At 36.5% G+C, this 72089-nt stretch overlaps 1 pseudogene; it reads right to left on the bottom strand.

Annotated features, from left to right (window-relative positions):
* Window positions 1-13139: 13139 nt before the first annotated feature.
* LOC117034779 (translationally-controlled tumor protein-like) lies at window positions 13140-52283 on the bottom strand (annotated as a pseudogene).
* Window positions 52284-72089: the final 19806 nt, after the last annotated feature.

Here is a 72089-nt window from a genome sequence, read left to right as displayed (position 1 = left end):
TCTGTTTTTCTACCAATGTCATACTGATTTGATTATTGCTGCCTTGTAGTACAACTTGAAGTCAGGGAATATGATACTTCCAGCATTGTTCACTTTGTTAGGGTTGCTTTGGCTATTTGGTTTCTTTTCTAGTTCAACACAAACCTGATGATTTTTTTTTCTTCTTTAAAAAAAATGCTGCTGGGATTTTGATGGGGATTGCATGAAATCTGCATATTGCTTTGAGTAATATGGCCATTTTAACTATGTTGATTCTTCCAATCAATGAACACAAAATGGAAATTTCTTTGTGTCTTCTTCCATTTTATTTAAAAAGATCTTAAAGTTATCAGTGTATACGTCTTTCATATGCTTGGTTAAGTTTATCACTAGGTATTTTATTCTTTTTGTTGCAATTGCAACGGAAATTATTTTTTATTTTTTATTTCTTTTTCTGGGATTTAATTGTTAGTATAGAGGAATGCAATAGATTTTTGCACATTGATTTCATAGCAAGCAACATTACTGTATTTGTTGTTTGTAATAGCTTTTTGGTGGAGCCTTTAGGGTTTTCTATATATAGCATCATGTCATCTATAAAAAAGTGACAATTTAAGTTGTTCATTCCCAATTCAGAGGCCTTTTATTTCTTTCTCTTGTCTGACAAGGCTAGGATTTCCAATAAGGTGTTGAAAAGCAGTAGTGATAGTGGAAAACCTTGTCTTTTTCCTGAATGCAGAGTGAAAGGCTTCAGTTTTTTCCCATAATTATGATATTAGCTGAGATTTTGTTATATATGGCCTGTATTATGTTAAGGTATTTAACTTCTATACCTATTTCATTAAGTGTTTTAATCATAAATGGATGTTGTATCTTGTCAAATGCTTTCTTTGTATCTATTGATATAATCATATGAGTTTTGTCCTTTATTTTGTTTATGTGATGCATCACATTGATCAATTTGCATAAGTTGAATCATCCTTGTGCCCCTGGAGTGAACCCCACTTGGTTGTGATGTACAATCTTTTTAATGCATTGCTGCATTCAATTTGCTAGAATTATTTTTTAGGATTTTTACTACTGTACTCATCAGAGATAGTGGTCTGTAATTTTCTCTGTGTGTGTGTGTGTGTGTGTGTGTGTGTGTGTGTGTGTGTGTGATCCTTTCCAGATTTTTGTTTCAGGGTAGTGTTGGTCTGTTAATTGAGTTAGGGAGTATTATTTTTTTCTTCAATTTATTGGAAGAGTTTGAGGAGGACAGGTGTTAGATCCTCTTTGAATGTTGGGTAGAATTCCCTAGTGAAGCAATCTGGTCCTGGACTTTTGCTTTTGGGAAGGTTTTGGATGACTGATTCAATTTCCTTACTGTTGATCAGTCTAGTTAGATTTTCCAATTCTTTGAGATTCAGCATAGGAAAGCTATATGTTTCAAAGAACTTCTTCATTTCTTCAAGGTAATAAGACAGCTCGGAAAGAAAATGAAAAGTCTCCAGAAAATAAACTTAAATATTTGGATATATGTGATTTATATGACAGAGAATTTAAGATTGCAATTCTAAAAAACAAAAATAAAGTCAGAAACCCAATCAAGAACAAAATGACATTTTACCAAAGAGACCGAAATGGCGACAAAGAACCAAATAGAATTTCTGGAGACTGAGAACTCAGTGAAAGACATGAAGAATAAAATAGCCAGCTTAAGTAATAGAGAGATCAGATGGAGGAAAGAATCAGTGACATTGAAGACAGAAATCCAGCAATGGCAAAGATGGAAGAAGAAAGAGACTTGAGTACCAGAGGTTAAGTGGGGTGGGGGGTGGGATATGAGGGTAAGGGGGATCAAATGTATGGTGATGGAAGGAGAACTGACTCTGGGTGGTGAACACACAATGGGATTTATAGATGATTTATAGAATTGTACACCTGAAATCTATGTAATTTCACTAACAATTGTCACCCCAATAAATTAAATTAAAAAAAGAGACACTTGAGACTGAAAAGAAATGAAAGAACACTCTGACTCCATCAGAAAGAGCAATATAAGACTAATGGCCATACCACAGGAGAAGAAAGGGAGAAGGGAACAAAGAGGATATTCAAACAAGCAGATGATGAGAACTTCCCAAACTTGTGAAAAGAACTGAAACCTCAAATCCTAAAAGCAAATACTTCAATCCCAATAGGCGTTCTCCAAGGCAAATTGTATTGAAGATGTCAAAAATTAACAACAGGGGCAGCCAGATGGCTCAGATGCTTAGAGTCCGTGCTCTTAACAAGGTGGCCGGTTCAATTCCCACATGGGCAGTGAACTGTGCCTTCCACAACTAGATTGAAAACAAGGGCTTGAGCTTGGAGCTGAGCCACAGGTGGGCGATGGGTTGGCTCTGTGGTTGGAGTGTGGTGCTCATAACACTAAGGTCAAAAGTTTCAGTCCCAAATGGTCAGTGAGCTGTGCCCTCCACAACTAAGTTGGAAACAATGACTTGATTTGGAGCTGATCTGTGCCCTCCACCCTCCCTCTCCCCAACTAGATTCAAAAACAGTGACTTGGCATCCTTGAAAAACACACTGTTCCCCAGTTAAAAATAAATAAATAAATAAATAAAGACTACGAAAGAATCCTAAAGGTAACCAGCGAAAAGAAGATGGTAACCTACAACAGAAAGCCCATTAGAATACCATCAGATTTTTCAGCAGATATTTTACAAGCCAGGGGGGAGTGGAATCAAATATTCAACCTATTGAAAAAGAGAAATTATGAGCCAAAAATAGTATATTGAGCAAAAATACCCTTTAGATATGAAGGAGGAATAAAGACTATTCCAGACATACAGAAGTTGAGGGAGTTTTCTAACACACAACTGCACTAACAGAAAAATTGAAGGAGGCTATTTGACCAGCATAAATAGAGATAACTTGTGATAATAAAAACATAAAACGGAGGAGAGTAAAGAGATGAATTGGAATATAGGAATGGAGAAAAGAAGCATGCTGAAGAAAATAGAATACTCTAAGTAGGAAATTTTCTTTTACATAAACTAAATGGTAACCACTCAAAAAAAAAAAATCCAGAACTGAAATATATAACATAATAAAAGAAGAAACAGATGGAAAAATCATTGAATACCACCACACTGAAATAATATAAAGCAACAAAAAGACAAAGAAACAGTGGAAATACAGTCTTACGAAAACACCAAAAATAGAATGTTACAAAATCTTCATATATCAAATCACCATACATGTAAATGTACTGAACTCACCAATAAAGAGTAACAGAGTAGAAGATTAGATTAAAAGAAAAAAACAAAAAACAAAAACTATACCCAATGATATGTTGCCTACAAGAGACACATCTCAGCTACAAGGACAAGTACAGACTAAAAGTGAATGAGTGGAAATTGATATTCCAAACAAATGGTATCCACAGAAAAGTAGGTATACCTATACTGATATCAGGTGAAACACACTTCAGATATAAAAGGTAACAAGAGACAAAGATGGACATTTCATAATGATAAAAGGGACGATACAAGAAGAAGACATTACAGTCGTCAATTTTTATGACACAAATCAGGGAGAAACAAAAAATACCAAGCAACGGCTAACTTCTAAAGGGAGAAACTGACCAAAACACAATTATAGTAGGGGACGTAAATACATCATTGACAGCTATGGATAGATCATCCAAACAGAAATTAAACAAAGAAATATCTTCCCTAACTGACACATGAGATGAAATGGACATAACTGACATTTATAGAGCACTTCATCTTAAAACATCAGACTATACATTCTTTTCTAGTGTACATGGAACATTCTCAAGGATAGATCATAAATTGACACATAAAAGTAGCCTCTGAAAATTTAAGTAAATCAAAATTATCCCAAGCATAGTCTCTGATCACAAGGCTTTGCAATTGGATATCAACTGCAAAAAGAAAGGAGGAAAAACTACAAATACGTGGAGATTCAACAACATACTTTTAAAGAACGACTGGGTCAAAGAAGAAATAAGAAGACAGGGAAAAAATACACAGTAACAAATGAGAATGAAAATATATCCTACCAAAATGTTGGGGATGCAGTGAAAGCAGTTTTAAGAGGGAGATTTAGATAATTACAGACCTATCTCAAGAAACAAGAAAATCCCCAGATAAATAATCTCACATTACACATTAAAGAACTAGAAAAGAAAGAATGTTGTCACACAGCAGCCTGGTAATCTGTCTCCTCTAGCCTTTCCTTAGGAAAGAGGGTCACAGGGTTGTATGTCCTAGGGGTTGAGTTAATAAGTCTCTTTTCTAGGTCCCAGTATGCAGGGTCTGCGGTCAAAGACGAGTAAGTTTCCTCTAGGGAGGGACGGCTTAAGCCAGACGGGACCCCGGGGACCCCCATGAATATTGCTCTAAGGCTTAGAGGAAGCGCTCCTCTTAAAGTTCCATCACAGGTTGCTGACGCATGGCTCATGTGGCAGAGACCTTGTTGTGCAAGGAACAGTAATGGAGCGAAACCTCCTTGCTCCTCGTTTATTTCATGGGAAAGCAATACAGAGACCTGCTCCCCCTGAGGCTTAGCATACCGCACCAGTGACCACCTGGGGACAGTTTGCTTAGGTTGCTTTGGGACACAATGTTTGGGTATTGGCCATAAGGTGATTGTCTTAAGTGGTGTTTGAGATGTAACAGACCCTGCCCAGAGTCACGCAATGCCTTTTGGAAAAATCAATAAATACTCAGGAGAGACCCGATTCGGGGCTCCAGTCTCTTGTGGCTGCAAGTCCCTTGGTCCTCTGTGATTTCTTGCTATATCAGTGTTTGTGTCTTTATTTCTTAACCTAGCCCTCGCTGCCTCCCTCGTTTCTTCCCACTGCTTGTGTTGTGCAGGTCGCAACATCTGGCGCCCAACGTGGGGCTCGAGGAGACAAGAACGACTATGAGTCGTGGGGTCTGCAGATACGGTTGCAGGACCTCTGAGCATCCGTCGGCCGATGCTACCTGGTAAGGGGGTAGTTTTATGGACTCAGAGTATTAAACCAAGGTTATTCAGAGGAAGAAAAACAATGGGCTTTAATCTTTCCTTGGATGACTGAGTGTGAATGTGTCTGAGCATGATTATAGTCCCACGATCTTCGTGATTACAAGGCTTGAGTGGGCTCGTCACCGCTGTTCCGTCACACCGTCATAAGACATAACGGCGACTTGGGGGTCTCCTCCAACCTGGACTGGGGTTTATACAGTTGCGCCTTAGTCAAGACGGTTGCTAAGTCCTCGCGAGAGGAACGGCTGGCCGAGCATCAGAGTGAACATTGAGTGAAAGTCTTTTCTTTTCTTTTTCCTACCTTCCTCAGAGAATGGGAAATTCTGAGAGTAAATATAGACCTTACATCTGCTTGCTTAAGCAGTTGCTCAAAAAAGGACAGCATAAGACCTCAGAGAGAAAGCTAGAACTTCTTAAAATAATTGAGGTTCATTGCTCCTGGTTTCCTACTCTGGGAACCTTAGACTTAGAAAAGTGGGAGGCCGTGGGTCAGGATCTCCGTGGTCTCCATGCCAATGGGATTCGTTTCCTAGCTCGATCTGGGAGACTTTTGAACTGGTTAGGTCAGTTTTAGAACCATTACAGACTGACTCAGAGGATGAAAGAGAGGATAGAGAAGATAACAAGGGATCACCAAAAAGAACTAGGACAGAGAGAGAGACTGAAGAGTCCGAGACTGACTCCACTATAATCCCTCGTAATCTGTATCCAGATCTTGAGGAATGCTTTAAGGCGATTAAGGAGGAATGCCCCCCTCCGTGCGGGCCTCCTTCTTGTGATGACCAGATTTGGCAAATGCCTCAGCCTTGTTGCTCTGCCAATAAGCCTTTTGCTCAGAACAATCCCTTTAATCAGAACAATCCCTTTACGCAGAATAGTCAAACTTCACCAAAACCTCCAACCATTACGGCTAAACAGTTTAGTTTTAAACTGTCGGCTTTGGAACAAGGTATTCATCAAACAAAAATGGATGGAGACATAGATGCTCTTAACTGCCCAGTAATAGTCTGTAGAGGGCGGGTGCCTGTAAGGCACCATCACATGACTGAGAAGCATGAGATAGAGGAAGTTACTTGGGTCTTTAGATAACACTCACATTCTGTAGGGTATGTCCAGATGGCTTAAGACCATCAGCCTGCGGCAACCCTGCTTACGTTAATGCCCCTCCACCCAGCACAAAAATGTATATAACCCATGATTGAGCTGCAATAAAGAGAGACTTGATCAGAACTCCTGTCTTGTCTTTGGTCTTTGTGTCTCCCATTTTCCTCCCTTCTAGGTGCTTCGGGGTCCCTCGTGCAGTGTCCCGCGGGTCGGGACAATAGTCAGACAGGTGGAAGCACCTGGTCCTAATCACCCGGACGGAGTTCATGAGGCAGTGTATGAGCCTTTTCCATTTAAAATTCTTAAGGAATTGAAACAGGCAGTTATGCAATTTGGAACCACTTCTCCCTATACGGTTGGTCTTGTTAAGGGTATAGCAGAAGGAAATAGAATGGTCCCAGCTGACTGGCAGGCTTTAGCTCAAACCTGTCTTACTCCCGCTCAGTTCCTACAGTTTAAAACTTGGTGGATTGAAGGAGCTGAAAATAAAGAGAAACAGAATCAGGCTCTTAATGTTAACATTACTGCTGATCAGCTTCTAGGTCGAGGTCTATGGACATTGACTCGTGATCAGCTAAACATGCAAGGAATTGCCTTAGAACAACTAAAGCAAATTTGTCTTGCTACATGGGAAAAGGTGGAAGTAGAAGGAAAGACTTATTCCGCATTCCAAAAGATCCTTCAAGGACCTCAGGAACCATATTCTGATTTCCTGGCTCGTCTCCAGGAAGCTATTAAAAAACAGATCACTAATCCTGTAGCTGCTGACGTCATTCTCCAAATTACGGTCTATGAGAATGCTAATAAGGACTGTCAGAGAGCCATAGGAGCGCAGAAAGGAAAGACAGATGCTATGGGCTATTTGCACCTGTGTCAAGAGGTAGGAACTGAAGACCATAAGGCAGCATTATTAGCTAACGCAATTACAGGTGCATTCCAAAAGAAGGATAAATTTTCCGGCACTTGCCATAATTGTGGAAAGGCAGGACATACTAAAAAGAATTGTAGAGTTAAAAACAAGAATAATTCGCAGCCTCCACCAGGACCTCCTCAAGCTGTAAGACAGCCAGGCGTGTGTCCCCGTTGTCAGAAGGGAAATCATTGGGCCTCTGCTTACAGATCTAAGTATCATAAAGACGGCACCCTGCTTCAGGGAAACTGGAAGCAGGGCCAGCCCCAGGCCCAAACAACAACCGAGGCACTTGTGGGTCAGCAGGTCCCTCAGATGGGGATCTTTGCCAACCCAGGGCACCACAGAATTAACAAGCAGTGCCGCCCCCTCAGAGCTATCAGTTGAGCAATTAACCTCTGCCACTTCAGAAAGTGCTGCAGTGGATGTTTGTACTGCTCAAGATATTTTATTGCTCCCAGGAGAAACACCACTTAAAGTGCCTACAGGCATCAAAGGTCCGATTCCAAAAGACACGGTTGGATTACTCCTTGGTCGTTCATGCTTAACATCAAAAGGAGTTACAGTCCATACTGGCATTATAGACCCAGACTTTAAAGGAGAAATTCAGATTGTTATGTCCTCTACTGTTCCTTGGTCAGCAAAGAAGGGAGACAGAGTTGCTCAGTTTCTTTTAATTCCATATGTTCCACCTAATTTACGAGGAACACAAAAAAGAACAGGAGGATTTGGAAGTACTGGTACAGCAGGTACTTTCTTAGCAGAAAAGATTTCTAATATTCGTCCTCTATGCCATATTAAAATCCAAGAAAGAAAATTTTTAGGACTTACGGATACTGGAGCAGACATTTCAATAATCTGTTCCCAAGACTGGCCTCCTAATTGGCCGACCCAACAAGCTAACATTAATGTTGTTGGGGTAGGTGAACTTAAGAGATTGCTTCAGAGTACATATATCCTCCCGTGCCAAGGGCCGGAAGGACAAAAAGGATTTTTGCAACCATATATAGCTGATACTCCAGTAAGCTTATGGGGTAGAGATCTGCTTTCCCAATGGAGAGCTGAGATTGTAATTCCCCCTGGACAATATAGTCCACAGAGTCAACGCATGATGAAGCAAATGGGATATCAGGAGGGACAAGGATTAGGTAAATTTAATCAAGGCATTACTGAACCTGTACAGCCTATGCTACAGGTGGAAAGACAGGGAATTGGATTCCAATTAGAGGATAAACAGCCTTTTTAATGGGGGCCACTGTTTCTGAATTAACAACTCCCTTAGCTCTTAATTGGAAAGATAGTAAGCCTCATTGGATTGAGCAGTGGCCCCTTTCTAAAGAAAAACTAGAGGCAATAACAGAATTAGTTCAGATACAGTTAGAACAAAATCTTATTGAGCCTTCTACAAGTCGGTGGAATTCTCCAGTATTTGTAATCAAGAAAAGATCTGGAAAATGGAGAATGCTTACAGACTTGAGAGTAGTTAATTCCTTAATTGAACCTATGGGTCCGCTTCAACCTGGCCTTCCTCAGCCATCAATGATTCCAAAGAATTGGCCATTAGTAGTTACAGACTTACAGGATTGTTTCTATTCCATTCCTTTACATCCTGAGGATTGCCCAAAATTTGCATTCTCAATACCATCTTTGAATAATAAAGAACCAATTAAGAGATATCAGTGGAAAGTACTCCCTCAGGGTATGTTCAATAGCCCTACTATTTGTCAGTTTTATGTAGCCAGAGCTATAGCTCCGATCAGAGAAAAGTTTCCAACCTGCTATATTATTCATTATATGGATGATATTCTGTGTGCTGCTCCCACTGCTCAGGATTTAGCAGACTGTTTTCAGCTGCTACAGGGACAGCTTACCAAAGCAGGACTTAGTATCGCTCCTGATAAAATTCAGACAACAACTCCTTTGAAATATTTAGGAGCAATTTTAGACAGACAGACTATTAAGCCTCAAAAGGTTCAGATTAGAAGAGATCAGATTTCCACTTTAAATGATTTACAGAAATTGTTGGGAGACATTAATTGGCTACGTCCCACTTTGGGAATCCCGACACGCGTTGAGTAATTTATTTGGCCTTTTAAGGGGACCTTCTCAATTGGATAGTCCTCGTGTTTTAACACCCCAAGCTTGTCAGGAATTGGAATTAGTAGAAAAGAAGATTCAAGAAGCTCAGATTCAACGCATAGATCCATCTCAACCCTTACAGATTTTGGTTTTTCCTACTCCCCATTCACCAACGGCTGTTATAATTCAACAAAATGATTTGGTGGAATGGATGTTTTTGCCTAATAACTTTGTCAAATCTTTGCCAACTTATTTAGAATTAATTTCGGAACTTATTTCCAGGGCTCGGACTCGAGTTCTTCATTTAAATGGAATTGAGGCAGATAAAATTATAGTACCATTTAAGAAACAACAAATTAATCATTTAAACACTCATTCTGAGGTTTGGCAAATTACAGTTTGTGGATATTTTGGTATTATAGACAATCATTATCCCAAACACAAGTTGTTTCAGTTTCTGTTAAAAACAAGTTGGATTTTGCCAAAGAAAGTAAGTTTTATTCCTATTTCTCAAGGAAAAACTGTTTTTACTGATGGATCTAGTAATGGCAAAGCTGCTATTGTCAGTGAAGTTAACCAACAGGTTATTCAAACAAACTGTACTTCGGCTCAAAGAGCAGAGCTAGTTGCAGTCCTAACTGCTTTAAGGGAACATCATGAGCCGTTGAATATAGTCTCTGATTCAGCTTATGTTGTACATACTGTACAAAATATAGAGACGGCACTTCTGTCATATAATCCTAATCCGTCTCTACGGTTTCTTTTTGACCAACTACAACAAATAGTTAGAAATAGACAACATCCTTTTTTCATTACCCATATTCGCGCTCATACTCCCCTTCCGGGACCTTTGACGCGAGGTAATGCTTTAGCTGATTCTCTTGTTGCCAATGTGTTGGTTACCGAGGCAACCAAGTTTCATTCTTTGACTCATATTAATGCCGCACGTCTTCAGGCTCGGTTTCCAATTACCTGTAAACAGGCTAAACATATTGTTCAAACCTGCCCAACCTGCCAAATTCTTAATGCTCCTCAAGAATGCCCAGAAGGGGTTAATCCCCGGGGCTTAGCTCCTAATGAAATTTGGCAAATGGACGTGACTCATGTCCCTTCCTTTGGAAAATTATCGTTTGTGCATGTTTCCATCGATACAGGCTCTGGTTTCATTACCGCAAGTGCACAAACAGGAGAAAATGCAAATCAAGCTTGCAGACATTTGTTAATTTGTTTTTCAGTCATGGGACTCCCTAAAGCCATTAAAACTGATAATGGCCCAGCTTATACTAGTAATAAATTTACCAAGTTTTGTGAACAGTGGAACATTAATCACACCACTGGCATTGCTTATAACCCTAAAGGTCAAGCCATTGTAGAACGCGCTAATCGCACATTAAAGAAACAACTGCAAAAACAAAAAGGGGGAGACAAAGAGCCTCCGCAGGTGCAGTTAGCCAAAGCCACTTTTACTCTCAATTTTTTGAATTTTTCTTGCTCAAGTAATTCTACCGAGCCACACCTTGGGCACACTGCTGCAGAAAGGCATTTTAATAATCTCCATAGCTCTAAGTCTTTGGAGGACGTGCCTATTTGGTGGAAAGATATTCAGACCAATCAGTGGCAGTTAGGGACCCTGTTAACATGGGGAGGAGGATATGCTTGTAGTTCTCCAGGTGCGCAACAACGCCCTTTGTGGGTTCCCAGTCGCTGCATTAAGCCATACCATGGAGCCCTTCCTCGACCAAACCGATCAAGGAGCTGGTGGCAGACCTGAACGTCACCCCACCGCCGAATGTGACCATCACTCATCGTGCGGAATCTCAAACAACGACCCAGGTGTTCGCGACCTACCAAGGAGAGGCTCCGAGCGTCCCCTACCGGTGGATGAATCGCTCCATGGGCCCTCATTATCAACTACCGGATCTCCGAGCTCCTGTGGTGAAGCCGCAGCCGAGATACCTGTCAGGTCAGCCGTATCAGCGGCCGGTCCCGCCTCCCAGTCTGAGGACACTGTCACCTGAGACATCACAAGCTGCTGCTCCCTGCGAACGGAATCGTCGGAAATCCACCCCGATGCCGACTTGGAAACAGATGAAGAAGCTTTCCCGAGAAGCAGAGAAAAATCTTTCTGCTTTAGGGATGCCAAAGACAGCCCCCAGTATGCTCATCTCTATGATGGCCATTCTCACGGCTGTAAGTCTTTTTCCTGTATGCGTTGAAGCAGAAAATTTTACATATTGGGCTTATATTCCCAATCCTCCTCTGCTAACGCCTGTGACTTGGAATGATGATCCTCCTTTAATTTATATTAATGACAGCTCCTGGTTTCCAGGACCGGAGGATCAAAGAGGTCCCGAATTTCCTAATGAAGAAGGAAGAGAATTTAATCTCTCCGGACCAACTGCTCTAGGATTTATTTATCCCCCTCTGCATTGGTCCTGTTTCTCCCTGTATCCCATTAAGTGATCAAGTATGGGTCACCCCTAAGGGTGAAGGGAATGAAACTTTTAAGAATTTGTTTATGCTTTCTGGAAAAGGATTTCAGACAGTAGGATTTAATACTCATTTGTACCCTCCTCCTGTTTCCCCCTGTCCTCAAGACAGGTGGACAGTACATGATTCTAGAATTCATTGGGAGGAATGTAGAGAAGAAATAGACAGAGAGTTGCTTTACGATTCTAAAGTCACCATAGTAGATTGGGGACCTTTTGGAATTGCCATGAGAGATTGTTCTACAAAGTTTTGTTCTGACCCTTTGTCCTTAAGACCACATTTGTCAGAACTCAGTTTTCCCAGCATTGTTAGTTCAAATGGTGGTATCTCCATTTTTTGGATAGATAAAGTTCTGGCCCCACCTCTGTTAAGGATGATTGCTCCAATTAGGGGTCCAGTACAAAAGACTTTATGGAAAGTAGCTTTAGCTTTAGCTCCTGCTAGTCATTGGACTGGAAATTTAACTAAGAATGATCCTTATCAGTACACTTTTAAGTTTGAAGAATCTCAGAAGTTTAAATTGCAAGCTTGTCTTAAATCACCATATGTCTTTTTGATTACTGTCAATAATTCTTTTAATATTGTTGAATGTTCTCAATGTCGATTGTATACTTGTGTGAATTCTGTTGTTTATAAAGCCTCTAAAGACAGTATCATGATTTTAAGAAGAAGACGGGGTTTGTGGATTCCTGTCCAAGCCCATAGAGTGTGGGAGGGATCTCCTACTGTTCATATTGTTCTTCAATTGTTGCATAAGATAGTTTATAGAACAAAAAGATTTATTGGATTGTTAATCGCTGCTATAATGGAAATAATTGCTATAACCACTGTTGCTGCTGTTTCTGGTGTTGCTTTGCCTCAAACTGTTCAAACTACTGAATTTGTGCAACAATGGCATGAGAATGCAAGTAAAACTTGGAATCAACAGGTTAAGATAGATGAGGAAATTAATGTTAGATTAGTAGATTTAGAGACAACTGTAGTTTTTCTTGGTGATCAATTAGAGAATTTGCGCACTATGATTACTCTTAAATGTGATTGGAATGTAACCACTTTTTGTGTAACCCCTTTTGCTTATAATCAAACTCGTACTCCTTGGAATGATGTTCGTGCTCATTTGTTGGGGCACAGACCTAATCTCACAGTGGACATTGTACAATTACAGCAAGAAGTTGATCAAATGTCTAGTGCTAAGCTTCAACTGCTGCCTGGAGAGGACATTCTTTCAGCTGCAGCAGATGGACTTTCTTCTCTAAACCCTGTTAATTGGATGAAGAAATGGGGTATTGGGTTTATTGGTGTTATTGTAGCACTGATTGCTATGTTTTGTTTGCTTTGTTTAGTATTCGGATGTGGACAAGCCTCCCTCCGAAAGGCATTGAATGAAGAAACGGCACGGTCTGTTTTCCTCACACTGCAAAAACAAAACGGGGGAGATGTTGTCACACAGCAGCCTGGTCGTCTGTCCCCTTTAGCCTTTCCTTAGGAAAGAGGGTCGCAGGGTTGTATGCCCTAGGGGGTTGAGTTAATAAGTCTCTTATCTAGGTCCCAGTATGCAGGGTCTGCGGTCGAAGACGAGTAAGTTTCCTCTAGGGAGGGACGACTTAAGCCAGACGGGACCCCGGGGACCCCCATGAATATTGCTAAAGCTTAGAGGAAGCTCTCCTCTTAAAGTTCCATCACAGGTTGCTGACGCATGGCTCATGCGGCAGAGACCTTGATGTGCAAGGAACAATAGTGGAGCGGAACCTCCTGGCTCCTCGTTTATCTCATGGGAAAGCAATACAGAGACCCGCTCCTCCCTAGGCTTAGCATACTGCACCAGCGACCACCTGGGGACAGTGCTTAGGTTGCTTTGGGAGACAATGAATGGGTATTGGCGATAAGGTGTTTGTCTTAAGCGGTGTTTGAGATGTAACAGACCCTGCTCAGAGTCACGTAGTGCCTTTTGGAAAAATCAATAAATACTCAGGAGAGACCCCATTCAGGGCTCCAGTCTTTTATGGCTGCGAGTCCCTTGGTCCTCTGTGATTTCTTACTATATAAGTGTTTGTGTCTTTATTTCTTAACCTAGCCCTCGCCGCCTCCCTCGTTTCTTCCCACTGCTTGTGTTGTGCAGGTCGCAACAAAAGAAGAAATGAAAAACAAAGTCAGCAAAAGGAAAGCAATAATGAAAATCAGAGCAGAGTTAAATGAAATACAGAATAAAAAGATAACAGAAAAAATTAATGTGACAATGAGCTGGTTCTTTGAAACGATTAATAAAATTGACAAACCCTTGGATAGACTTACTGAAATAAAAAGAGAAGACACACACACACACACACACACACACACACACACACACACACACACAAAACATACAAATCAGAAATGAAAGAGGGGATGTTACCATGAATGCCACAGAAATACAAAAGATCATCCAAGAATACTATGAAGGACTATATGCCACCAAATTCAATAACCTAGAAGAAATGGAGAAGTTCTTAAAAAAACTTTGGCCTTAGTAGACTGAGTAACAAAGAATTGGAAAATCTAAATAGAAAGATCACCAGTAAGGAAATTGAATCAGTCATGTGAAACCTCCCCAAAAGCAAAAGTCTGGGACCAGATGGCTTCACTAGTGAATTCTACCAAACATTCAAGGAGGATCTAATACCTATCCTATTCAAATGCTTCCAAAAATTGGAAGAAGAAACAGTATTCCCTAACTCATTTTATGTGGCAACATTACCCTCATATCAAAACCTGGTAAGGCTAACAAAAAATAGAAAATAACAGACTAATATCTCTGATGAATACAGATGCAAAAATCCTAAACAAAATTCTAGCAATTTGAATGCAACAATGCTTCAAAAAGATTATACATCAAGACCAAGTGGGGGTCATCCCAGCGGCACAAGGATGGTTCAACATAAGGAAATCCATCAATGTGAAGCACGACATAAACTAAATAAAGAACAAAAATCATATGGTTATATCAATAGATGCAGAAAAAGCATTTGACAAAATACAATATCCATTTTTGATTAAACATTTAATTAAATGGTTATAGAAGGAAAATTTGTTAACATAATAAAGGTCATATCTCACAAACCTCAACTCATATCATAATCAACAGTGAAAAACTGAAATCCTTTGCTCTAACTTTCAGGAGAACAATGGGGATCTCCCCTATCACCTCTGCTTTTCAACAGAGCATTGGAAGTCTTAGCCAGAGCAATCAGGCAAGAGAAAGAAATAAAAGGCATCCAAATTGGGAATAAAGAAATTACATTGTCACTCTTTGCAGATGACATGATGCTATATATAGAAAACCCTAAAGTATCCACCCAAAAGCTATTAGAAACAATAAGCGAATACAGTCAAGTTGCCGGCTACAAGTTCAAGGTACAAAAGTGCATTGCATTCCTATATACTAACAAGAAAATCTCAGAAAAAAAAATAAAACAATTCCTTTTGCAATTGCAAAAAAAAAAAAAAAAAAAAAAAAAGTGAATACCTAGGAATTAACTTAACCAAGGATATGAAATGCCTATATGCTGAGAACAATAAGACATTTTTAAAGAAATTGAAAAAGACACAAAGAAATGGAAAGATATTCCATGTTCATGGATTGGAAGAATCAACGTAGTTAAAATGGTTATATTACCCAAAGCAATACACAGATTTAATGCAATCCCCATCAAAATCCCAGTGGCATTTTTTTAAGTAATAGAACAAACCATAATCCGATTTGTATGGAAAAACAAAGACCCCAAATAGCCAAAGGAACCTAAGAAAAAAGAACAATGCTGGAGGCATCACACTCTCTGACTTCAGCTTGTACTACAGAGCAACAATAATAAAAACAGCATGGTATTGGCAGATAAAACAGACACACAGACCAACGGAACAGAATTGAGAACACAGAAATAATCCCACATAAATGTTGACAGACAATTTTTGACAAATAATTCAAAAACATACAATGAAAAAAAGACAGAATCTTCAATGAATGGTGCTGGGAGAATTGGAAAGTCACATGCAAAACAATGAAAGTAGACTGCTGCCTGTCACCATGTACCAAAATTAATTCAAAATGGATTGAAGACCTAAACATAAGACCTGAAACAATAAATTTCATAGAAGAAAACAGGTACTAAACTTATTGACCTAGGGTTCAAAGAGTATTTTATTACTTTGACATCAAAGGCAAGGGAAGTAAAAGCTAGAATAAATGAATGGGACTATATCAAACTAAAAAGCTTCTGTATAGCAAAATAAATAATCAACAAAACAAATAGGCAATCAACCAAATGGGAGAAGATTTTTGCAAACAACGTTTCCGATAAGGGGCTATTATCCAAATATATAAGGAACTCATACAACTCAACAATAAAAAAACAAACAATCCAATTAAAAAATGGGCTGAGGACCCGTAGAGACATTTCTCCAAACAGGACATACAAATAGCCAATAGACATATGAAAAAGTGCTCAACATCACTAATCATCAGAGAAACGCAAATCAAAACCTCAATGAGGTATCACCTCCCTCCAGTTAGAATGGCTATCATCAACAAGACAAATAGTAACAAGTGTTGGAGAGGCTGTGGAGAAAAAGGAACCCTCATACACTGTTGGTGGGAATGCAGATTGGTGCAACCGCTATGGAAAGCAGTGTGCAGGTTCCTCAAAAAATTAAGAATAGTATTACCATATGGCCCAGCAATCCCTCTCCTGGGTGTCTACCCAAAAAGTCTGAAAACATTTATCTATAAGGTAATATGTGCTCCCATATTCATTGATGCTTTATTTACAGTGGCCAAGGCATGGCAACAACCAAAATGTCCTTCAGTAAATGAGTGGATAAAGAAGTTGTGTTATATATACACAGGGAATAATATTCTGCCATAAGAAAAGATGAAATAATACCAGTTTGCAACAACATGGATGGATTTTGAGATTATAATATTAAACAAAATAAGTCAGACAGAAATGTCAAGAACCATATGATTTCACTGATGTGTGGTATATAAAAATGAAAACAACAAAAGAACAAGGCAAACAAATGAAGAAACAAAAACTCAGACATAAACAATAGTTTAGTGGTTACGAGTGTGTAAGGGGGGAGGGAGCTCTAGAAGAGTGTAAACGGTGTCAAATATATGGTGATGGAACGAGAACTGACTCTGGTTGGTGAACACATAATGTGAGATATAGATGATGTATTACAGAATTGTACACCGGAAATCTATGTAACTTTACTAGCAATTGTCACCCCAATAACCTTTAATTAAAGAAATAAATTTAAAAATTTAAAAATGTGAGGGATACCTCAGCTGCAGATGTCCCCACTCCCCAGAGGAACGAGGGGTCCCAGCCCCTCCCCAGTCCTAGTTTCCAGTGCTGGGGCGATAAGTCGCCATAATTTCTGGCTATGGAAACCAGTTGAGATTGTGACCAGAGGAGATTGTGACTGAGTGAGATCGAGGTTGGCTAGAGTCTGAGATGCTCCTCATAAAGGGTCTGCACCATAATTGCTCATTGATGGAATCACTGGCTCAGGGTTCCAGCACTGGAGCAGCAGTTGGAGTGGTGGCAGGAACATAGGGTGGGAAACTGAGTAGTCTGGCTTCAGGACGGGGGCTGGAGGCGCAGCTTTCTCCTGGACTGTGGAGCTGTCAGAGGCCATTGTTTCTTTGTTGAGCCCTCCCCCTTCCCAGCACCAAACACAGATGGCCACTATATCTGAGTCTCCATCAAGCTGGCTAACACTGCTTGTTTATCATATGACCTCGTGATTCAAGACCCCATCCCACCCAACTTTTGGGCACACTGAAGCTGCTTCCAGTGGCTTTTTCGTATAAACTGCCTTTCTTGGCTCATGCTGCAGACTTTCCTAGGGTTTCTCAAAGGTTTGCAAAACTGAGGCAAGCATCATCTGGCTTGATCATGTCCCGTACCTCTGGGTGAGCAGCCTTAAGTCTGGCACTAGCAGCAGCTTGCCTTGGTTCATGGCTTGTCCTCCCAAGGCACTTCCAAGTACAGATTGGGCAGTGGCCATCATTGGATTTCTTTGTGGCTCCTGATGGGTGGATCCTGGGCACTGAGTGCAGCTGAACTTGACCTTCAGTGGGTCAAACAAACAAACAAAAAACTGAGGTAGCAATACTTATGCCATACAAAACAGACTTTATAACAAGAGACAAAAAATGACATAGTAATCCCACTTTTGAGTATTTATCCAAAAAAATGCATAATGCTACTTTGAGGGGACATGCTCATCCATATGTTCATTGCAGTATTATTTACATAAACCAAGATATGAAGCCAACCTGTGTGTCACTAAATGGATGAATGGATAAAGAAGAGGTGGTACATATGTATATAATGGAATATCACTCAGCTGTAAAAAAAAAAAAAAATTAAAAGTCTTGCCATCTGTGACAACATGGATGGACCTAGAGTGTATTGTGCTGAGTGTAGTAAGTCAGACAGTAAAAGACAAAGGTCATGTGATTTCACTTATAAGTGGACTCTAAAGAAGAAAATAAACAAACAAGTGAAACAGAAACAAACTCATAGATACAGAGAACATTTTGATGGTTGCCAGATAGGAGGGTTGTTCGGGGTGGGTGAAAATGGGAAGGGATTAAGAAGTACACATTGATTGTTACACACTACACATGGGTATGTAGGATATAGCATAAGGAATGTAATCAACAATATTGTAATAACTATGCATGGTGTCTGATGAGTACTAGATCTCTTGGGGTAATAGATGGGGGTTGAGGCAGAATTAAAAAGGTAAAGGGATTAAGAAATACAAATTGGTAGTTACAAAATAATCATGGGGATGTAAATTATATGGAATATAATCAAGAATATGGTAATAACTATGTATAGTTCCAGGTGGGTACTAGTCAGGGAGGTCACTTTCTAAATTTTATAAATGTCTAATAACTATGCTGTACACCTGAATTTAATATAAAATAATATTGAATATCAACTCTAATTGAAAAATTATAAAGGGAAGATAAAGAAGAATAAGAGGTTCAAAATTCCAGATATAAAACAAATAAGTCTTTGGGATGTAATATACAGCATAGGAAATACAGTCAATAATATTGTGATAGTGTGGTTCAGTGTCAGATGGTTGCTGGACTAATCATGGTGATCACTTCTTCATAGGGAGTATAATCAACAATATGGTAATAAATCTGTATAGTGCCCAGTGGGTACTGTTGAATAACTGTGATGTACACCTGAAGCTAATATATTGTATTTTAGCTATATTTTATTAAAAATCTTTCTAATAAAGAGTAAGAATTTACAAAAGTTTGTTGCTGACTTTGAAAAAAAAAAAACTAGCTTTAATGTCCTGATGTGGATGAAAATTTGTTTGCAGAAAACTCAAGCATGAATTGGAGAAAAAAGACAACATGAATGTATAACTTTCCTGAAAAATCTGAGAAAAAAAACAAAGGAGATATCTGAGGATATGTGGATCCAGGCAAAGTATTTTGAAACATGGTAGATATTAGTACTTCTTTGTGATGAAAGTGAGAAAGAATGGATGTGTGCTGAATTAATCCATATAATCATAATAATGCTGTTTTTAATATTTTAGCTAATATTTTAAAGGTATATTTAAATCTAAATACATATTATTAAGGTGATAGTGCATTTAAGGGAAGAAGTCTGCATGGATCTGTAGCCTTAAATATTCCAAAACTCAAAAAATGAACTCAAAATATGAATATTTAATGAAGAAGATGTGTTCCACTGAAACATATTTTCATCAGAAAATTTACTTACTGGAAATACATAATCTTAGAAAAGAGGGGTTAAGGAAAATGATATTAAGGACAAATTCTGTCAATGCTTTCTTCACACAATCTTTAACATTGTTGCCTTCATTGCAATTCCTACTTTAATCATCTAATTCTGGGACTCTTTATCCCTTGCCTGAGTTATTACAGAAGAATATTCACTGATTTCCCTACCAGTCTATCCCTATACTGGTGTATCTAATACTCTGCTGTAATGTATCTTGCCTAGCAAAGTTCTAACTTGGATGTTTCAAGGCTGCCACAATTTAACCTATGTGAGCTTTTAGCTATATCTCTCACTGCTCTTCTACTCTCCTGCATCCTGTACCATTATATTCCAGCTAAAAGTGACTATTCATTTCCAAAACTGCCTTAAATTTATGCATTTCCCCATGACCACTGCCTAAATAAGTCAAAACCATATTTATGAGTAACAGTGGGAGGAAGTGAGAATGAAGGAGCTGGAGAAGAGTGGAGGGCCTTTTGTTTATAATGCTAAATCGGTTACTTTTAGTTATACGACCATGGGTAAGTTTTTGGTCACTGTGAGCCCTTGTTTCCTCAAGTGTAAAATAACTTGATTGCATTATTGTGAAGATATAAGCGGTATGTATAAAGAACCTGTCAAGTATCTGGCAAACTGAACTTGCTCAAGAGTGGGTGGTAGCTATTACTATTATTATAAACTTCACTTAAATAAAGACTTCCCCAGTGAAGTCTTACCAGATGTCTTTGCTGTGTTTCCACAGTACTTTGTTGACATCTTTAATTGATATTTCACAATCTGGTCTGAACTATATTATTTGTGCATGCATCTATTTTTCTCATACTAGCAAATGCAGTACTATTCATTAAGAACACTGTCTCTGAAATCAGAAAGACCTGAATGAAAAACCTAGCTCCTCTATTTACAAACTATGTGACTTTACATGAGAAACTGCTTTGCCTGAGTTTTTCCATCTATAAAGTACAGATAAAAATAGAAGCGAATTCATGTGAGTTATGGCAAAGTATGTAAATATTAGGTGAAGTATATGAAATACAGTAAGAAATCAACAAATGTAAAATGTACTTGGTTTTAAACTATTTTTAAAAGTAATTCCTTATTTTTCAATTACAGTCGACATACAATATTATATTAGTTTCAGGTGTACAACATAGTGATTAGACATTTATATAACTTAAAGTGATCACTGATAAATCTAGTACCCACCTGACACCATACATAATTATTACAATATTATTGACTATATTACTTATGCTATACTTTACATCCCCATGGCTATTTTGTAACTATAGATTTGTACTTCTTAATCCCTTCACCATTTTCATCCACCTCCCCAACCCCCTTCCAGCTGGCAACTATCAAAATGTTCTCTGTATATATAAGTTTTTTTTTTTTCTTTTGTTTGTTCATTATTTTGTTCTTTAGATTCCACATATAAGTGAAATCATATGGTATTTGTTTTTCTCTGTCTGACTTATTTCATTCAACATTAATACCTTCTAGGTTCATCCATGTTGATGCAGATGGCATGATTTCATTCTTTTTTTTATGGCTGAGTAGTATTCCATTGTATATATGTATTGTACAAATCTTCTGTATCCATTCATCTGTTGATGGACACTTAAGTTGATTCCATATTTTGGCTATTGCAAATAATGCTGCAGTGAACATGTGGCTACACACATCTTTTCTGTTTAGTTTTCGGATTCTTCATATAAATAACCAGAAATGGAATTACTGAGTTCTTCTTTGTCTCTTGTTATAGCCTTTGTTTCTATTTGTTTTGTATAATAATTGCTATCCCAGCATTTGTTGTTGTTGTTTTCATTTCCATTTTCACGGAATGCTTTTTTCTGTTCCTTTACTTTCAGTCTGTGTGTCTTTCAACCTGAAGTGAGTCTCTTATAGGTAGCATATGTGAGGATATGGTTTTGTTATCCATTCACCCACCCTATGTCTTATGATTGGAGCATGTAGTTCATTTAAATTTAAAGTAATTATCGATAGATATATAGTTATTGACATTTCATATCTTTTATCTTTCTTTTCTTTCTTTCTTCTTAAAGAAGTCTCTAACATTTCCTGTAATACTAGTTTGGTGGCAATGAACTCCTTTTGGGTTTTTTGTTTTTTTTGTCTGGGAAGCTATTTATCTGTCCTTCAATTTTAAATGATTGCCTTGCTGGGTAGATTAATCTTGGTTGTAGGTCCTTGCTTTTCATCAATTTGAATATTTTGCACCAATTCTTTTTGGCCCACAAATTTCTGTTGAGAAATCAGCTGACAGTTTTATGGTAGCTCCCTTGTAGCTAACTAACTGCTTTCCTCTTGCTGCTTTCAAGGTTTTCTCTTTGGGGGGCAGCTGGATGGCTCAGTTGGTTAGAGTGCGAGCTCTTAACAAGCTTGCCGGTTTGGTTCCCACATGAGCCAGTGAATTGCTCCCTCCACAACTAGATTAAAAACAATGGCTTAAGCTTAATGCTGAGCTGCCAGCGGGTGACAAGTTTGCTCTGTGGTTAGAGCGCAGTACTCATAACACTAAGGTTGCCGGTTCGAGTCCCACATGGGCCAGTGAGCTGTACCCTGCACAACTAGATTGAAAACAACAACAACAACAACTTGACTTGGAGCTGATTTGCGCCCCTCACAACTAGATGGAAAAACAATGACTTGACATTCTGGAAAAACACACTGTCCCCAGTATTTCCAAATAAAAAATCAAATAAAATTGAAACAGAACATTCGAAAACAAGTTTAAAAAAATTCTCTCTTTGCTTTACCGTTTTACATTTTAATTATAATATTTCTTGTGTGGGCCTCTTTGGGTTCATCTTGTTTGGACTATGAGCTTCTGGAGCTGGTATGTCTATTTCCTTCATCAGGTTGGAGAAGTTTTTTTCCATTAACTCTTCAAATAGGTTTTCAATTCCTTGCTCTCTTTCTTTTCCTTGCATTACCCCTGTAAAACAAATACTGGTACACTGGATGTTGTCCCAGAGGCCCCTTAAACTACCCTCATTTTTTGGATTTTTCTTTCTTTTTGCTGTTCTGATTGGGTGTTTTCTGCTACTTTATCCTTCAAATCGCTGATTCAATGCTCTGCTCCATCTAAACTACTGTTGACTCCCTCTACTCTATTCTTCATTTCAGTACTTACACTCTTCATATCTGACTGGTTACATTTTATGTTTTCTAGCTCCATTTTTGAAGTTCTCACTGAGATCATTGGGCATCCTTATAGCCAGTGTTTTGAACTCTGTATCTGATAGATTGCTTGTCTCCATTTTTTAAATTTATTTTTCCGGAGTTTTGTTCTACTATTTCATTTGGGACATGTTATTTTGTCTCCTTATTTTGACTGCTTCACTGTGTTTGTTTCTATGCATTAGGTAGAGCTGCTATGTCTCCTAGTTTGGGTAGAGTAGCCTTATGTAATAAGAATCCTGTGGGGCCCAGTGTCTCAGTCTCCTTGGTAACATGAGTCAGGTGCTCCAGATGTGACACTTGTGCAGTTTGTGTTTGTCTTGCTGTTTTCAGTCAGCCTTTATTGCCATTGGAGTGTTAATGGGATGGATTAACCCTCAGGCTGACTTGTTGTAAAGACTGACCATGCCTACAATGGAAGAGCAATTATGCATGGGCTAACCCTATGGAACAGGACTCTCTTTAGTGGTGCTCCAGTACCTATTCATTCTGCCCTTGCCCTTTGTGTGTGTGGTTTGTGGAGGTGGTTGGGTCATGTTCTGGAATGTTCTGAACTTGGCCACTGGGTGTGTTGGTTCTGGGGCCTCATGGGAGGAGCTCCGGTGCAAGCCAAGTTCAGCTGATGCCTGTTCCCTGTGCAGGGACATTTGATATGAGCTATAAAGTGATCTGCAGATGGTTGCCACTTGTGGTGGGCTTGGCAATACCTGGGAGATGATCAGTGGTGAACTGAGGCTGGCAGCCACTATTTCCAGATTTGGGACTTCTTAGGAAAAGTTACAGGGCATGCTGAGACCAGATATTGCTTGTTTGAAGTTTGTGAAACTTTGGGCAGTTTTACAAAAGTCCACAGCATGAGCCAAGACAGGCTGTTTACATGGAAATGCCACTGGAAGTGGCTTGGCAGGGCCAGTAATTTGGGTGGGGTGGGGTGTCAGGGAATCACTATGGCAGGACAAACAGTGTTAGCCAGATTGATGTAAATTCATATATGGCACCCACCTGCTTGTGTAGGCTGGGTGGAGGTAGGGCTCAACAAAGAAAAATAGCTTCTGCCAGCACTTTTGTCTGGAAGAAAGCTGTCCCTCAAGCCCTCACTCTGAAGCCAGACAATTCAGTCCCTCTCCCTATATCTCCATATGACCCTGATTACTTTTGAGATGCTGTCCCAATTCTGGAGCTCAGCGTGAGTGAGTCTGTCCCTGAGTAAATCTATACAAGGGCCCTTTAAGTGGAACAACTGGGACTCTAGCAGCCCTCCATCTTACTCAGCCACACGTTCTGCTGTTTTTCACAGTAAGAAATTATGGGGTCTTCTTTCTCTTGTACTGGAACCCTGGGCTGGGGAGCCTAGTGTGGGGCTGGGACCCCTCACTCCTCAGGAGGACCACTATAGCCTAAACAAATCTCTTGAATTTCAACCACCCCACATGGGTGTGGGACAAGCCAGTTCCATGTTTTTCCCCTGCTTCCATTCTTAAGGTTGCTTCTTCTGTATATCCTTACTTATAGGATTTCTGTTCAGCTAGACTTCAGATGATTCTCAGTGACAGTTATTCTGTATTTGCAATTTTTTTCATTCTTTTAAAAAGATTTTATTTAAATATAGCTAACCCATACAATATTATATTGGCTTCAGGTGTATACCATAGTTGTTTAACAGTTATATACCTAAAGAAGTAATCACAGAGACAACAAAGAAGGCACAGTAGGTAAATGCTGTGTTTACCTTCTCTCACAACAACATCAAAATCACAACTAATCTACAAAACAACCATTATTGAGAATTGCCTAAAATCAAGCTGAGCTGAAGCCTTTCAATTAAAGACTTGCAGAAGAAGCCACCTTCAGACTGGTAGGAAGGTCAGAAACACAGGTGTTTCACACCTGTGTGTTACCATTAAAGATAGGGAGGGTTATTTCAGCTGTGGGAGTCCTCCCATCACCTAGAGGAGTGAGAGATACCAGCCCCACCCCAGCCCAGGGTTCCAGTGCTGGGGAGAGAAGTCACCATAGTTTTTAGTTGTGAAAAACAGCAGAGATTGACTGAGTGAGATAGTGTGGCTGCACTCATAGGCCATCCTGTTAAAGGAATTGCATGCAGACTTACCCACCAACAGAATCACTTGTTCTGAGCTGCAGCATTGGGGTAGCAGCTGGAAAGGCAGCAGGGACAAATGGTGGGGAATTGAGTTGTCTGGCTTGGGATGGGGGCTGGAGAGGTGGCTTTCTCCTGGATGGGGAAGCTGGCAGAGGTCATTGTTTCTTTGTTGAGCCCTCCCTCTTCCCGGTGCGCGAACACAGGCAGCTGCCATTTCTGAGTCTCCACTGTTTGTTCGCCATGCCCTGGTAATTTGAGACCTGGACATCCCCAACTTTTGGGCACACCAGGCTGCTTTCAGTGATCACTTACCTTGGCTCAAACTGCACATTCCTAGAGTCTCTTGAAGGTTTGCAGAACCCAGACAAGCAGCATCTGGCTTGAGTGTCTCCTGTACCTCTGGCTGAGAAACCCTAAGCCGGCACTAGTAGCAGCAGGCCTTGGTTCATGGCTTGGCGTCTCAAGGCACTTCCAAGCATAGCACGGGTGGCAGACATCTGAGGATTTTTTTCTGGCCCCCGCTAGGGAGCCCTGGGTGGGGCACAGGCTGTGGCTGAAGTAGACCTACAGTGGATTCCCTCCAAGGTGGTCCTGGGGCTGGTGCCATCAGTGGCCAGCTTCAAACAAGCTGGAACGTCACCTAGCCATTTCTAAATATGACACACCTAAGGGGTGGATTGGGCAGGCACTGGAGTCCTGTGAGGCAGATGCTGCTCTGTAGGATCAGCCCCTGCACAACAACTCTTCCACTGTAGTCAAGGCCAGTCCTCACAACAAGTGAGCCCAAGGGTCAGTCCCTCACAGTGATGTGCAATTATCAACCAAGGCTCAACTACAAAAGGAGGTCACACACAGCCCACACAAAAGATGCACCTGGAGCACATAGCTCAGGTGACCAGAAAGACTGCACCACTGAAACCCATAGCCCACCGACTACATAAGGCCACTGTACTAAGACTGGAGGACATAGCAGCCCTACCTAATACATAGAAACAAACACAGGGAGGCAGCCAAAATGGGGAGACAAAGAAACATGTCCCAAATGAAAGAACAGAACAAAGCTCCAGAAAAAGAACTAAGCGAAACGGAGATAAGCAATCTATCAGATGCAGAGTTCCAAACACTGGTAATAAGAATGCTCAATGATCTCTTCAAAAAGAACCAGTGAGAAATAAAGGATACAATAATGGAAATGAAGAATATATTACAGGAATCAACAGTAGATTAGATGAAGCAGAGGGTATAGAAGATAAGGTAACAGAAAACACCCAACCAGAACAGGAAAAAGAACAAAGAATAAAAAAAAAATGCAGAGAGTTTAAGGGGCCTCTGGGACAATATCAAGCGTACCAATATTTACATTACAGGGGTATCAGAAGGCAAAGAGAGAAAGCAAGGAATTGACACCTATTTGAAGAAATAACGACAGAAAATTTCCCTAACCTGGTGAAGGAAATGGACATAGCAAGCCCAGGAAGCACGGAGAGTCCCAAGCAAGATAAACTCAAAGAGGCCAAAACCAAGACACACGGTGCCTGCCCAAGACACATCATAATTAAAATGCCAAAGGTTAAATACAAAGAGAGAATCTTGAAAGCAGCAAGAGAAAAGCAGTAAGTTACCTACAAGGGAGCCCCCATAAGAATAGCAGTTGATTTCTCAACAGAAACTTTGCAGGCAAGAAGGGAGTGACAGGAAATATTCCAAGTCTTGAAAAGAAATGACATACAAACAAGATTGCTCTACCCCACAAGAATGTCATTTAGAATTGAAGGATAGATAAGGATTTTCCCAGACAAGTAAAAGCTGAAGGAGTTCATCACACCAAGCCAGTATTACAAGGACTTTTAGAAGGACTTCTTTAAGATGGGAGGGGTGTTAAGGATGGGTGAAAGGGGAAGGGATTAAGAAGTATATATTGGTTGTTACACAGTAGTCATGGGGATGTAGGGTATAGCATAAGGAATATAATCAACAATATTGTAATAACTGGGTATTGTGCTAGAAAGGTACTAGATCTATCAGGTTGATAGATGGGAATGGGGTTGGGGTCAGGGTGGAAAAGGTGAAGGCATTAAGAAATATAAATTGATAGTTAATACAGTATGGGGAATATAATCAACAATATTGTAAAGATCACATAAGGTGCCAGATGGGCACTGGACTTATCAGGGGGATCACGTCATAGACTGTGTAGATAGATGCCTGGCCAATGTGCTATACACCTGAAGAGCTGAAGTCGAATATTGAATGTCACATATACATATATATAAAGGGGTGTGTGTGTGTGTGTGTGTGTGTGTGTGTGTGTGTGTGTATATATATATATATATATATATATATATATATATATATATATGTTTATAAAGTCACAGGATGTGGAGTACAACACAGGGAAGATAGTCAATGGTATTATAACAGTTATATAAGAGGTCAGAGGGGTACTAGCTTGGGGGGTGAGTTATTACTTTATGAGGTGTTTAAATGTCTAACTATTACGTTGCTTTTTACACCTGAAAGTAATTTGAAAATTCATTGAAAAAGAAGTAATCACTATGATAAGTCTAGTAAATATATGATGCCATACAATGTTATTACAATATTATTGACTACATTTCCTATGTTGTACCCCATGACTTATGATCCCCATGACTTATTTATTTTATAACTGGAAATTTATTCCCCTTCACCTTCTGCCCAACTTTTTTTCAAAAATTTTCAATTACAGTTGTCTTTCAATATTATTTATATTAGTTTTAGCTGTATAGTCTAGTTGTGAGACATTTATAAAACTTATGAAGTGATCCCACAAGATTTCTAGTATAACTTGGTACTAGTACTATACACAGTTATTACGATATTGTTGACTATAAAGCCTATACTGTACTTTACATCACTGTGACTATTTTGTAACTACCAATTGTACTACTAAATCCCTTTACCTTCTTCTCTCAGTCCCTCAAACTCCCTCCCATCTGGCAAACATCAAAACGTTCTCTATATCTATGAGTCTGCTTTGTTTGTTCATTTATTTTGTTGTTTAGATTCCACATGTAAGTAAGATCATATGGTATTTGTGGTTTTCTGTCTGACTTAATTCACTTAGCATGATACCTTTCAGGTTCATTCATGTTGTAACAAATGGTAAGGCTATTCATTTTCATGTCCGAATAATATCCCATTGTATATGTGTACCATTTCTTTGTTATGTCATACCCTATTGATAGGCGCTTAGATTGCTGCCATATATAGGCTGTTGTAAACATTACTGCAATGAACAAATGGGTGCATATATTTTTTGAATTATTGTTTCTAATTTCTTTAAATACCCAGAAGTGTAATTGCTGGGTCAAAAGGTAGTTCAATTTTCGAATTTTGAGGATTCTTCATATTCTTTTCCATATTGGCTGCAGCAATTTGCAATCCTACCAACAGTGCATGATGGTTCCCTCTTCTTTACATGCTTCCCAACATCTTTTGTTTATTGATTTATTGATGCTAGTCATTCTGACAGGTATGAGGTGATATCTCATTTGGTTTAAATTTCTCTGATGATTAGAGACGTTGAGCATCTTTTCATATATCTGTTGGCCCTCTATATGTCCTCTTTGAGGAAATATCTATTCAAGTCCTCTGCCCATTTTTTTCTTCTTCATTAGATTGTTTATATTTGTGGTGTTGAGTTGTGTGAGTTCTTTTTGTAAATTTTGTATATTAAATTTTTATCAGATGTATCATTGATGAATATCTTCTCCCATTCAGATGTTGTCTTTTCACTTTGCTTATGGTTTTCTTTTCTGTGCAAAATCATTTGAATTTGAAGTAATCCTATTTGTTTTTTCTTGTTTCCCTTGCATAAGGAGATATATCCGAAGAAATATTACTATGAGAATTATCACAGAGATTACTGCCTGTATTTTCTTCTAAGAGTTTTATGGTTTGGGGTCTTGCATTTAACTCTTTAGTCCATTTTGAATTTATTCTTGTAGATGGTGCGAGAAAGTTGTCTAGTTTCATTTTTTGCTTGTACAAGATATGACAATTAAGTTCAAAAACTCACTGTCTTGTGCTTACATTGGGAGCACTGTCCAAACAGCTTGGTAAGGATTCAAAACCTTGGTATATCAGTGACTTACAACTGTGTTCCTGTCGACGTGTGGCTGTGTCTTGCTGAGTGGCATTCATTATTGTTGTGTGTTTTTGTGTACAGTCGTGAGACTATCTGAGCTTGAATTAGAGCAATGAACAAACATTAAATTTCCTGTTAAACTTGGCGAGAGTGGAAGTGAAATCAGGGACATGTTAGTCCAAGATTATGGGGATAATGCCATGAAGAAAACAGCAGTGTACAAATGGATCAAAAGTTTCTCTGAGGGGAGAGAGTGTGTCACTGATGAAGAGAGGTCAAGGCAGCCACTAACAAGCTGACAAAAACATTGCAAAAATTCATTGAATTGTGCATCAAAATTGTCCTCTGACTGTGAGAAGTATAGCAGACCAAGTAAACATCAACAGAAAAACAGTTAGGAAAGTCTTTTTTTAATTATTGTATTATTATTATTAAATTTATTGGGGTGACAATTGTTAGTAAAATTACATAGATTTCAGGTGTGCAATTCTGTATCACATCATCTATAAATTACATTGTGTGTTCACCACCCAGAGTCAGTTCCCCTTCCATCATCATATATTTGATCCCCTTTACCCTCATCTTCTACCCCCGTGCCCCTCTGGTAACCACTGAACTATTGTCAGTGTCTATGAGTTTTTGTTTCTCATTTGTTTGTCTTGTTCTATTGTTGTTTTTGGTTTATATACCACATATCAGTGAAATCATATGATTCTCTGCTTTTTCTGTCTGACTTATTTTGCTTACCATTATAGTCTCAAGATCCATCCATGTTGAAACAAATGTTCCTATTTCATCTTTTCTTACCACTGAATAGTATTCCATTGTGTATATATACCACAACTTCTTTATCCATTCTTCTATCGAAGGACATTTTGGTTGTTTCCATGTCTTGGCCAGCGTAAATCTACCTGCAATGAACATTGGAGCACATATGTTTTTATGGATAAATGTTTTCAGATTTTTGGGTTAGGTACCCTAGAGAGGGATTGCTGGGAAATATAGCAATCCTCTTCTTAATTCTTTGAGTAACCTCCACACTGCCTTCCATAGCACTTGCACCAATTTGCATTCTCACCAACTGCATATGAGGGTTCCTTTTTCTCCACACCCTCCCCAACACTTGTTACTATTTGTCATGTTGATCATAGCCATTCTAACTGTGGTGAGGTGCTATCTCATAGTGCTTTTGATTAACATTTCTCTGATGATTAGTGATGTTGAGCATTTCTTCATATGTCTATTTGCCATTTGTATGTTCTCTTTGGAGAAATGTTTCTTCAGGTCCTCTGCCCATTTTTTAAATTGGATTGTTTGTTTTCATGTTGTTTTTGAGTTGTATGAATTCCTTGTATATTTTGGATATCAGCCCCTTATCAGTTGCGCTGTTTGCAAAACTCTTCTCCCATTCCATTGGTTGCTTCTTTATTTCGTTGATGGTTTATTTTGCTGTGCAGAAGCTTTTTAGTTTGATATAGTCCCATTCGTTTATTTTAGGTATTGAGTTCCCTTGCCTTAGAAGTCAAATTCATAAAATACTCTTTGAACCCAAGGTCCATAAGTTTAGTACCTATGTTTTCTTTTATGCAGTTTACTGTTTTAGGTCTTTGACCACTTTGAATTAATTTTGGTACATGGTGACAGATAGCAGTCTAGTTTTATTCTTTTGCACGTGGCTTTCCAATTATCCCAGTACCATTTATTGAAGAGGCTGTCTTTTCTTCATTGTACGTTTTTGGCTTCTTTGTCAAAAATTATCTGTCCATATTTGTATGGTTTTATTTCTGGGTTCTCAATTCTATTCCATTGTTCTGTGTGTCTGTTTTTCTGCCAATACCATACTGTTTTGGTAATTGCTGCCCTGTAGTACAAGCTGAAATTCTAGGATGAAGTGCTCTATAAATGTCAGTTATATGCATTTCATGTAATGTGTCATTTAAAGCAGATATTTCCTTATTCATTTTGTGTTTGAATGATCTATCCATAGCTGTCAATGATGTGTTTAGGTCCCCTACTATAATTGTGTTTTTGTCAGTTTCTTTCTTTAGTTCTATTAGTAGTTGCTTGGTATATTTTGGTGCTCCCTGATTGGGGGCATAAATATTGATGACTGTTGTGTCTTCTTATTGTATAGTCCCCTTTATCATTATGAAATATCCATCTTTGTCTCATGTTACCTTTTTTAGCCTGAAGTCTTTTTCATCTGATATCAGTATAGGTACACCTTCTTTTCTGTGGATACCATTTATTTGGAGTGTCAATTTCCACACTTTCCCTTTGAGTCTATGTTTGTCCTTGTAGCTGAGATGTGTCTCTTGGAGGCAGCATATCTTTGGGTATAATTTTTCGATGCAATCTGCTACTCTGTGCCTTTTTATTGGTGAGTTCAGTCAATTTACATTTAAGGTGGTTATTGATATATCAGGATTTCCTATCATTCTATCTTTGGTTTTCTGGTAAGACTGTGTTTCCATTGTTTCTTTGCCTTTTTGTTGCTATTTTTTAGTGTGGTGGTGTTCTATGATTTTCCCCTCTTTATCTTTCTTTTCTATGTTACATATTTCAGTTCTGGATATTTTTGAGTAATTACCATTAGGTTTATCTAAAACAACTTTTCATATTTAGAGTACTCCATTTTCTTCAGCCTGCTTACTTTCTCCACTCCCATATTCTGTTTTGGGCCTTACTCTGCCCCCTTTTATGTTTTTGTTTTTGTTTATGTTGTTGTTGTCTTGTTTTTTTCACAAATTATCCCTATTTATGCTAGTTGAATAGCCTCCTTCCATATTTCTTGTAGTACAGTTCATGTGTTACAAAATTCCCCCAGCTTCTGTATGTCTCGAAAGGTCTTTATTCCTCCTTCATATCTACACTATATCTTTGCTCGATATATTATTCTTGGCCCAAAATTTCTCTTTCCATAGTTTGAATATTTGATTCCACACACTCCAGGTTTGTAGAGTTTCTGCTGAAAAATCTGATGATTATATAGTGGACTTTCCTTTGTAGATTACCATCTTCTTTTCCCTGGCTGCCTTGAAGATTCTTTTTTTTTGTCATTAATTTTTGAGAGCTTCAATACAACGTGTCTTGGAGAAGGTCTGTTGGGGTAGAGGCAATTAGGTGTTCTATTTGCTTCTTGGATTCCAGGGTCCAGTGCTTTCCACATGTTTGGGAAGTTCTCATCAACTATTTATTTGAATGTACTCTCTTTTCCTTTCTCTCTTTCTTCTGCTGGTATGCCCATTATTGTTATTTTGGTCTTCCTGATGAAGTCAGAAAAGTCCTGTAGAGTTCTTTCATTTCTATTAACTCTCAAATCTCTCTCTTCTTCCATCTGTGTCATTTCCAGATTTCTATCTTCAATGTGACTGATTCATTCCTCCATGTGGTGAACTGTACTACCTATGCTGGCTGTTTCATTCTTCATTTCTTTTGTTGAGTTCTTAATCTCTAGAAATTCTCTTTGGTTCATTTTTAAAATTTCAATCTCTTTGGTAAAATGTTCTTTTTGTTCTTTTATTTTGTTTCTGAGTTTATTGAACTACCTGTCTGTGTTTTCCTGTATCTCATTGAGTTTTTTCAGAACTGCAAGATTCTCTGTCATTTAAGTCACATATCTCCATGCCTTTAAGTTCATTTTCTGGAGACGTCATTTTCTTTGTGAGCTGTCTTGTTACCTTGGTTATCCATGGCAATTAACGAATTATTTGTTCTCTTCCTAGGCATCTACAGGAGTGGGGTGTGCAACAAGGTGATAGAAAGAGGTTTTTCTTGTGTTTTCCTGTAGGTGTTGGTAGAATGTTTTATTTTCTTTCTGACTGCAGCCTTTTATTCTTTCTCACAATGTGCTGTTACATTTTCTTTGCACTATTCCAGCTTCTCACACATTGGTATGATTCTGTGGAAGGCAGGCTACTCCTCTTTGAACAGTTCGCCTGGGTCACAGGCACTGTCTCTGTGAGTCGATGTGGAGGGTTTCTGAATTTCAAAGCTCTTTCTGTACCAGATTCAGATACTGTGTGTTTCAGTGGCTGTGTTACTCCTTCAAGAATCCACCCAGATAGGTGTCAAAAGTGGTGGGGTGTGTTGTGAGAGGTTGCCCAGAGCAATGGTGGTGACCACCACCACAGCCAGTCCTGCACCCGAGGCTCCCTCCCCTTCGCTGGAACTAGTTGGGGTGCGAATCTGTGGCTGTGGGCCACAGTTCTCAGAACTACAAATATCTGTTGTTTTGTTCTTACATTGCTACCGTTCTGCTTCTAGGACTGTGAGGGTAGTGGTGGGGCTAGCTCTGGGAAGGTTAGGAGGGGGCAGCTAAACTGAGTGCCTAAGCCTTCCATTCTCTGCTCATCAGTGAGGGCTTAAATTAGTGTTTTCACCCTTCTTCCCTCAGTCTTAATCAGAGGTCTCTGCCATACATGTTTGGTTCAGTTGTGTTATATGCTGATCCCTCAGGCGGGACTGTGAGCACTAGCAGTCTGAGTTCTTCCCTCTCCCGTGACTGTGGTAGTTCCAAAATGCAGACAGCTCAGATTTCTGAGCTCCGGTCTGTGACCTGCGCCCACATGGCCTGCACCTTCCCACTTTCCCAGCTCGCCCAATTTGCCCACTTTATTTGATTTCAGTTGTGTGCCTCTTAGTCTTGCCTGTCTGCTGAGCAGGGAGTCCTTTGTGGAGTTATAGTTGTTAAATTTGTTGTAAATTCTTGGGAAGATTTCAAGAGGATAACCTCATGTCACCATTTTTATGATGGAATTCTAGGAAAATCTTAACTGAAAATTTTAGCATGAGAAAGGTGTGTGCAAAAATGTTCCAGAAGGAGCTCACCAATGAACAAAAGCAAAGGAGAGTTGAAGTTGGCCAAGACATTTTGGCGAGGCAAGACAATGTTTTAGGCCATGTTATCACTGGTGGTGAAACATGGGTGTTCCAATATTACCCTGAAACAAAGTATCAAAGTGCAGAATGAAAGTCAGCCAATTCTCCATGACTAAAAATGTTCCATCAGTCCAAATCAAGAGTCAAAATGATGATTTTAACCAATTTTGATATCAGTGAGATTATTTATTATAAATTTGTACGAACTGGACAAAAAGTTAACCAAGTTTACTATTTGGTAGCGCTGAAAAGGCTGCATCAAAAAGCTAGAAAACCTGAACTTTTCGCCAGCAATTCATGGCTCCTGCATCTCAATGCACCAGCTCACATGACACTGTCTGTGAGGGAGTTTTTATTCAGTAAACACATAACTACATTGGAACACCCTCTTTGTTGTGACCCCCATTGGTCTGGGGGCCATTGGTCTAATCCCCAATTACTTCTTTCTTTACCCACAGATAAAGGAAATATTGAAAGGAAGACATTTTGATGACATTCAGGACATCAAGCGTAATACGATTCAGCTCTAATGGCCATTCCAGAAAAAGATTTCCAAAATTGCTTTGAAGGGTGGTCTAGGTGCTGGCATCAGTGCATAACTTCCCAAGGGGAGTACTTTGAAGATGACCATAGTGATATTCCACAATGAGGTTTGTAGTACATTTTCTAGGGTGAGCTCATGAACATAATGCCAGAACTTTGTACGTTTCCAGTTTTCCCAACACTGTTTATTCAATAGACTGTCTTTACCGCATTGTACATTCTTGTCTCCTTTATCATAGATGAATTGATTATATAGGCATTGGTTTACTTTTTGACTCTATTCTGTTACATTAATCTTTTATGTATGTTTATGCCACTATCATTGCTATAACCTTGTAGTATAGTTTGATATTAGGTAGTATTGTACATCCAACTTTGTTCTTCCTTCTTATATTATTGTGGCTACTTGGAATCTTTTGTGGTTTCCTATAATTTTAGCATTTGTTCTTGTTCTATAAAAAATGTTGCTGGTATTTTGATAGGGATTGCATTGAATCTATAGATTGTGTTGAGTAGTATGAACATTTTAACTATGTTAATTTTTTCTATCCATGAGCACAGTATATGCTTCCATTTATTTGTATATTCAGTTTCTTTCCTCGATGTATTATTATTTTTTGAGTACAAGTTTTTTACCTCTTTGGCTGAATTTATTACTAGGTATTTTTTTAATGCAATTGGAAATGGGATTGTATTCTTAATTTCTCTTTCTGATAGTTTGTTATCATTGTATGAAAAGTCAACTGATTTTTAATACACTGCTACTTTACTGAATTCATTTATCAGTTCTAAATGTTTTTTCCTTTTTTTTTTTTTTGTAGACTCTTTAGAGTTCCCTCTGTATAGTACCATGTCATCTGAAAATAATCACTTTTACTTCTAACTTTCCAGTGTGGATGTATTTTATTTCTTTTCCTGGTCTGATTGTTGTGGCTTGTACTTCCAATACCATGTTGAATAAAAGTAATGAAAGTGGATATACAGGTCTTGTTCCACATCTTAAAGAAAATTATGTAAGCTTTTCCCCATTGAATGTGATGCTAGCTCATGATTTTTCATATATGACCTTTATTATGTTGAGGTATGATCTGTCTACTCTTACTTGCTGAGAGTTTTTTATCATAAATTAAAGCTGGATTTTGTTAAATGCTTTTTCTATTGATATGATCATATGATTTTTATCCTTCATTTAGTTTACATGGTGAATCACATTAATTGATTTGCAGCTATTGAACCAAATTTGCATTCCAAGAATAAATCCCACTTGATCATGGTATATGATCATTGTAATATATTGCTGAATTCAGTTAGCTAATATTTAATTGAGGATTTTTGCATCTGTGTTCATCAAGGATATCAGCCTATAGTTTTCTTAAAAAAAAATATATATCTTTGACTTTGGAATCAGGTCATTGTGTCCTTGTAAAATGAGGTTGGGAATCTTACATCCTCTTGAATTTTATGGAATAGATTGAGAAGGAATGGTTTTAATTCTTTGAATGTTTGGCAAAATTCACTGGTTAAGCCACCTGGTCCAGGGCTTTTGTTTTTTGAATTTTTTTTGGTTACTCATTTCATTTCACTAGTAGTAATTGGTCTATTCAGATTTTCTGTTGCTTTTTGATTCAGTCTTGTAAAATTGTATGTTTCTAGGAATTTATTAAGTTGGAGCAAAAGTAATTGCAGTTTTGGCAATTATTTTTAACCTTTTAAACCACATTTACTTTTGCACTGACCTAGTATTTATTTATTCCAGATTATCCAATTTGTTGGCATAAATTGTTTGTAGCATTTTCTTACAATTGTTTATAGTTCTTTTGTATTTTTTTTAGACTCTATATCATTTATTTCCGCACTGGCCTTTATTATTTGATTTTTTTTTTCTATTCACTTTTGGTTGTTTGCTCTTCTTTTTCTAGTTCCTTTAGGTGTAGGGTTAGATTCTTTATTTGAGAGTTTGTTTTTTGAGGTAAGCCTGTATTATAAATTTCATTTTTAGGACTGCTTTCACTATGTCCAATACGTTTTGGGTCATTGGGCTTTAATTTTCATTTGTCTCAAGGTTTCTTTTAATTTCTTATTCTCATTGTTGACCAACTCATTGTTTAGTTGCATGTTATTTTTCCTCAATGTATATGTGCATATTTAATTTTTTTCTAGTAATTTATTTCTAGTTTCATACCATTGTGGCCAGAGAATATGCTTGATATCAATTCAATATTCTTAAATTTATTAGACTTATTTTTTGGCCTATCATATCTTCTATCTTGGAAAATAATCCATATATGCTTCAAAATAATATGCAGAGGGTGCCAAAAAATGTATACACTTTTTAAGAAAGGAAAAAAAAAACTATTAAAATTGTAATACTTAACATATACCAATAACAAAAGATGAATGCAAGTCACCTTTGACTTCTGCAATTACAAGAAGTGCTCAAAGTGGTTATAATCAGCGTTCACACACTTCTGATTACACCAAACTACTGATTGAGCAACGTTGACCAAACTGTCCACTTGTATACATTTTTTGGCACCCCCGGTATATTCTGTTACTTTGGGGGTGAAATACTGTAAACATATTAATTAAATCCATCTGGTCTACAGTATCATTTAAGGCTGCTGCTTCCTTGTTGATTTTCTGTCTGGATGATCTGTCCATTTGTGTTAATGGAGTGTTAAATAACCCTACTATGACTGTATTACTGTCAATCTCTCCCTTTATGTGAGCTAACATTTGCTTTATGCATCTAGGTGCTTCTTTGTTGGGTGCGTAAGTGTCTACGAGATTTACATGCTCTTGTTGAATTGATCCCTTTATCATTATGTAATGCTACTGTTTGTCTCTTATTACAGCCTTTGTTTAAAGTGTACTTTGTCTAATACAGCTCCCCCCCATTTGTATGAAATATGTTTTTTCATTCCTTGACTTTCAGTCTGTGTGTCTTTCAATGTGAAGTGGGTCTTTTGTGTGGGTCTTGTTTTCTTATCCATTCAGCTACACTATGTTCTTTGATTGGAGCTTTAAATCCATTTATATGTAAAGAGATTGTTGATAAGTAAGTAGGTATTGCCATTCTATTATTCAAATTTATGTCCTTCCCACCCCTCCTTCTTCTTCTTAAGTCCTTTTAACATTTCCTGTATACTGATTTGGTTGTAATGAATTTCTTTAGTTTTTTCTTGTATGAAAAGCTCTTTATCGCTCCTTCACTTTTAATTGATAGCCTTGCTGAGTAGAGGAGTCTTGGCCACAGGTCCTTGCTTTTCATCACTTTGAATATATTATGTCAACACTTTCTTTCTTGCAAAGTTTATGTTGAGAAATCAGGTTACATCATATGGGATCTCCGTTGTAGATACCTTACTGTTTCTTTCTTTCTTTTTTCTTTTTTTTTTTTTTTTGATACCTTACTTTTCTCTTGGTGCATTTATAATTCTCCCTTTGCCTTTAACCTTTGGCATTTTAATTATGATGTGTCTCAGTGTGGTCCTGTTTAGGTTCTTCTTGTTTGGGCATCTCTGCTCTTCTTGGACTTATATTGCTATTTTCTTCACCTGTTAAGGGAAGTTTTCCATCATTATTTCTTCAAAAGGGATTGAGACCCTTCTCAGTCCCATATTCTCTCTTTTCCTTCTGGTTCCCATATCATGTGAATGTTGGTATGCTTGATGGTGTCACAGAGGGCCCTTGAACTACCCTTATTTAAAAAAAAATAAATCCAAAATATATAAGGAACTCATATAACTCAACAATAAAGAAAATCCAATTAAAAAATGGGTAGAAGACCTGAATAGAAATTTCTCCAAAAGGCTATACAGATGGTCAATAGACATATGAAAAGATGCTCAACATCATTAATTGTCAGAGAAATGCAAATCAATACTACAATGAGATATCACATCATACCTGTTAGAATGGTTATTATCAACAAGACAAATAATAACAAGTGTTGGAGAAGCTGTGTAGAAAAAGGAACTCTCATACACTGCTGGTGGGAATGCAGATTGGTGCAGCAGCTATGGAAGTCAGTGTGGAGGTTCCTCAAAAAATTAAGAATAGGAGTACTGTATGACCCAGTAAATCCCTCTCCTGGGTATCTACACCAAAAATCTGAAAACGTTTATCTGTAAAGATATATGTGCTCCAATGGTCATTGCAGCATTATTTATGGTGGCCAAGACATGGAAACAACCAAAATGTCCTCTGATAGATGATTGGATAAAGAAGATGTGGCATATATACACAATGGAATACTATTCTGCCATAAAAAAAGATGAAATAGTGCCATTCATGATAACACGGATGGATCTTGAGATTTTTATGCTAAGCGAAATAAGTCAGACAGAAAACGTTGAGAGCCATATGATTTCACTGATATGTGGGATATAAAACTGAAAATAAAACAAACTATCCTCATTTAAAAAAATTATTATTATTATTATTATTATTATTATTATTATTATTATTATTATTTTACTGTGCTAATTTGTTGTGTTCTGCTACCTTGTCTTCTAAATTGCTGATTCAATTCTCTTTTTCATTTAATTTGCTGTTGATTACTTCTAGTGTATTCTTCACTTTAGTTATTATATTCTTCATTTCTGACTGGTTCTTTTTTTTATGGTTTCTATGTCATTTTTTCATGATTACTTTCTCTTTGTTGTAGTTCCCACTGAGTTCTTTAAACATTCTTATAACCACTGTATCTGATAGATTTCTTGTCTCCATTATGTTTAGTTCTCTTTCTGGAGTTTTCTCTTGTTTCATTTGGATATACTTCTTTGTTTCCTCACTGTATTTGTTGCTATGTATTACATAGATCTGCTACATCTTTCAGTCTTGGCAGCTTGGCCTTACATAGTAGGTATCTTGTGGGACCCAGTAGCTCATTCTCTCTGGTCATCTGAGCTGGACACCCTAGGAGTGTTCTTTGTGTGGGTTTTGTGTGCCCTCTTGCTTTAGTTGAAACTTGATTGCTATTGGCATGACAGTGAGTGGAATTGACCCTCAGGCTGACTGGTTGTGAGGATTGGCCTTGACCATAGCATACCATCTGGTTTGTGAAAGCTGAACCCATGGATTGGGACTTGCCTAGCAGGCTCTGGTGTCTGCCAAGTTTATGCTTTTTGCATGCTGCTTGTGTGGCTAATCAGGTGGTGCTCTTTTGTCTTCTGAATCTGGCCACCATGAATGTTGGTTCTGTGTCTTTTTGGGTAGGCTCTCATGCAGGCCAAGATCAGCTGCTGTCCGTGATTGTCCAGAGGCTACCTGGTAGCAGCTACAACACAATATGCAATTGGTTGCTGCCTGTGCTGGACCTGGATGTGTTTGGAGGTACCACACAGCAAACTGAATCCAGCCTCCAGAAGTACTGGGCCTGCGGTAGCTCAGTAGAAGGCCCAGAGCACCCCTGACTTGCTTCCATTTGCCAGCTTTCTGTAAGGTTCACCCCCTGAAAGATCCTTCAGCAGTAAAATAATTGGTTTGGGTGTGGTCTCAGAGTATCACAAGAATGGGCCAAATGGTGTTTCCCAGGTTAATGCAGACTCATATTTCGTGCCAGTGCTGATCTGGGGCCACTCCACTAAAGGCTCAGAGCATACTGAGGCCAGGCACCTCCCACCTGGGTCTCACAGACTCTGGAGAATTGTCCAAAAAAACTGCAGTGCTAACCAACTCCAGCTGTCTGTTGGCAGCTTAAAGAGCCTCTGGCAGTATGTAAGGTGGGTGGGGCGGGGTCTCAAGGAGTCACTAGTGTGGAGGGAAGGAAGTTCACTAGGTCAAAGAAAGTTCACATTTTGCCACGTGGAGGGAGGGATCAACACAGGGACAATGGCGTCTGTCCCTCTAGTCCTTGTCCTGAAACCACAAAACTCAGTCTCTCTCTGTATGTGTTTGGTACCTCCAGAGCTTCCAGGCCTTTGTCAGAGCCCAGACTGAGTGCCTTGGTGTGAATTTCTGTGCACAGGGCCTTTAAAGCAGACACCTTTGTTTTCTAGCAGACTTCTGTCTCACCCGGATAGATGGAATCCCTGCTGATTTTCACAGCCAGATGTTGTAGGGTCTCCTCTTCCCAGCACTGGTGTTTCAGGGTGGGGAGCCCAGTAAAGGGCTAGGTCCCCTCGCTCTTCATGAAGGACCTCTGCAGCCAAAGTAGCCTTCCCAATTCTCAGTCACAACATGTGGGTGTAGGTACCGCCTGTTTCACATCTCTGCCCTTTCTACCAATCTTGATGTGGCTTCTTCTTTATATCCTTAGTTATAGGACTTCTCTTCAGCTAGTCTTCAGGTGGTTCTCCAGGTTGATTGTTCTATATTTTAGTTGTGATTTTATGTGGTCAGGAAGGAGGCAAGCACAACATTTATCTACTCTGCCAACTGGATTAAAACCCAAAAGCTGTCTGGTTATAATTTTGATGTGGTTGTGGGAAGAGGTGAAAACAGCATTTACCTACTCTTCCATCTTTGAGAGATGTAGTTTTAATTTCTTAAATAATAGGATATAGGTTTAATTTCTTAAATAATAGGATATAGGTTTTGTCAACTTTATTCTTTCCCAACTATGTCTATTACAATGTGTTGCACATGCTAGATGTTGAAATACTTGTCAAATTATAATAATGTTAATTAAATCAATGCTCAATATACTAAGATTACTCATCTTTGGCTTTGAGGCAAAGAGGGAAATGGTTGAATTAAAGCTTAAAACAGGAGACTGAGATATGTGTATTGTAATAAGGAACTTCTTCATGCCTCATATTGTGAGCATAGCACATATATTTAGTAAATGTGTAATAGACATTTATTGAATGAATAAATAATCTCTATTTTAGCATATCAACTACAAAACAACATTTTGATAGTTTCTTAGTTGTAAACAACAGAAATTTATTTTTCAAATCAAATAAGCTTAGAACCAACAAGTCTTAAAGAAAGGAAAAGATAAAACAATCTAAAATAAAACTTTACACAAGACTCTTTCTGATTCTGTGAATCAGACAGTGTACTTCTACATTTGTCATTATTTAACCTGAGCTCATGACATAGAGCTTAATTTTTAAAAAGTATCTGTTCACCTCTTAGACAGTAAACTTGTAATTATGATAGCTGTCTTATGAACATGAAGTAACACAGAGACATGGCAAATAAGCTTTTCTTGAGTTTGGAAAACAGAGAGAAGTAGAAATGACATAAGAGTTTATAAATTGCATGGTTTCCTCTAGGAATCTAAAAGGAATTGTAGAAAGAACATCACAAATATGTTCTTCTCGAAGTGAATATACTCTGTGTTTTGGCAAGAGTATGTAAATTAATAGGGTTCTATCTCTGTGTAGGTGTAAGTAAAGAATAAGTAATATGGACAATGAAACATGAAAGTAGGAAAATCCCATTTCTCAAGCCAACACTGACACATACTGCCAACTACTGCAAGGTTCAATTTTGCGAAGTGCAATGATTTTCACAATGCTACCATTTATTCTTGCCTTCAAAAATGTGACTTGAATGTCTACCACATGTTTGGATACATAGGCACAGCGGATAAAAAAGTGTATATGACTCAAAGAGCTCATAGTCTAGTGAGGGAAATAATAGACAAGCAAAATTACTATGGGATTTTTAGATTTTTAAAACTCAGGAGAACATTGGGTTTGATTTGGATACTGTAAAATCCTAAAGATAGTGATGGTAGTTGTATATAAAGGAGCAGGTGAAACTCTCCAGGAAGAATATGAAGAAACCACAACATTTAAGGAATGAATGGGGAAGAGAATTTGAGAAGACTAAGAAAAAATAGCCAGAGAGTTAGGGAGAAAACCAGGACATAATAGTGAGGAAAGAATTTCAAGAGAAATGTGTATCATTATCAAAGGAAACAGAGAGATAAAACAAACAACAACAAAAATATTCAGAAAACATTAATGGTTCTCCAACCCCTATTAGCATATAAAAACTTACCAGTGTTACACTCAGATAAATTCCATAAAGAGATTAGAGGAGAAGGGGCAGGATACTGCAATAAGTTGAATTAACTAACATTCTAAATTATGATTCTAATACAAAAGTGTAGCAGTGGGAAAAAAAAAAAAAAAAACTGCCTGGGGTAATCACAGCCCCATTTAAGTTGGAAGTCTTTGGAACTTTGTGTTAATCTAGCTATAGCAAGGATTTAGAAGTCCATTTTGCCTCCCAGAAGCTCAGGACATAATTTATTCCCTATAGGACCAGTAAATCAACATGAAGCAATTAATATTTGTAAGTGCTATAGACAAAAAACAAATAATAATGTATTTGTTATTATATTGGGTCCCCGAAATAAAAGGCTTTGTTAATAATTTCTAACCAGTAATAGGTTGACTAACTTTAGGTTTGTCCAGGACTGTTTCAGTTTTAAGACTGAAAGTCATGTGTCCCAGGAAACCCATTCAGTTCCAGGCAAATCAGGGTTGGTTGCTCACTTATATTGCTCCAAAACTACTTTTTCCACAAGCATTTCCCTATTTGTATTTTTTAGTTCTATTCTTTTTCAAGTACTTGAAGTACTCATTGTACCATGAGCATGGCAAGAACTTGCCTGCCTCTGTCACTTAATTGATGTTGTACCTCTAAATTGAATGACCTCTCCCTGAATAAGTCACACTTGCCCACATGTAAACACTATTTCTAGGCCCACATCTCTTATGAAAGCTCTCATAGTAATCTTTCCCACTTTTAAACTCCCATAGAATTTTGTTGAATATCTTCCTTGACACTTATATTGCATATTAGATTATAGTTGTAGGTACACATTATACACTTTCCCTATTCTTTCTATGCCTTTCCGTGGAAGAATCTGTGTCATACTTATATTTAAAACCTCAGTATGGTACCATGCATATGTAAATGTTCAATAAATATGCTGAATGTTGAATAAATAGATACTCAAATATCCCTAGAAACCAGCACAATGAATGGCATGTAGTGCATTCTCAGTATTCGTTGTATGAACAAATGAGCAAAACGATTTCCTATTGTTTAGCCTTCAAATTATCTTTCTGATTTTCTTTCAAGCCCAAAGCATCTATTATCTTTATGGGCAATATCTCCATGAGAAAATTTTAAGCTAATGTAGGATATCTTGACTTATATTTCTGTATTAACCACAGTAAACATTCAATATTAGTTGAATGATTAATATTAACTATGTGATAATTCCAACATAGGGTACAGCTATTACATTATAGTGAATATGTTCATTGCAAAAATTATCAAAAATAGAATAAAGTGCTCCATGAACTAATGGTCTGACAATATCCAATGTCCTTGTGCAATGCTTGGTTCCCTGACTCAAAATGTTTGTCACGAATGGTGGCAAGCTATTCTTGGTTCATGAAAGAAGAATTCTATAAATGATTTTATATTCATTTCAGTTGAACTCTGCTCATTCCTTTTTCAAGATAGAGTAAAACTTGATATTCTAGGGTGCTGAAAACTCTGACTACTAATCTTTTGATTTATTGCTATAAAAACAATTGTATTTGGAGAAACAATAGAGGAAGACATGCATCATTAGAGGAAAAAAATGGAAGTTGTTGCAGAATGTATTTCTATTATGAAATAAATGTGAGATTTGAGGTTGAAGGTTATTCGATGTTTATTTTCAGGGGGTTCTCTTTTTTCTTTTGTTTTTGTTTTTAGAAAAAATATATTTGGAAAAACAATGCTATAATATCATCATGAAAACCAGCCTTCCTAGAAAGATAATCTTTTGTAAAGTTCACGATGATTTGGTAGATAAACATAAAATTTTCATGGGGGAAGGGTGGTGGATGTATCGATCATTTAGATTATAAACATGTTAGAATAACCTCAAATTTATTTTTTAAAATGTACTAAACAGACTTTATGAGAGGTGAAATAAGTCATGATTTTTCACAACTCTTCCAAATATTCATTTGCCTAAAACAGGTATAGAAATCAGAAACCACACACGATGCATTGACATTTTCTTGATAAATTCATAAACCTATGGTTTCCAAAACTTTAATGCTCAATAACATTTAATTAGTATACTATAGTATCTTTATTACTATGCATTATTAATACAGATATGTGCCTAGGAGATGCACAATTTGTAATTATTCTTCCTTTCAGAACATAACAGCTTCACACGGGGCTTGTTGCAGCTATAATATTTCATCTCTGAATTCTCCTTCAAACTTTCTGGGGCTATGACAGAAATTTGTATTTGAAGAGAAAAGCTGTCAAGAAGATACTGTGATACTATCCATCAGATTTTTAATTCTAACCATAGTTAGATGCTACTGAGTTTGGCTGTCCAAGACAGTAAACAAAAATTGAAATTATGCCTTCTCTTCTTATGCATCAAAATCACACCATTATAACCAAATTCAATAAGCCTATATTACACTCTATTACTTTCCTATTAGTTCTCAGCTATGCAAAACCCAACCACGGTGTCACTATGGTTTAGACATGCAACCTTGGTTCCAGCATCAAAAAAATGGAATCTGTCACTTAAATAATTTTACAGGAGATTCTACAAATATAAATCCTGTTTCATCTTGTCATCCTTTCATGTCTTTAATGAGTTTGCTTGCTAACACTGCAGAATCTTAATTTAACTTTCAGAAATATTAGCAGCTATTATAATTGAGCATCTCTGGGAGTATACTAATTAAAGTGTAATAAAGAGTAATGTATAATACCTGAAATACTTGTCTTTAAAAAATCCCATCGATATTTAACTGCATATCCAAAAGAAAACAAAGACAACAGTGAACGCCAGAGATTCTGAACCAAACTGCGTATTTTGAGAGAAAGCATCATCTAGTGCCATTGAATGACCTTTAAGTGTAACTGCACCACTTGTAAAAACCAGCCATCACTTTGCACTTGAAAAGCAAATTAACCTGGGATTGTCATGTTCAAATTACATCAGAGAAAAGAGTTAACTATTGAGAATTATTGTCATAGTCAGTCTGACAAGTACGTTTCATAAAATATTAGTATGCTTACTCATAGAAATTTATGCTTTATTTAGATGCATTGACTTTTTGCCACTATTGCTGACATTTAAATCAAATTAAATTCCTTTAGAATCCTGATCTGCCCCTTTTTATCTCTCTTGACAGCTTTTAGTTTGAGAGTCTGCAATGAAGTCGACTAAAACTCGTACTGTACCAGTAGTAAAAATAATATTTGTTACACTAGAGCCTCAGATGTAATGGTTGAAACTGAAAGAAAACAATGACTCAAAACTTTCAATTTTGAACTACAAACTTCATTATTAAATTTTCTAAAAATTAATGGAGTGGATGTAATAGTGGAATTACACTGTTTTTCTCCTTTAATCTATTTCCCCCCATTTCATTGCAGTTGAATTATTTTATAAACAATAACATAACATCAATTTTTTATAGAGAATCAGTGAAACTTGCCTGATGTTCCAGAATCCTACATTCAAGTAATCTGAAGCCTTAGGCAATGGTTGGGGAAGTAACATTATGCAACTACCGTCTGCCAAGCCACAATCCTAAGTCTTGGCATTAAGATTTTACTGTGAATCTTAACTGCTTCAAACTATGCTTCATCGTGACACAAGAAAATTTTTTTTTACATACATTGGACACAGAGTACTTTGTTCATTTCAGTCTTTTCTGTCTGTTACCATTTTAGGAGAGTTGAATTGCTGAAAGTCTGCCAGAGTCTGAGTGTCAACCGCCAGGGTGGGTAAATTTTAGCTTAAGCCATGATATCTAGTAGTTTCAAAGTACACAATCTTATTACTCAATGAATGTGTATTTTACTATTTGTCAACACAAAAAAATCTCTGTCTGTAATATTGGAGCCCCCTAACTTAGCATTTATATTAGAGTTTTTACAGATAGAAAGAGCACTAATAGCGAATAGCTATCATTTACATATACAATCTTATTTAGTTTTTGCATTAACCCTATTATTAGCCCCATATGACATATAAGGAAACAGATGCAAAAAATAGTTAATAACTTGTCCAAGATCATATAACTTGTGTTAGAATCAGGATTCACACCCTTGTCTTAACAATTACTACTGCCTCTAGATGGTAATCAAAATGGTAAAATAACACATTTTAAAGGAGATATATTGTTTCTGGAGATTTCAAAATAAGATATATTCATAACATTGTGACTAAAATTGTGCAAACGTCAATTTGAACACTTAAGATCTGTGCATAGTATTGTTTATGTGTTATATATTAATACAATGTAAATCAAATTTCTTCCTGAATTTAGCTTCATCTCTAAACTAATCAAGTGTATGCTAGGGAGTCATTATGACAAAGCATGTTCCTTCTTCACAAAGGAAGCTTATTTTTAGGCATCCCCTATTAATTACCAAAGAAGAGTATTAGATTAATCAAATATAACTAAATGCATAATATTCAGATAGAAACATAACAATACTTACATAAAAGTTCACTTTGTAAAATAATTTATTGCAGAATACCATTTAAATAATGATTTCTTCTTTAGAGTTGCCACATATAATTTAATTTATATGAATTACATTTACATATAATGGTTCAGGAACATAATTATTCAATAAAGTGTGGTATAACTGTACTTTGTTTAAAATATCTCCTTTACCTTCTTGGAGACTTCCATGTGTATTGGCTTTTCATTGCATATGATATTGGAGGCATTTAAAAGTTATATATATCAACCTTTTGTCTTTTCAAATATGCTTTTCCTTCATATCAGCATATTTTAAATCACTGCTTAGCCAAGTAGTCCCTGGGGGAGAAAGGTGGAAAGCAATTGTTAGAAGTGCTGTGAATGGGAAGTAGATGATTGGGGCAGCAGGGAGAAAATAGAGTTCTTTTTATGAGCAACTGGAGCTGGTAATATTGATGTTCATAGAAACTGGAGAGACTAAATACTGAGGGTGAAGTCTCTAAGGTACTGCTAGGTAGATAAATGGTCTAACATATAGCACCCAATGAGATGGGGATATCAGGCACATACCTGTGAATTTCTGGGCCACAAAGGCTCACTTTGTATGTAGCCAAATGGGAAAAGTGCTATTTAGAAAACAGAATGTCTGCTTTGCTGCTGTGCTCTAGGGGAATATCAACAATCTCCTCAATGGTGAATAATGTTTTTTTCCCCAAAAAATACAAAACAAAAACTGTGTACTTTGAGAAGCCTTTTTAGTTGAAAAAGTTAGAACCCAAGTGCTTAAATTGTATAGTGCAACCTAAGTGAGTAAAAGAGATTTTGAGTTCATGCAGGTAGCCTGAAAGAAAGAGTGAAAGGACACCAATGTGGAGATGAAAGTGAAGGAAACAAGTCTTGGGAGAAAGAAAGAAACCTGAAAAGTTAGCAGTCTAAGAAAGGGATACAGCCACCAAGAAACTGTTAGTGACATTGAACTCCCAGTAAAATTTTAGGACAGTGATGTTTGATGCTGAATTTTAAGTTATTTTCTGTTGTGCTATAATCCCAATTTATTACTCCAAACTTTCAGTGTAAACCTGATATATGTAAAATACTTGGTAAGTGTTTTTCTTTTGTAGGGAATGAAGGAATAGAAATAGTAGGGTAAGAGGTACCCAAGAAAAGCATCTACCTTCCATTTCCCAGCTCACTCAAGCAAATTTAGAGATATAGGAAGTAGTACTGTGACTTGCTGCTATATTTGAATACTAAAGAAAGAGTGAATCCAGAAGCTAGAGGACTAAAGGACACACACTCATTAATCACACACAAATTACATGTAGAAAGTGTTCACATTGCTATTAGTAAAAGTTTCTATGTGTTTTGTGCAATATTTTCCAGCTGATATTGAATAACATTAGAAATAATAAAATAGTTGAAGTATGAAGGAAACACTTTTGTCCACTAAGTGTAACATTGATAAGTATGGAAATATTGGTGTTAAAGCAAATTTTTGATGTAGTGAATAGCATATACCATATTTCGTGGTAGACTTAGTGTAGGTTCTGTGAAAATAAATGAATCACAGAAATATCCACAACTGGATGCTTCAAATCACATTTTCTGTGAAATGGGATACATTATTCAATAATATTTTAGAAGTTGGAAGTTAAGTGTTACACAGCTGCTAATATATCCCTATTGTGAAGAAAGGAACAACACAAATGATGGCCCAGGTTGTTATGTAGGTTGTTAAGCCCATAACATCTGAGTCATTTCATTTTAGAAATCTGATAAAGGAGACAATAACTTAATAATGTAGACTGTCTTCCCATAAAGTCAAGAAAATGGATCCTAGTAATGGTGAGTGCTCAAATTATAGATCCCTAAGTAAGAATATTAGAGCAGGCTTCTATTCCATTTCCTAACTGCAAAATAACTACTGCTTCAGTGAAAAGTTCTGTTTTGCTCTCATCAGTTCCACTACCTTCACCCAAGTGAATAAGAAGGAATTTGGCTGTGACCCTGAGACTGCAGATTATCCCTACATGTGAAAGTGTGTGTGTGTGGGGGGGTGGGGGCAGAGGGTCTTCCATAGTTGGTCATTATTTTGGCTTAATAAGCTATTTAGAATATGATGAATTTCAGGATGAAAGAGATATGTAGATAGATAAATTCTAGGTCCTTAGCCTCTCATTGGAATCTAGTTTTACATAATGTATAGGGATGAGTCTTTTACTTCTCACTTTCAGAATGGTTTGTTCCAGTTTCCTCATTTATTGGAACCCCGAATTAGCTGATTCTCTGGATTCTGTTTTTACAAGTCTTCCCCTCAATCCACTAACATCTGAGATAGGTTTTATCATCTATCTTTAGTTATGTGTTGTCTTGGCTTGCTGAAACAAGCCCCTCTTCCACTATTTGAAGGCCTTGCTTGAACTGCTAACTTTTCCTTTCACTTAAATAAATCGATATCAATTTAAATCTCCCTTTCTGGTTTCTTTCCTTACCAACATCTTTTGTATACATTCTCCATATTGTCCTGGTGTCTGTCAATAACTTCTGAGCCTTTCATGAAATTAATATTTTTATCATATTATTATGAACAGTAGAAAGGGGTCACAATTAAACTGCACATTGTTCAGGACAAGGTGCATCAAAAAAGGCACAACTTTTTTTTCATGCTGTCTTTCCTCCTTCCTATCCCATTTCCATAAATATATGATAAAAAGTTAAATAATATAATAAAATAAATCTATAATTATTGAATGTCTTAGAATTACAGCCTGATAGAATATTAGATATAGAAGGGGACTTCAGAAATCTACTTTAATTATTCTCATTTTATATTTGAATAATATAAGGCTCAGAGGATTAGAGTAAATTACCAATTTACAGAGTTGGTGACTAGAAAATCCAAGTTTTAGATCCCATTCTCCTGACACCCAGTTTAATCTTTTTTTTACTATACCACTGTACTATAGTAGACTTGAAAAATAAATCTCAAATAGATGTACTGAAATTGACTACCACAAACTAGTTAAAATGGGAATAAACATGTGTTCATGTTTGTGTATCATAGGGACAGCAATTATTTGAATGACTGCAATAATTGTATTCAGTGCATAATCTAATAAAATATTTTTATTAGTAATCTGGAAATAGAAATAAGAATCACTTTCTGAAGCAGTCATTCAATATTACTCACAATTGGTAAGGAAAATATAACAGAAAAGAACAATATTAATTAGAAATAATTTATAAAATGTTATATTTTTAGATATCAAAACTGTAGTTCACAAACTCAAACTATTAAAGCTTTTGCTGCATAATAACCCACCCCAAAACTTAATGACTTAATAGTGTAATATCCATCAATTTAATTCACAATTCTGTAGGTCTACAATTTGGCCTAGAATTAGATTAATCTCGGTGGTACTTGTTCAGGTATCTACAGTTAGCTGGTGGTCAGGTAGGAGTTCTGTTTCTGGAGGTTGTCTGGCTCTTCATTGGATTTACTGGGACATGTCTATCATCATTCAAGAAGCTAGCCTGGGTTCTTGCACCTTAGACAGGGTAACAAGAAAGCAGAATATTCAAAGCCTCTGAAGCCTAGGTTCAGAACTAGCTCAATGTTGCTCCTGATGCATTCTATTAGCTTAAACAAATCTCAAGGCCAGCCCAGATTCATGTGTTGGGGAAAAAGTACACTCTGAAATTTAATGGGAGATGCTACAAAATCACACTGCAAGAGGCCTGGATATAGAGGGGGGAATAAGTGCAATCATTTTAAAGTCTAAAATACCACACAAACCGTTAACAGCAAGCAACAATCTCTCTCTCTCTCTCTTGTCTCTCCATGTATCGGGGGTGCCAAAAAATGTATACAAGTGGATACTTTGGTCAACATTGCTCAAGAAGCAGTTCACCATAATCAGAAGTCTCTGGAACTATTGGTAACCACTTTGAGCACCTCTTGTAATTGCAGAAGCCAACGTGACTTGTATTCATCTTTTGTTATTGGTATATATATTGAGTATTACAATTTTAATAGAGTTTTCCTTTTTTAAAATATGTATACATTTTTGGCACCCTCTGTATATAAAAATCAATTTAATACAGTTATATGCATACATGGATATAATTATATACACATTTATGTAAATGTATATATAAATTTAAATTTCCAATTTTATTGCCATTGATGTTCAATATTTTATAATATACATTATTGGAAGTCCCATGTTTTTTAGCTATTCACTGTTTTTTAACATATTTTTTAAAAAATTTTAGAAGTTTTAGATTTGTGAAGATAGTATAGAGTTTCCATATACCTCACAGCCATTATCTCCTAATATTTACATTAGTACAGTACATTTGATACAATTAATAAACCGATATTAATTCCTTATACCTAATGCAGCCTATATATTATTCAGATTTACTTAATTTGGTTTGTTAGTTTGTAGACACATGGCTTGTTTTATTAAATGATCTATGTAATTGCTGAGGCCACTATGTTCAGACAAGAGAAGGGGAACTTTATTTCTTGGTCTCTTCTTCCTTGTACAGAGTCTAGATTTCCTCCTTCTTGACCTGGAGCCACTGTTCTTGGTCTTAGACCCGTGGGTCTTAAGCTATTCAGCCATAAACTTCTTTTAGGCTTTTTTCTCTTTCTTTATTGTTATTACTTTTTTGAGTTTAAATGCATTTTACTTTTGGAAAAACTACATGACATGTTTTTTCTTAAAGACAATACCTCTGCTCCAAATAAATAAAGGTCAAAAAAAAAAAATTAAGAGCTCAAGGTAATATCAGTCCCATTTGTCCTAGTCCTGGTGTGTGGATGAAAAGCAGCAGCCAATTATAATGATGACAAGTGATAGATCTAAAGTGATTTATGGATGATGTGATACAGAATTGCACACCTGAAATCTATGTAATTTTACTAACAATTGTCACCCCAATAAATTAAAAATAAATAAATAAATAAATAAATAAATAAATAAATGTACAATATCATGAAAACCTAAAAAAAAAAGCAAAAAAAAAATTGCCAAATTTGTTAATACTTTTCTATTTCTAAACCATCCTTAAAGAAAATCATATATGGGGTCACACCATCCTCACGGTAGTCCAACAGAGCAGCCATGCCATCTGGATCCATGTTTTCATCAATAAAGAGCTGGTAGTTTTTTAAATTAGCAAGGATGTGCTTGATTTATTCTACAGCCCCTGTCATAGTAAATGGTTTTACTCTTTCTGGTCCCTGTTCTTCAAGTTTACCTTTGATTGATTTAATGTAATCTTTTATGTACTTCTTGTAGGCTCCTTTCTCGAAGCTCGTTTCCTGCAAATGATGGTTCATAACAACATCAACACCAGTGATTACTATGCTTTTGGTACTTTTGTTCTAGGGGCCTTCAGTAGAGGCATTTCCACCAATGAGCGAGTCACCAATGTTGCCTTCTGTCTTACTGACCATCTTCCCCTCCACCTTTAGGCAAAACCTGTCCTCAATGTACGGGACCTTGTAGATGTCAGAGAACATCTCATCATGGCTGATGAGGTCCTGGTAGAGGATCTTGATGGTGGCTGTAAGGAGACCGTGGTGGCCCTGGCTTAGCAGGAGCCTGGAGCTCAGTGAGAGCCAGATGCAGCCTGAGTAGCACTCCAGGATAAGGGAAGTGGGCGGAGAAAGAAAAAATTGGGCTTTTTCTCCCCTCTATTTCCAATTTACTGAAAGTTTTCATGATGAATGAGTGTCGAATTCTAGCAAATGCCTTTTCTACATCAATTAATATGATCAAATTATTTTTCTTTTTTAGCACCTTGATGTGGTAGATAATGATCATTCGAATGATGAGCCAACTTTGAATTCCTGGAATAAATCTCCCTGTGGAGTATAATTACTTTCAGACATTGTTGGATTCGATTTTCTAATATTTTGTGTAGAATTTTTGCATCTCTTCATCAGAGATGTTAGTCTGCAGATTTTATTTTTTGTAATGTCTTTGTCTGGTTTTGGTAAAAAATGAGTTGGGAAGGATTCCCTCTATTCTATATTCTGGAAGAGATTGTAGAGTATCACTACCATTTCTTCCTTAAATATTTGGGAGAATTAAACAGTGCAACCATCTATACCTGGTGCTTTTTTTTTTTTTTTTGGGGGGGGGGTAGTCATTAATTAATGATTCAATTTTTTAGTAAATATAAGGCTATTCAGGTTATCAGTCTCTACTTGTGTGAGTTTTGGTAGTTTGTGCCTTTCACGAATTAGGTCTATTTCATCTAAGTTATCAAGTTCGTGGGTATAGAGTTGTTCATAATATTCCTTTATTATACTTTTCATGGTTGTGGCCTCTGTAGTGATAATCGATCTTTCTTTTCTCATATTAGGAATTTGTGTGATTCTTTTATTCATAGTTAGCCTGGCTAGAGGCTTATTAGTTGAATGGATCTTTTCCAAGAACAAGCTTTTGTTTTCAATGATTTTCTGTATTTCCCTGTTTTAAATTCAACTGATTTCTGTTCTAATATTTTGTGTTTCTTGTCTTCTGCTTACTTATACTTAAGTTGCTCTTTCTACTCTCATTTCTTAAGGTGGTACTTAGGTTATTGAGTTTAGATTTTCATTCTTTTCAAACATATGCTGTTAATTCTATAAATTTACCTGTACGTTCAGCTTTTGCTGCATCCCGCAAATTTGAGAAGTGTTTTCCTTTTGATTTAGTTCAAAATATATATTTTTAAATTTCTCTTGAGATTTATTTCGACCTATGGATTATGTGTGTGTGTGTGTGTGTGTGTGTGCACATGTGTATGTTTTAATTTTCAAATATTTGGGTGTTATTTAGCTAACTTTCTGTTATTGATTTCTAACTTAATTCCACTGTGATTTCATTACATACTTTGTATGATTTATATTCCTTTAAAATTTTTAATGTGTGTTTCATGGCGCAATATGTGGTTTATCTTGAATACGCTATGTCAGATTGAGAAAAATGTACATACTAATGTTCTTGGATGGAGTATTCAATTAATGTTATTTAGATCAAGTTGATTGATGGTGCTGTTCAGGTCATCTATATCCTTACTGATTTTCTGCCTCATTTAATGTATCAATTAATTATGGTGGGATGTTAAGGTCTCCAGTTATAAAGGTGGAGTTGTATATTTTTCCTTTCTGTTCTATTGTTTTTTACCTCATCTATTTTGGCAATCTGTTGTTAGATGCTTACACATTTAGGGTTGTTATGTCTTCTTGGAGAATGTACCCCTTAAACATTACGTGTGTCTGTTTTTATCCCTGGTCATCATCCTTCTTCTGAATTCTGCTTTGTCTGAAATTATTGTGGCTATTCCAGCTTTCTTTTTATTAGTATTAGAAAGGTATATTTTCATTCATCTCTTTACTTTTAACCTGTATGTGTCTTTATATTTAAAGGAAATTTCTTGTAGAAAACATATAGTTTGATGTTGTTTTTTTAATGCATTTTGATAATCTCTGTCTTTTTATTGTATATAGACCATTCACACTTAAACTCATTATTACTATAGTTGGATTAATATCTACCGTGCTTGTATCTGTTTTCTATCCATTACATTTTTTCACCCCTCTTTTTTCTGTCTTTCTTATTTTAATTGAACATTTCTATAGTTTGATTTTTATGATTTTCCTCTATTATCCTATCAATTATACTTCTCTTATTATAATTAAGATAACGGTTTCCATGAAATTTACAAAATAGTTTTAAAACTAATTTAAGTCTACCTTTAAATAACACTCCATAGGTATTGCACCTACCTTATAAAAGAGTGTTCCCAATTCCTCCTTCTCATTTCTTATCATTGCTATCATTCATTCCAGTTATCCATACTCTATAATCACTCAATACATAGTCATTATTATTATGTTAAACAGTCATCTTTTAGATTAATTAAGAATAAGAAAAAGAACAGATATTATATTAATTTATCCCACCCCAATGTTTTTCCTTTCTTTATGTAGATTCCAGTTTCTGATGTATATACTTTTCCTTTTCCTTCAAAAACCGCTTTTAGTATTTCTTTAAGATAAATTGTAATGATAATGAATTCCTTCTGTTTTTCTTTGTCTAAAAGAAATTTATTTCTCCCTTAGCTTTGACAGATGATTTCATTGAATATATAATTATAAGGTGGTGTTTTGTTTTTCATTTAACACTTTAAATATTTCACTCTACTCTCGTTTTGCTTGTCTGCTTTCTGATGAAATTTGCTTTAATTCTTTTCTTTATTCCTCTACAGGTAAGGTGCTCCTCCCACCCTGGATGTCTGAAGAATTTTTCTTTTTCTCTTTGGTTTAAATATGATATGTTGAGGTATAAAAAATTTAATCTACACCTTTGAAAAGGTGAGCTTCCTGGATCTGAGGTTTGGTGTCTATCATTAATTTAGGAAATTTTTAGTCTTTAATACTTCAAATATTTCTTCTGTTCCTTTTCTCTTTCTTCTCCTTGAGATTCCCATTAACTGTATGTTATACATTTTGTATTTGTTCCACACTTCTTCAATGTTCTGTTCTTTTACATTCTTTTTTTTAATTAAATTTATTGGGGTGACATTTGGAGTAAAATTATATACTTTCAAATTTACATTTTTGTAATAAATCATTTATATATTGCATTTTGTGTTCACCACCCTGAGGCAGTTCTCCTTCTATCCCCATATATTTGATCCCTTTTCCCCTTTTCTACCACCTCCAACCCCCTTACCCTCTGGTAACCACTATACTGTTGTCTGTGTCTATGAGTTTTTGTTTCTTTGTTTATTTGTGGCTTTCAGTTTTATAAATTATAACAAACATTTAGGTTAAATACTATATAGATGATACATTACAGAATTGTACACTTGAAACCTATGTAACTTTACTAACAATTGTGACCCCAATAAACTTTAATATAATATATTAATATATTAAATAATGTAATTTTTTCTTTGAAAATTCCTAAGAGGGGGATGGTAGAAGAAGATAAAGGGGGTCAATTGTATGGTGATGGAAGGAGAACTGACTCTGAGTGGTGAGCACATAATGTGATATGTACATGGTGTATTATAGAAATGTGCACTCGGAACCTATGTAATTCTACTTACCATTGTCACCCCAATAAATTTAATAAAAAAAGAAAATTCCTAAGATACTTTTAGTGCCTCGATACAGTTTATAAACTTATTATTTAAAATATTTAAACTATAGTGATGTGAAAAAGCTATTTTTGAGATTTTATTGTAATATAATTGTTAATGGGCCTGGGACATGAAATACCAAGATTTAAGGAAATGAAAATGAGTTTAGAGTATCCAGGGAAACACTTTACATTACTCCTAAACTATGGAATGATATGTTAAATGGATTTACAAAGGGCATAAAGCTTTGGAATGAATAAAAATATAAAATTCATTAAAGAAGTTTGTTTAGCATTTTCTTCATGACATTGAATAAGCCCTAGGCATAATTCTTTGGTTCTGTGTATCATACAGTTTCAAGTGAAATTTTACAATAATTTCTTAAGGATTATGTATCAGTTAGGCATCATTCTCAACCCTTGTTTTTGTATCTTTCATGTAACTATCAGAATGATATTTCTAAAGTGTTGTTTTGATCATATCACTCCACTAATTTAAATTTTTCAGAAGCTCCTCATTACTTCCTCATAAGTATAGGAAAAGTACTGACTTACCAACATAGCCCTTCATGACCAGATCACTATTAACCTATCAAGCCTCATCCAAACCTCATCCTATCCTCTCTGAGAATTTTTCCATCTCTCATAGGAGTGGTTCAAAGAAGTTTGTACAGTGTTGTCCCATCTTCAAGATCTTATCACTGGCCTATGCTACAATGATCAGAATATTGGCCCTGGTCATCTTGAATTTGGAGTCAGATATTATAATTAAGGAGTTAATGACTGATATTCATAGCTATCATAACAATAGCTGAAATTTGAGTATTTCATATTTATAAACTACTGTACAGAGCTCTTTGTTTTAATTTTCCCATTTAATCCTCATAATAATTCTTTGATACAGATACCAATTTTTTTTTGTCTTATGGATGAGGAAACTGAGTCCAGTGAGAAATAACTATTCATGTTCTCTATACTGTTTTCTCATCACAAGGTCATCTGCCTTTGAACATGAGTCACATCTTCAAACAAAATAATTCAGTCCTAATAACAGTTTAGGTATGGATGTAATTGAAGATCATAAGAGTGAAATATTCCTGTTTTTCCATTCATACCTATGATTAAAAACAGGGTTTTTTTTAATTATTTAATAATGTAGGTAGACACTAACATACTGCTTAGTTTTTGCTTCATAACATCTTATCCCAAAAAAATCCAATTGTGGGGGCTAAAAAAAATTAATACTTTTCCTCCCATCTTATAAGTTCTTCTAGCTGGGCTAATAATCAAATTAATAGAGACTCATTAACAGGAGAAAATCAAAGTTTTAATACATGTACACAGGGAATTCACATAGGCATGAAAATTCCAAAGACAGTGAGGCAACATTAAATATATAAGATGTTGTTGGACAAAAGAGAAAAGGAGGGAGGGGTATTCAATTTAAGATGTGAGAATTAGTGATTTACAAGTAGTTGAGGAAGAAAGAGTGGAACACACTTGGCAGGGACATTCTTTCTGGGCAACTCAGAAACAATGGGATATGGGGTATCTAGCTAACAGGCACTTACTTGGTATGATCCTATTTACCATATTTAATTCAAATTAGGCTAAGGCAGCATTCTAAGATTTCCTTCCTGAAGTAGGCTTCTTTGTCTGAATCTCTTGAGCAGGAAAGGGGGGAGGGTCAAAGTTTCTTTCTAATCTTATTTCTTTTCTTTCTTTCTTTCTTTCTTTCTTTCTTTCTTTCTTTCTTTCTTTCTTTCTTTCTTTCTTTCTTTCTTTCTTTCTTTCTTTTTTTTTTGTAGGTTAAATTCTTCACTTTTTCCCTTTCTTTAAAATTAAAATTTATTGGGGTGACAGCGGTTAGTAAAATTACATAGGTTTCAAGTGTGCAATTCTGCAATACATCATCTATAAATCACATTGTGTGTTCACCACCCAGAGTCAGTTCTCCTTCCATCACCATGTATTTGATCCCCTTTACCCTCATCTGCCACCTCCCTCCTTCCTTACCCTCTGGTAACTACTAAACTATTGTCTGTGTCTATGAGTTTTTGTTTCTTTATTTGTTTGTCTTGTTCTTTTGTTGCTTTCAGGTTTATATACCCCATATCAGTGAAATCCTATGGTTCTCAACTTTTTATGTGTGACTTATTTTGCTTAGCATAATAAATCGCTTAAAATCAGTACCCCAGAAGGCAGCTTCAGGATGGCTAAATTTTGGTTCCCTTCTGATGTGAATACAAAGTCAGGATTAATAATCTTTGAGAAATCCTGAAAAATGGCAACAGATGTCAGACAGCTCAAATCCATTAATTTCCTGAAATAGGAGAAGATATATGTTGACATTTAAAGACTTATTTGTTTGAAATTTATTCCTGGCAAATAAATTAAAATATCTTAATATGTTATATAAGCATTAAAATATAAAAGAATGTGTTGATCACCAGGGACCAATGAGGGTTCACTAAGAAGTCATTGCAAACTAATATAATTTATTTATTTTTATTACAAGAATATTTCAAGCATAATAAAAGGCAGAGAAAATAATAAACCAACTTCATGAGCTGGAATGTGTTTTTGCTGGTGTCCTGGGGTCACAGAGTTGCCTGGTTTTCACCCCTGCCACTTAATTTTTAGGCTTCTTTTGAGAGAAGAATTTGCTGTGCAGTGGTTGAGCTTTAAGACTGACACTAAGTGGCAGACAATCACATCCTGAACACCTGTACCACAAAGGAGAGTTTTGTATATTCTCCTTCCCTGCCCCAAGTTCTTAAAACCACTTGGCAGAGGCCCATGAAAAATACATTTGAGTGCACACTCCTGTTTCTGGGCTCCCTACCTATCAAAAATTGTTTTACAAACCTCGAGTTGTTTTCCAACAATTTGTTAAGATTTTAGTTTATATCTTCTTACCAGCTTGTATGAAAAACACCTCCTCCTCTTAAGCTATGTTACAGGCAAGCCAATATACTCGTACAAATCTCATCTCTCTTTGGACAAGCTTATTATACCTTCTCGATATTTAGGCTATTTTGGTGGCCTGAAACTTCAGGTTTCTGATGGGTCAAGAAAAGTTAACATTTTGTAGTTTATCTGGCTTTTTCTTTTTAAATTATAGTTGACATTCAATATTACTTTATATTACTCTCAGGTGTACAGCATAGTGGTTAGACATTTATATAATTTACAAAGTGATGCCCTTGATTAGTTTACTACCCACCTGGTACTATTTGTATTTATTACAATATTATTGACTATATTTCCTATGCTACACTTTACATCCCTGTGACATTTTTGTAAGTAAAAATTTGTATTTCTTAATCCCTTCAACTTTTTCACCCAGCTCCCAAACCCCTCTCCCATCTGGCAACCATCACTTTGTTCTGTGTGTCTATGAGTCTGTTTCTGTTTTGTCTGTTCACTTATTTCATTCTTTAGATTCCACATGTAAGTGAGAACACAGGGTATTTATCTTTCTCTGTTTTACTTATTTCACTTAGCATAATACCTTCTAGGTCCATCCATGTCATTGGAAATGGTAGGATTTCATTCATTTTATGACTGACTGATATTCCATATTATATATGTAACACTTCTTACTTATCCAGTTGTCTATTGAAGTGCACTTATGTAGCTTCTATATCATGGCTATAGTAAACAATGCTGCAAGTAACATAGGTCTATGTGTATCTTTTTTACTTAGTGTTTTAGATATCTTTAGATAATTACCCAGATGTAAAATTGTTGGGTCACATGGTAGTTCGATTTGTAATTTTTTGAGGAACTTACATTCTCATACTGTTTTCCATATCGACTGCACCAATTTGCAATCCCACCAACACTGCATGAGGGTTCGCTTCTCTCCACATTTTCATCATGACTTGTTGTTCCTTGATTTATTGAGAATAGCCATTTTTACAAATATGAGGTGATATGTCACTGAGGTATTAATTTGCATTTCTCTGGTGATTAGTGATCTTGAGCATCTTTTCATATATCTATTGGCCATTTGTATGCCCTCTTTGGAGAAATGTCTATTCAGTTCCTCTGCCCATTTATTAGTTGGATTGTTTGGTTTTACGGTGTTGAGCTATATGACTTTTTAAAAATAAATTTGGATATTAACCCCTTATCATATGTATCATTTGTGAATATCTTCTACCATTCTGTTAGCTATGTATTTGTTTTGCTGATAGTTTCCTTTGCTATGCAAAAACTTTTGAGTTTGATGTACTTCCACTTGTTTATTTATTTATTTTTTTGATTCCCTTGCCCTAGGGGATATATATTAGAAAAAATATAATGAGGTGTAATGTCAGAGTTTACTTCTTTATTTTCTTTTAGAAGTTTCATGGTTTCGGGACTTACACTCCATTTTGAGTTTATCCTTGTGTATGGAGTAAGAAGTTTGTCTAGTTTCAGGTTTTGTTTTGTTTTGTTTTGTTTTGTTTTGTTTTGTTTTGGATGTATCATTCCAGTTTTCCCAACACCATTTATTCAGTAGATGGTCTTCACACCACTGTATGTTCTTGCCTCTTTTGTCACAAGGAGTATATAGGTGTGTGTTTAATTCTGCTTCTATATTCTGTTTCATTGATCTAGGTGTCTGTCTTCTTGCCAGTACCATGCTATTTTGATTACTATAGCCTTGTAGTATAGCTTGATATCAGGTAGAGTGATACCTCCAATTTTGTTCTTCTTTCTCAAGATTGTGGTGGTTATTTGGAGTATTTTGTGTTTCCATATAAATATTTAGATTATTTGCTTTAGTTCTGTGAAAAAATTCCATTGGTATTTTCACAGGGATTGCATTGATTCTATGAAATACTTTCAGTATTAAGGACATTTTATGATGTTAATTCTTTGTATCCATGACCAAGGTACATGCTTTGATTTATTAGTAGCTTCTTCAATTTCTTTCTTCAATGTCTTATTTTTTTTTTCGTGTACAGGTCTTTTACCTCCTTGGTGAAATTTATTCCTAGGTGTTTTATTTATTTTGATGTAATTGTGAATGGAATGGTTTCCTTAATTTCTGTTTCTGACAGTTTGTTATTGGTGTAGAGAAATCCAACTGATTTCTGACTATTCATTTTGTATCCTGCTACTGTATTGAATTTATTTATTAGTTCTAATATTTTTGGTGGAATCTTTAAGGTTCTTTATATAAGGGATGACGTCATCTGCAAATAATGACAGTTTTACACCCTCCTTTCCAATTTGGATGACTTTTATTTCTTTTTCTTGTCTGATTGCTGTGGCTAGAACTTCCAGTACTAGGTTGAATAAAAGTCATGACAGTGGACTTCCTTGTCTTGTTCCTGATCTTAAGGAGAGTGCTTTTAGCATTTCACTGTTAAGTATGATGTTATCTGTGTTTGTCATATATGTCCCATATTATGATGAAGTATGTTCCCTCTATTCCCATTTTGCTGAGACTTTTTTATTTTTTATTTTTTTTTAAATTAAAGTTTCTTAGGGTGACAATTGTTAGTAAAGTTACATAGATTTCAGATATACTATTCTGTAATACATCATCTATATCTCACACTACGTGTTAACCACCCAGAGTCAGTACTACTTCCATCACCATATATTTGACCCCAGTTACCCTCTTTTAGAATCTGCCTCCCCCCTTACCCATTAGCAACCACCAAACTATTCTCTATGTCTATGAGTTCTTCTTTCTGTGTTTTTCTTGTTCCTTTCTTCCTTTCACTTTTATGTACCACATATCAGTGAAATCATATGGTTCTTGAATTTTTCTGTCTAAATTATTTACTTAGCATTATAATCTCAAGATTCATCCATGTTGTCACAAATGTGACTATTTCATCTTTTCTTATGGCAGAATAGTATTCCGTTGTGTATATATGCGACATCTTCTTTATCCATTCGCCTATCAAAGAACACTTTGATTGTTTGCATGTCTTGGCCTCCGTAAATAAAGCTGCAATTAACATTGGAGCACATATGCCTTTATGGATAAATGTTTTCAGATTTTCAGGGTAGATGCCCAAGAGAAGGATTGCTGGATCATATGGTAACTCTATTCCTAATTTTTTGAGGAAACTGCACACTGCCTTCCATAGCGGCTGCACCAATCTGCATTCCCACCAACAGTGTATGAGGGTTACTTTTTCTCCACAGCCTCTCCAACACTAGTTACTATTTGTCTTGTTGATGATAGCCATTCTAACTGCGGTGAGGTGTTATCTCATTTTGTTTTTTATTTGCATTTCTCTGATGATTACTGATGTTGAGCATTTTTTCATATGTGTATTGGCAATTTCAATGCCCTTTTTGGAGAACTGTCTATTCAGGTGCTGTGTCCATTTTTAAAATGGATCGTTTGTTTTTTTTATTGTTGAGTTGTATGAGTTCCTTATATATTTCAGATATTAGCACCTTATGGGAAAAATCTTCTCCCATTCAATTAGTTGCCTCTTTATTTTGTCGATGGTTTCTTTTGCTATACAGAGGCTTTTTAGTTTGATATAGTCCCGTTCATTTATTTCAGCTTTTACTTCCCTTGCCTTTGGAATCAAATTCATAAAATGCTTTTGGACCCAAGGTCCATAAGTTTAGTACCTATGTTTTCTTCCATGCAGTTTATTGTTTCAGGTCTTATGTACAGGTCTTTGATACACTTTGAATTAATTTTGGTACATGGTGACACACAGCAGTCTAGTTTCATTTTTTTGCATATGGCTTTCCAAATCTCCCAGCACCATTTATTGAACAGGCTGTCTTTTCTCCATTGTATGTTTCAGGCTTCTTTGTCAAAAATTATCTGTCCATATTTATGTGGATTTATTTCTGGGTTCTCAATTCTATTTCATTGGTCTGTGTGTCTGTTTTTCTGCCAATACCATACTGCTTGGATTATTGTTGTCCTGTAGTACAAGCTGAAGTCAGGGACTGTGATACCTCCAGCATTGTTCTTTTCTACTGGGATTGCTTTGGCTATTCGGGGTCTTTTGTGGTTCCAAACAAATCTGATGATTTTTTTGTTCTATTACTTTAAAAAATGCCATTGAGATTTTGATGGGGATTGCATTAAATCTGTACATTGCTTTCGGTAATATGGCCATTTTAGCTATGTTGATTTTTCTGGTCCATGAACATGGACTATCACTCCATTTCTTTGTGTCTTCTTCAATATCTTTTAAAAATATCCTAAAGTTCTCAGTATAGAGGTCTTTCACATCCTTGTTTAAGTTTATTCCTAGGTATTTAATTCTTCTTGTTGCAATTGCAAAAGGAATTGTTTTCTTTATTTCTTTTTCCGAGATTTCATTGTTAGTATATAGGAATGCAATTGACTTTTATACATTGATTTTGTAGCCAGCAACGTGACAGTATTCATTTATTGATTCTAACAGCTTTTTGGTGGATTCTTTGTAATTTTCTATATATAGCATCATGTCATCTGCAAAGAGTGGCAATTTAACTTCTTCATTCCCAGTTTGGATGCCTTTTATTTCTTTCTCTTGTTTGATTGTTGTTGCTAGGACTTCCAATACTATGTTGAAAAACAGAGGTGATAGGGGACAACCCTGTCATGTTGTTGAACTTAGAGCAAAGGGCTTCAGTTTTCCACTGTTAATTATGATATTAGCTGAGTGTTTGTTTTATATGGTTTCTATTATGTTAAGATATTTTCCTTTTGTACCAATTTTATTAAATGTTTCAATCATAAACGGATGTTGTAGCTTGTCAAACATTTTTTCTTCATCTATTGATGTAATCATATGATTTTTGCTCTTTATTTTGTTTATGTCATGCATCTCATTGATGGATTTGCTTATGTTGAACCATCCTTGTGCCCCTGGGATGACCCCACATGGTCGTGATGTATACTCTTTTTAATTCATTGTTGTATTTGGTTTGCTAGAATTTTGTTTAGGTTTATTGCATCTGTACTCATCAGAGGTATTGGTCTGTACTTTTCTTTTTTGTGTGTTATCCTTAACAGGTTTTGGTATCAGGGTAAAGGTGTCCCCATCAAATAAGGTAGGCAATATTCTCTTCTTCAGTTTTTGGAAGAGTTTGAGTAGGACAGGTATTAGATCCTCTTTGAATGTTTGGTAGAAATCACTGGTGAAGCCATCTGGTCCTGAATTTTTGCTTTTGGGAAGGTTTCAGATGACTGATTCAATTTCCTTACTGGTGATCGGTCTATTTCGATTTTCCAATTCTTTGTGATTCCCCCAAGAAGGTTATATGTTTCTGAGAAATTGTTCATTTCTTCTAGGTTATTGAATTATGTGGCATATAGTCCTTCGTAGTATTTTTGGATGCTCCTTTGTATTTATGTGGCATCTGTGATAACTTCCCCTCTTTCATTTCTGATTTTGATTCTTTCTGTCTCTTCTCTTTTTTTCTTCATGAGTCTAGTCAAGCGTTTGTCAATTTTATTAGTCTTCTCAAAGAAACAACTCTTTGTCACATTACATTTTTTCTACTGTCTTTTATTCTCTATTTCATGTAGTTCTGCTCTGATTTTTATTATTGACTTCCTTCTGCTGACTTTGGCTTTCATTTGTTCTTGTTTTTTCAGTTCTTTCTGGTGTAACGTGAGGTTATTTATTTGAGTTTTTTTGGTTTCATGAGATAGGCCTGTAATGATATAAAGTTTCCTCTTAAAACTGCTTTTGCTGAGTCTCCAACATTTTGTAGGATGCATTTCCGTTCTCATTTCTTTCTCTGTATCTTTTGATCTCTTCTCTTACTTCTTCTTTGACCTAGTCATTCTTTAAAAGTATGTTGTTTATTCATCACACATTTTTGGGTTTTCCTGTTTTCTTTTTGCATTTGATATCCAATTGCAAAATCTTGTGATCATTGAATATGCTTGGTATGATGTCAATCTTCTTAAATTTGCTGAAGCTAGTTTTATGCCCCAATATGTGATCTATCCTTGAGAATGTCCATGTACACTAGAAAAGAATGTGTAGTCTGATGTTCTAGGATGAAGTGCTCTATAAATATCCATTATGGCCAGTTCATCTAAAGTGCCATTGATGGCTGATATTTCTTTATTTATTTTCTGTTTAAATGATTTACCCATAGCTGTCAATGATGTATTTAGATCCCCAACTATAATTGTCTTTTGGTCAGTTTCTCCCTTTAGTATTGTTAGTAGTTGCTTGGTACATTTCGCTGCTCCCTGATTGAGGGAATAAATATTGATGACTATTATGTCTTCTTGTTCTATAGTCCCCTTTATCATTATGAAATATCCATCTTTGTCTCTTGTTACCGTTTTTATTTTGAAGTCTGTTTCATCTGAAATCAGTATAGCTACACCTGCTTCCTCTGGATACCATTTGCTTAGAATGTCAATTTCTACCCTTTCACTTTGAATCCATATTTGTCCTTGTAGCTGAGATGTATCTCTTGGAGGCAGCATATGGTTGAGTTAAGTTTTATTATCCAATCTGCTACTTTGTGCCTTTTTATTGGTGAGTTTAGTGCATTTATGTTTAGGGTGATTATTGAGATATGAAGATTTCCTATCATTCTTGTTTTTCTGGTAGGATTGTGTCTCCATCCTTTCTTTGCAGTTTTGTTGCTGTTTGTTATTTCAGTGTGGTGGTATTCCATTATTTTTTCCTCTGTTTCTTCTTTTATTATGTTACATATTTCAGTTCTGGATTTTTTTTTTCCAGTGGTTACCTTGAAGTTTATGTAAAAGAGCTTCATATTTAGAGTATTCCATTTTCTTCAACGTGCTTACCTTCTCCATTACCATATTCCAGTTCAGGCCTTTACTTTCCCTCCTTCTATTTTCTGTTGTCACAAATCATCCCTGTTTATGCTGGCCAAATAGCTTCCCTTGGTATTTCTTGTAGTACAAGTCATGTGTTAGAAAATTCCCTCATCTTCTGTATGTGTTGAAAGGTCTGTATTCCTCCTTCATATCTAAATGATATCTTTGCTGGATGTATTAGTCTTGGCTCATGATTTCTCTTTTTCAGTAGCTTGAATATTTGCTTCCACTCCCTCCTGGCTTGTAGAGTGTCTGCTGAAAAATCTGATGATAATCGAATGAGCTATTCTTTGTAAGTTACCGTCTTCTTTTGCCTTGCTGCCTTTAGGATTAGTTCTTTGTAGTTAATTTTGGATAGTTCTAATACAATATACCTTGGAGAAGGCCTGTCGGGATGGAGGTAATTAGGTGTTCTATTTGCTTTCAGTTTGAGGATACAGCTCTTTCCACAAGTTTGGGAAGTTCTCATCAACTGTTTGTTTGAATATACTCTCTGTTCCCTTCTGCTTTTTTTCTCCTTCTGGTATGCCAATTATTCATATATTGCTCTTTCTGATGAGGTCAAAAATTTCTTGTAGAATTATATCATTTCTTTTAACTCTCCAGTCTCTCTCTTCTTCCATCTGTGTTATTTTCAGATTTCTATTTCAATGTCACTGATTCTTTCCTCCCTCTGGTCAACTCTACTACCTAAACTGGCTATTTAATTCTTTTTTTTTTTTTTTACTTAGCCTTCATTTCTTTCATTGAGTTCTCTATCTCCAGAAATTATATTTGGTGCTTTTAAAAATTTCAATCTCTTTGGTGAAATGTTCATTTTGTTCTTTGATTGTGTTTCTGAGTTCATTACAATGCCAGTCTGTGTTTTCTTACATCTTGTTGAGTTTTTTAAGAAGTGCAATCTTGAATTTTCTGTCATTTACCTGTAAGTCACATATTTCCATGTCTTTAAGTTCATTTTCTGGAGACATTTCATTTTCTTTCTGAGCTGTCTTGTTACCTTGGTTGTGCATGACAATTATTGAATTATTACTTCTCATCCTTGGCATCTGTACGGGTGTGTTTTGTGACAGGTTGATAGAAAGAGGTCTTTCTTTCATTTTCCCGTAGGTGTTGGTAGAATGTTTTATTTTTTTTTTCTCTGACTGCAACTTTTTATTATTTCTCACACTGTAGTGTTATATTTTTTCTGTACCTTTCCGGCTTCTTACATAATGGGGGGATCCCTGGAAGATGGTCTTCTCCTCTGTGAGCAGTGTGCCCGGTCACAGGGCACTGCTTCCTTGGAGGGATGTGGAGAGCTTCTGAAGTTCAAAGCTCTTCCTGAACCAGATTCAGAGCCTGTGTGTTTCAGTGGCTCTGTTTACCCCTGTAGGGATCCGCCCAGGTAGGTGGGGGCATGGGCAAGATCAGTTGTGAGAGTTGGCTCAGAGCAATGGTGGTGACCACCACCACAGCCAGTCCTGCACCCAGGGCTCCCTCTCCTTTGCCGGAACTTGTTGGGGTTTAAGACTGTGCCTAAGGGCCACAGTTCTCAGAACTGCAGATATTCTGTTCTTTTGAACAGACTCTGCTACAGTTCTGCATCTAGCCCTGGGAGATTGGCAGTCGGGAAAGCTCTGGGAGGGTGAGGAGTGGGCAGCTAGGCTCAGTGCCTAAGCCTTCCATTCTCTGCTGGGCAGTGAGGGCATAAACCACCGTTTTCACCCTTCTTCCTTCAGTCTTTGCACTAAGGACTGTGAAGTGAGCATTTCATACAGCCGTGTTACATGCTGATCATGTGGTTCTGTGAGCTATAAAGCAGAGCACTAGCAGTCCGAGTTCTTCTCTCTCCCTCAACTGTGGTAGTTCCAGAATGCAGTGAGCTCGGAGCTCTGAGTACCGGTCTGTGTCCTGTGCCTGGGAGGCCTAGTCCTCTCCCCTTCCCGCTTCCCTCCTCCCCTGCTTGACCAATTTGCACACCTTTAGGTGATTTCAGTTGTGCACCTCTTAGTCTTGCCTCTCTGCTGTGCAGGGAGTCCTTTATGGAATTATAGTTGTGCAATTTGTTGTAAATTCCAGGGGAGATTTAAAGAGGTATACCTCAGAGTGCCATTTTTATCAATTTTTTTTTTTTTTTAACATAAATGGATGCTGGATGTAGTCAAATGCTTTTTCTGAATCTATTGATATGATCATATGACTTTTATTTTTCATTTTTTAATGTGGTGAATCATGTTATTTAATTTGTGGATGTTGAACCACACTTGCATGCCAGGAATAAATCCCACTTGGTCATGATATATTATCTTTTTCATGTATAACTGAATTCAGTTTCCTAATATTTTGTTGAGGATTTTTACATCTATGTCTATCAGAGCTATTGGCCTAAAAGTTTCTGTTTTTGTAATGTCTTTGTTTGGTTTTGGAATCAGAGTAATAGGAAGTCTTGTAAAATGAGCTTGGATGCTTTCTCTCCTCTTGAATTTTTTGGAATAGTTTGAGAATGATAGGTGTTAATTTTTCTTTGAAATTTGGTAAAATTAACCAGTGAAGCCATTCAGTGCAGGACATTTGTCTGTTGCGACTTTTTTTTATTTTTAATTTTTTGATTCAATTTTATTAGAAGTAATTTGTCACTTCAGATTTTCTGTTTCATCTGGATTCAGTCTTGGAAGATGATGCATTTCTAGGAATTTATCCATTTCTTCCAGATTGACCAATTTCTTGGCATATACTTGTTCGTAATATTTTCTCATAATGCTTTGCATTCCTGTGGTGTCAGTTTCACTTATCCTCTTTCATTTCCAATTTTATTTATTTGGGTCCTTTCTCTTTTTTGCTTGATGAGTCTGGTTAAAAGTTAATCAATTTTTGTTTATTTTATTTTATTTTTTCATGAACCTGTTCTTGGTTTTATTATCTTTGTTTTTTTTTTTTTTTTTTTTAGACTCTAACTCATTTCTTCTGCTCTGAACTTTATTATTCCCTTCCTTCTGCTCACTTTGAGCTTTGTTTCCTGTTCCTTTTCTACTTTAAGTATAAAGTTAGATTATTTATATGATTTTTCTTGTTTCTTGTGGTAGGCCTGTATTGCTATGCATTTCCCTCTTAGGACTGATTTCATTGTGCCCCATACATTTTGCATTGTTGTTTTTTTCATTTTCATTTGTCTCAAAGTATTTTGATTTGTTTCTTCCTTCATCTTATCATCAACACATTCATTGTTTAGTAGCATGTTATTTAGCCTCCATGTTTTTGTGTTGTTCAGTGTTTTTTCTTGTAGTTGATTTCTACTTCCATACCTTGTTGTCAGTAGAGATGCTTCATATGATTACAGTCTTAAACTTATTGAGACATGTTTTGTATCCTAACATGTGTTCCATGTTGGAAAATATTCCATGTGCACTTGAAAAAAACGTACATTCCTCTGCTTTGGGGTAAAATGCTTTAAAAATGTCAATTAAATCCATCTCATCTAATGTGTCATTTAAGGCCATTGTTTCTTTTTCTTTTTTTATCTTTTTTTTTTAATTTATTGGGGTGACAATTGTTAGTAAAATTACATAGATTTCAGGTGTACAATTCTGTGTTACATCATCTATAAATCCCATTGTGTGTTCAGCACCCGGAGTCAGTTCTCCTTCCATCACCATATATTTGATCCGCCTTACCCTCATCTCCCACCCCCCTTCCCCCTTACCCTCTGGTAACCACAAAACTATTGTCTGTGTCTATGAGTTTTTGTTTCTCATTTGTTTGTCTTTTTCTTTTGTTGTTTTGGGTTTATATACCACATATCAGTGAAATCATATGGTTCTCTGCTTTTCTGTCTGACTTATTTCACTTAGCATTATACTCCCAAGGTCCATCCATGCTGTAACAAACGTTCCTGTATCATCTTTTCTTATCGCTGAATAGTATTCAATTGTGTATATATACCACAACTTCTTTATCCATTCATCTATCGAAGGAAATTTTGGTTGTTTCCATGTCTTGGCCACCATAAACAAAGCTGCAATGAACATTGGAGCACACGTGTCTTTATGTATAAATGTTTTCAGATTTTTTGGGTAGATACCCAAGAGAGGGATTGCTGGGTAATATGGTAATTCTATTCGTAATTTTTTGAGGAACATCCACACTGCCTTCCATAACAGCTGCACCAGTCTTCATTCTTACCAACAATGCATGAGGGTTCCTTTTTCTCCACAGCCTATCCAATACTTGTTATTATTTGTCTTCTTAATGATAGCCATTCTAATTGGGGTGAGGTGATTTCTCATTATGGTTTTTATTTGCATTTCTCTGATGATTAGTGATGTTGAGTATTTTTTCATATGTCTATTTGCCATTTGTATGTCCTCTTTGGAGAAATGTCTCTTCAGGTCCTCTGCCCATTTTTCAATTGAGTTGTTTATTTTTTTGTTGTTGAGTTGTGTGAATTCCTTGTGTATTACGGATATTAGCCCCTTATCGGAGGCACTGTTTGCAAAAAACTTCTCCCATTCAGTTGGTTGCCTCTTTATTTTGTCAATGGTTTTCTTTTGCTGTGCAGAAGCTTTTAACTTTCATATAGTCCCATTCATTTATTTTAGCTTTTACTTCCCTTGGCTTTGGAGTCAAATTCATAAAATGCTCTTTGAATGCAAGATTTATAAGTTTAGTACCTATGTTTTCTTCTATGCAGTTTATTGTTTCAGTTCTTATGCTTAAGTCTTGGATCCATTTTGAATTAGTTTTGGTACATGAAGACAGATAGCAGTACAGTTTCATTCTTTTGTACGTGGCTTTTCAATTCTCCCAGCACAATTTATTGAAGAGACTGTCTTTTCTCCACTGTATGTTTCAGGCTTCTTTGTCAAAAATTATCTGCCTATATTTATGTGACTTTATTTCTGAGTTCTCAACTCTATTCCTTTGATCTACGTGTCTGTTTTTCTGCGAATACCATGCTGTTTTGAATATTGTTGCCCAGTAGTACAAGCTAAAGTCAGGGAGTGTGATACCTCCAGCATTGTTCTTTTTTCTTAAGATTGCTTTGGCTATTCAGGATCTTTTGTGGTTCCAATCAAATCTGATGATTTTTTTGTTCTATTTCTTTAAAAAAATGCCATTGGGATTTTGATGGGGATTGCATTAAATCTGTATATTGCTTTGGGTGATATGGTCATTTTAACTATATTGATTCTTCCAATCCATGACCATGGAATATTATTCCATTTTTTTATGTCTTCTTCAGTTTCTTTTAAAAAATGTCTTGTAGTTTTCAGCATACAGGTCTTTCACAACCTTGGTTAAGTTTATTCCAAGGTATTTTATTCTTTTTGTTGCAATTGCAAAAGGAATTGGTTTTTTAAATTTCTTTTTCTGAGATTTCATTGTTAGTATATAGGAATGCAATGGACTTTTGTACGTCGATTTTGTAGTCAGCAACTTAACTGTATTCATTGAGTGTTTCTAATAGCTTTTGGGTGGAGTGTTCAGGTTTTTCTATATACAGCATCCTGTCATCTGCAAAGAGTGACAATTTTACTTCTTCATTCCCAATTTGGATGCCTTTTATTTCTTTCATTTGCCTGAAAACTCTGGCAAGGATTTCCAACACTATCTTGAAAATCAGAGGTGATAGGGGATAGCCCTGTCGCGTTCCTGAACATAGAGCAAAGGGCTTCAGTTTTTCACCATTAATTATGAGATTAGCTGAGGGTTTGTCATACATGGCATTTATTATGTTAAGGTATTTTCCTTCTATACCTATTTTATTAAGTGTTTTAATCATAAATGGATGTTGTATCTTGTCAAATGCTTTTAATGAATCAATTGATATAATCATATGACTTTTGTCTTTTATTTTGTATATGTGATGCATCACATTGATGGATTTGTGTATGTTGAACCATCCTTGTGCCCCTGGGATGAACCCCAATTGGTCGTGATGAATAGTCTTTTTAACACATTGTTGCATTTGGTTTGCTAGAATTTTGTTTAGGATGTTTGCAGCTGTATTCATCAGAGATATTGGTCTGTAATTTTCTTTCTTTCTTTTTTAATTTATTGGGGTGACAATTGTTAGTAAAATTACATAGATTTCACATGTACAATTCTGCATTACATCATCTAAATATAGTTTTTCTTTTTTTGTGTTGTCCTTACCAGGTTTTGGTATCAGGGTAACGTTGGCCTCATAAAATGACTTAGGTAGTATTGTCTCTTCTTCAATTTTTTGGAAGAATTTGAGCAGGAATGGTATGAGATCCGCTTTGAAGGTTTGGTAGAATTCACTGGTGAAGCCATCTGGTCCAGGACTTTTGGTTGTGGGAAGGTTTTGGATGACTGATTCAATTTCATTACTGGTGATCGGTCTGTTTAGATTTTCCATTTCTTCATGGCTCAGCCTAGGAAGGCTATGTGTTTCCAAGAACTTGTCCATTTCTTCTAGGTAATTGAATTTGGT

Source organism: Rhinolophus ferrumequinum, chromosome X (genome assembly GCF_004115265.2).
Source record: "Rhinolophus ferrumequinum isolate MPI-CBG mRhiFer1 chromosome X, mRhiFer1_v1.p, whole genome shotgun sequence".
Taxonomy (NCBI): Eukaryota; Metazoa; Chordata; class Mammalia; order Chiroptera; family Rhinolophidae; genus Rhinolophus; species Rhinolophus ferrumequinum.
The sequence above is the reverse complement of the archived record's forward strand: the minus strand, read 5'-3'. Positions and strand labels throughout refer to the sequence as shown.